Source organism: Capsicum annuum, chromosome 6 (genome assembly GCF_002878395.1).
Source record: "Capsicum annuum cultivar UCD-10X-F1 chromosome 6, UCD10Xv1.1, whole genome shotgun sequence".
Lineage (NCBI taxonomy): Eukaryota > Viridiplantae > Streptophyta > Magnoliopsida > Solanales > Solanaceae > Capsicum > Capsicum annuum.
In genome coordinates, this window is record NC_061116.1 from 76,229,386 (window position 1) to 76,301,474 (window position 72,089).

The 72,089-nt window shown below is 33.6% G+C and overlaps 1 protein-coding gene and 2 long non-coding RNA genes across 5 annotated transcripts; 2 read left to right on the plus strand and 1 right to left on the minus strand.

Annotated features, from left to right (window-relative positions):
- The first annotated feature begins 17,334 nt into the window (after window positions 1-17,334).
- Window positions 17,335-19,702, plus strand: LOC107875013. Its single transcript, XR_001675692.2, has 2 exons — window positions 17,335-18,111; window positions 19,637-19,702. It is a non-coding gene; the product is annotated as an uncharacterized LOC107875013 (long non-coding RNA).
- Window positions 19,703-26,944: 7,242 nt separating this feature from the next.
- Window positions 26,945-29,783, plus strand: LOC107873275. Its single transcript, XR_001675230.2, has 2 exons — window positions 26,945-27,666; window positions 29,502-29,783. It is a non-coding gene; the product is annotated as an uncharacterized LOC107873275 (long non-coding RNA).
- Window positions 29,784-34,791: 5,008 nt separating this feature from the next.
- LOC107873274 (protein WVD2-like 3) lies at window positions 34,792-39,835 on the minus strand. 3 transcript variants are annotated; one of them, XM_016720047.2, is made up of 7 exons: window positions 39,683-39,835; window positions 36,601-37,092; window positions 36,269-36,357; window positions 36,073-36,160; window positions 35,789-35,860; window positions 35,532-35,642; window positions 34,792-35,315 (listed from the first exon to the last, which is right to left on the minus strand). In XM_016720047.2, the coding sequence occupies exons 2-7, from the start codon at window positions 37,057-37,059 to the stop codon at window positions 35,025-35,027; spliced, it is 1,110 nt and encodes a 369-aa protein (XP_016575533.1). In that variant the 5' UTR covers window positions 37,060-37,092; window positions 39,683-39,835; the 3' UTR covers window positions 34,792-35,024. The 3 variants fall into 3 exon arrangements, with proteins under 3 accessions (XP_016575533.1, XP_047270727.1, XP_016575534.1); XM_047414771.1 differs by lacking the exon at window positions 39,683-39,835 and adding an exon at window positions 39,646-39,679; XM_016720048.2 differs by lacking the exon at window positions 39,683-39,835 and adding an exon at window positions 39,401-39,599.
- Between the last annotated feature and the right edge of the window lie 32,254 nt (window positions 39,836-72,089).

Genomic DNA, 72,089 nt, shown 5'->3' on the forward strand with positions numbered 1-72,089 from the left:
GCTAGTAGGAGCAATATTTGGCTTTAGAAGAGTTTACATCTAATAACAGCTACCATTCTAGTATCGACATAGCTCCTTTTAATGCATTGTATGGTAGGTATTATCGCTTGCTAGTGGGTTGGTTAGATATTTCTAAGGTTAGGCCTCGAGGTACGAACTTGTTTCATGGGTCCTTCGATATATTTTGGGTCATTCAGGATAAACTCCGAGTGGCTCAGAGTAGGCCAAAGTGTTATGCTGATTATAGTGTTTGTGCATTGAGATTTGGAGTGGGTGACCGTATTTTACTATAATTTTTACCTATGAAGGATGTGATGAGGATTGGAAAGAAGGGAAAGTATAGCCCCTGGTATATTGTTCCTTTTGAGATTATTCAAAATATTGGTGATATGGCTTATGAGTTGGTCTTACGTCCAGATTTGTCAGTTATTCATCAAGTTTTCATGTTTATATGCTTTGCCAATATATTCCTGATGAGTCTCAGGTTATTTTTTGGGAGTCGGTTCGATTAGATAAGAGGTTATCTTTTGTTGAGTAGCCGATCTCTATTTTGGCCAGGAATATTAGATAGTTGCATTCTAGAGCTATCCCTATGGTTAAATTTTATTGGTTACACGATCCGTAAATGAGGCTAGTTGGAAGGTCGAGTTTGATATGCGTAATTTTTATCCCCATCTCTTTGTTGATTCAGGTACTTCCTTGCCTCAGCTCGAGGATGAACAAATTTTTAATGGTGGATGATGTAACAACCTAAAAATTTGATGAAATATGTGAAACATGTGTTTTGTATGATCTGACTGTTATACCACTCCCTATAGTTGCATTATGATATTTCTGGGGTGTGGGGGTGATTGGCATGGTTTCCAATGCATTTTAGTGCCTTTTATGAGATATTGTGGTTTTTGGTGGCTTCGAGAGCCTTATTATGGACTTCTATAGTTATGTTTTGATCTGTGTGATGGATGGCCAAATGGACTGCCACATTAGATTTGGAACGTCGATTTAGGATAGTAACATGTTTGGTCTGGTTTTACAGCATTTTAAATCTCATTTTGACTCTTGGTTTGGAAAATTAAGATTTCAAGTTTCGGGGGTTAACATTGTGAAAACGATGCCTTTTAGAAAATTTAATATCTCCACTGAGTCTGAAGCGTTGAATTTAGTGTTGGTGATCAGATTCCAAATGAATCTTGAGGCCTTAGCGAAAACTTAGAAAGTTTTCAAAGTTTCAACTATCATCTGGTGCCTCTGTGATCGCACCTCCTTGGATGGAGATCACACTTTATACAGAAGAGGTAGTGTGATTTCACAAAGGGTGTGGCAATTGCAAAACCCTCCTCTGAGGTCAGTGTGTGCAATTGTTATACCTGATGACTTGGAAGGGGTATAAAAAAACCCCTTAGGTCGTGAATTAGGTCATTTTCTATCTTGTCTCTGGAGAGTTAAACCCTAAAATAGTGTGAGATCTTAGAAGTGAAGCTTGTGGGTGCTTGGGAATCTGGAGTAACATCCATTTCTCGATTCTCATACGGATTTAAGGTAAGAATTCACCCTTTTCTTAGTTTAAATTTTTTGATTAATTGTTCAAAACCCCCAAAACCTTAGGGGTTGATTTTAAACCCCAATTTCACTCATTTTCACTTGAATAATGTCTCTAATCCTATAATTGCTTATTTTTACTCGATTTCATCTTCAAAACATCTTTGATTCTTGATTTTAAAATGAATTTTAAAGGTTTCACCCGATAAAGTTTTAACATGGTTTTCCTTCAATTTAGACCTTGTTTTTAACTCAATTTGGCTTGAGTTTTCAGCTATAGATTCCTTAAAGGATGGGGAACGCATATTTGCAATAAAGTAACAATTTTTTCCTTCATTTTCATAAACCCATTTTGGGGGTCCATTTTGACCCCAAACCAAAATTAGGCAAAATAGGTATTGTTGGCTTTGTTTTAACACGCAGATTCTATATTTCTTGTTGTGGGATTATTTGTGAGATGTAGGGTCATGGTTGAAATATTGCAGATCAGTTTTCAGCCTTGAGGTAGGTTATGGGTTAACTCTTTTAGACTGGAATGGGTAGCAAATGTTGGTACAAAATGCATATTAAGGGGATGGGAACTAATCATGAATTTGTCTATCTTAATGTGTTGTGCCCGTGTGGGTCTTACATGTAATATAATTATTAGTTTGAGATATTGTGTGATATGTGTGACCGAGTGGGGTCCTATGTGATATTGATAGCCTAAAATACATATAAGTAGTTGTGTTGTGTTGTTGACATGACTATTATGGTACCATTGGTGTATTGTGTTATATTTATACTTTATTGGCATATGAATCATGTGGAATTTCATGAATGATAGGAAATAATAAGTGCATATCAGTCACGTGGTTGTGAAATGAATCATGTGGATGGTTGTGGAATACATTATATGGATGGTCGTGGAAATAGTCATTTTGATTTGTTGTGAGCATTACATCCTCATATCATACTCATTCATGAAACATTGGTACCACTATGGAAATATTTGAGAAATACTAGCAACACCTTTTAAAAACCCTTCCTGAGGGATATGTCAGGATGGTGATATTGAGACAGCTTTTAACCCCCCTCTCCCCCGAAGGATGTGCTGGGGAGAAGATATGGATTGATGGACTATACATGGGTTGACAAACCCTCTATGGGTCCCATATTGGGAGGCTTTCCTCCGTGGGTGTACACGAGGTTGTGAGACAACCTCATGCATCATCATCATTCTTATTATGTTTACTTCGTTATGGTTGTGATAGGATTGTACTCCTTCTTTGACTTATTCCCCATCTAATGGTCCTATCTTCTTATGCTTGTTCTAAATGATCTTGTATGTTTAAATTTCTTCCTTATCCTACTTGTATATGGTATGTTGTACACCTATGGTCTTTTCTGTGTTTGTTGCAATATATGTGATATATTAGAACTATTAGTGCAAGCGGTGTGGGATACCATTGTGGGACACTATCTAGTTGTGGGTGGTGTGCCCTTAGTGTGTATTTTGTATACTTTATTATCTACTTAGCTCGATCACCCTATGATACTTACTGAGTACAAGTGGACCATACTCACTCTTACTATGTCATTCTGGTGTAGATTCAGGTTTGGATACACCCTAGGTAGCGCGATTGTTGGAGCTTTCAAGGTAGTGGATGATTTTTAAGAGTCCAGATGTCTTCTTCTATCTTTCTTTATCATTAGACTATGTCTTTACTATTTTTCAGAGATAGAGTTATATCTATTATATTTCTTATGTATTTCATTTGAATTCGAGTTGTATACATTCTAATGTTGGCGACATCAGTATCTATTGGATTTCTTATGTGTTTTGTTTGGATTCGAGTTGTACTAGATACATTCTTATGTTGGTGACATCAGGTTTTGGGAGTAATGGTTGCATTGTGGTTTATGTTTCTTTTTGCATTTATTATACTTGTATGGTTCGACTTTGTTCTAGAAGACTTACCGTGGGGGTATTTTTGTCTTTTTCCCTTTGTGTATCTATTTAGGTGATAGACTTACTCGTCAAGGTTCGCCGAGATCAGTGTCATCGTGACCGTTGATTTTAGGTCATGACAAGGCATTTATCAGTGTCATCGTGACCGTTGATTTTAGGTCATGACAAGGCATTTACTTCACATTCATGCACATCTATGGTTTCTAGACGGTGTTGGTGTTTATATTGATTCTGAATCATAGGATTGATATTATAACTTGCGAATGGTCATCCTCTGAGTCATCCACCCAAATTAATCTCACAACTACATCGTTGAGTGGGGATGTGAGTCTTTAACTTGGATGCATTAAACTATCTTCCTATTTCATTAACCAAGCGGGGCATTTAGGTATATCACGATCCTAACCTTTAATCATCCTTTAATGATTGGTATATAATATTAAAGACATGATCCGCACTCTTTACATTATTCATTGTATCCCTCTTCTCCTATGGTCAATTAGTTTTGGGACTTAGCTTTATCCTAAAGTTCATGATGCTTTAGAATAATAAAATAAGAATGTAAGAACAATCACTTACTTGATAAACATATAAACCAACAATCAAACCATAATTATACACTCATATTTGTATCGTCAACCATAGAATGAGGTTGTTTATCCACTCATTCTTACAAAGAATCACCATAGAAGAGTTCATAAAGTAAAACCATAAGAAAGTAAAGTTAAAGAACAAAGAACCCTAGTTTGCGCCCCTTGATGCCTTGTCTTCTCTCCAATCTGTGTATAAATCCAAAGATGGGATGAATTTGTGTCTAAGAGTTCCTTTTATAGTGTTTTAGGTCGTCCATAGGCAGCCCAAAACAAAATATATGCATTGATAACTTTGCCCCTTATTTAAACATGCTTAAAAAACCACTTTTTGGTCATTTGTCATCCTTGGGCGTGGCATGCTCTTATCGCGGATGTACAAGGGTGTGTCATGCCATTAACATGAATCTTTATGGTAATTTTAAGTTTATTTTATGGCTTAGGGAGTGTAACACCCATGTGCTTAGAAATACCATTTTTCATAATAGTTAATTCCTTTTGTTAGCCTTTGAGTTTCGCACTTTATGGTTGACTTTCCCATTTAATTTTGGACTTTTTTTAGCTTCTTTGCATTTCTCTTAACATCATCCATGGTCTCATATAACACCAAAAAAGATGAATTAGTGCACACAACACAATAGAGTATACTGAGATACACTAGAACAACACATAGCTGAAGCTAGTAACACTAACTTTCTTATCTAAACTCTATGTGACCAATTTTATTCTTAATTTATTTTTACCACACCTTAAACACTATAACCATGTACGTTAACACATAATTACTTAATTATACCATTAACAATCCAATATGTACACAAGAAGTCCTCAAAACTAGACTAAACATATGTAGAAAATGACACGTAGGTGCATAAATATACCTAAGATCAGTAACCCTTTTCTTGCATATTTTTGGCATTTATGCTCCTTTCCATCAAATTAGTTCATTTCTTATAGCTTCAAACTATGGTTCATCTTACCTACTAGTGGGTAAAATTAGATATCATCATGACTATTAAATTGGGTAGTGACGGGCTCCTAAGTCTCTTCTAAAAAAGGTCAAAACTCCCAACCTGGTCCAATCCAAACAAAAGTTACTAAAGAAATTTCTGAGGGACCAGGTACCAACAAACCCTCTGAATCTTGAGCAGGTTGATGAGCATATGTTTGGTGATTATTTTTTGGATTAAAGATAAATCCTTCAAACATTCTTGCAAGAAGAGTAGATTGGGTTGATGACCAAGATGGAGAACTTTTGACAAGAAAATAAAGGGGTTAGAAAAAATGGTTGGATGGGAAAGTGTAAATTAAGGTCCCTAAGAAAGTTGTGAGAGGTTATGGGACTCGATGAGTAGATAAGAAGTTTATAGGAGATGCTATAAAATAAGAAAAGTTTACCACTGCTCATAAATGTCGGTTGAAAGAAGTCTCTATAGTTGATGAGGTTGTTGCTCCTACAACAAGATGGGTTTTGTGGAGAATAAAGACAAGGATGATGAAATTGATTCAGATGTTGCTATAGAAACAACTAGGAGAAGAAAGAGAACAGATACTGATATGACCATTGTGATGAAAATAAGTAAACCCAAGAAGGCTACTATAAAGAAGTCTACTAAAGTCAAGAGGAAGAGAGCTAATCCTTCAGAGGGACATGGTCCTAAAATTTATTCTAACACCTATGTATTGGTGGTAAAGCCCACAAAAATACCAGGTACCTCTTCAAAAGAAGAAAGGTTCTCACTTCAAAGTAGTGGATCAAGGTTCTAAAAAAGCAAAAAGTACTAAAACAAATGGTGTTTAATCCCGAGATCTTTGACAACCCTGTCATATCAAAACTGATTAAGTCTGTTAAGTTCTAAGAATGGGTTCATTTTTGACTTGTATGTTCCTAATATTCATGATAAATAAATTTGAGAGCCCTATTATAGAATGGTACTTTTTGAGGATCGTCAAAGCCTAACCGCGAATGTATGTAGCATTGAGATTCATCTTGATGAACCCATTCTTAGGAAGATTCTAGATGTACCTGTGGGGGGACCAAGTCTCTCACCAAGATGGCTCTTACTTCTCAGTTTGTAAAAGATATTGGATGATTTAGCAGCCTGACTGGTGTTGGGATACTTAAAAAGTATCTCAAGAGAGAGTTTCAGTTAATATTAGAGTTTGTCAATAAAGTCCTAATACCTTGAATTAAAAAGTGTGTTGTTACTTTTATAACGACCTATTATTCATGGAATTACTTAGCAAGATTGAAGTTATGAATCTTAATATAATCATATTAGAGCATATGCATATGGTGAAGACTATGAAAGATGGTAGGAATGGACTGGCATGTGAATTCTTATTAACAAGGTGTTTGATCAATTCATGTTGATATGTGTAAAAGGGACACTTAGTTCTACAAATCAAATATTCACTACCAGTATTTTGATAAAGTCTGAATGTATGAAAGGTAAAGTTGGGACCAGGTCTATGTCACTAGTGTTAGATTTCATTGCTATAAAAGACAAGTTGATTGATGACCTAGAAAAGATTACTATACTATTGGACAAATGCGATGTGATCTGTTGATGGTCACTATGCAATAGGATTCTTTTGAGGGACCTGGTACTATTGATGCTCTACTGGTACTTTTCACAGCTCATACTACTGAAAATGAGTGTTTGATTCTGGTTCTTCACTCCCTTACTTTTAAGCCTTCTAATCCTTTTTGTTCCTTACCTCATTGTGCCCTTCTTCTTTTTTAGCTCTGTGGCAAATGCAAATAATTCTTTATACATTTTTATTTAATACAATGATTATGATATTATTCATATGAATTATGAATGCATGTTTTCTTTGTCTACTATCTTCTCTTTCTTGTTTTGACTCTATTCACTCGTGTTAGTGTTTCCCCAGTGTCCATGAATTAACCTAGTGCATACTTTGATTTACTTTTTATTGTTATTATTTTTTTATGATGCAAAAAAGGGAAGATATATGTTAATGACATGTAGTTGATTCATGATTCACGATTAGGGCCTTGGCATGAAGAAAAGTGAAGAGACTTGGTAGAATGGGGGAATATGACTGAAGATGTGTGTTAAGGGAATCTAGTAGAATGGGGAATATAACAGGTAGGGCCTTATAGACAAGGGCAATAATTTTTCATCATCAAAAAGGGGAGAAATATTGTATATTTTATTTTGATAATCAACAAACCATTGCAACGAACCTAGTTTGTGTTGCAAGGGACCTGGTTCATGATTCTCTATCTAGGGTTGAAATCAACTTGGTACAACTGTAAAGTTGTACTTTTCTACAAGTAGTTGGTGGAACTGCAACAGACGCACAATAGGTCTATCCAACATTGACCTATGGGATGATTCCTAGATTTTCTCTCTCTTATATAAGCTAATATTATGAGAGGGAAACCTATTTTATGCATATCTCAAAAAGATTTATCTCTCAAGCAAAAGTTATCCTCATAAAAAAAACATTGGTCATTTCAACAAAGGGACTTGATCGAGTTGGATCTTCGGTCTTTGTTGTTTTATGAATTTTTATATTTTTCTCATATAGTAAACCTACTCATGAGTTACAAAGAATAGTAGATATTTACTTGTATAACTCGTTAGGCTGAGTTGCATTAACTAGATTTAGTTAGCGAAGCATCTATTGGTTAGTCAAGTCTTTTTTCATCATTCTTTGATGTTTTTCTTAGAGTTACCTAGGTATGTCAACTAGAGTTAGTTGATTTGAAATGTGTAGTAGAGTTGTTGAACAAGTTGGGTACAGTTACCTACGATTGTTGACTAGAGGTAGCCTAAGTGAGGGTGTGGTAGAGTGTAACACCCCAAATATTTGGTCCTTGAAAGTTTCCTAGGCTTTGAACTCACTACCCAACCTATGAATCTCCTTACGAGTCTTAAGGTCTTCATACGAGACATAAGACCCAATTGTAGCCTGACTAGTATGCTAACCTGAAGTTTCTATTATGACTACGACTGGGGGTCACGATTTGTAAAAACTCTATACAAGTCGTATAGTCCCAAATCGCAGGCTAACTAGTGTAAGTGTCAAACTCTTTACCTTGATCACAACTAGGCTTAATAATTCGTAGTGACTCTAAACAAGTCGTACGGTGATAAATGTAGGGTGGACAATGTGTTACCTAAATGGTTCTATCTTCATTATGACTTGGATCCTAAGAGTCATAGGGTTACTTGATGGGTTGTATGGTCAGAGTCATAAGTTCAACAGTGTAGATACCCCAGGTTTCTGCCGTGACTACGACTCATTGTAACAAGTCGTAATGTGTCCTCACTAGTCGTAAGGTGGTGACCCATACTCACTTACGATAATTTTTCAACTTGTAATTTGGGGCACTTTGGACATTTCCCCTTTTCCCCAATAATAACCCACAACTTAAAACCCTATCGAAGACCCTATTATTATCCATAACATAATCAAAATATCTCTCAAAACTCTCTCAAGTTCTCTAAAGCAAAAATACTTAGGGTTTCTCAAGGTTAGCAATTAGAGCTTCCAAAGGTGATTTATTCTTCAAATATCTTGCTGATTAAGGCATATGACTCTACCCTTGAACTTATTTTCCTTAAATTATATGTATTAAATGATTATTGGTGTGAAATTGAATGTAGGTTTTGACATGGGTTGAAGGTTTTGGCATGGTTGACTCTTAAATTATTTTCCCATGATTACTATGAATTTTTCATGTTGTGATATGAATGATTTGAGCTAATGGGGTGCATGGGTGTTAAAACACCCCAGAATGTGGCCTTGCAAAAATTTTTGGTTGATTGGCGATGGTCATGATATGTGTTGTGTTGTATCCTTGTTGTGTGTTATTTCTAACTTGTCTAAAGGTTGCCATGATGCATGTTGATGTGTTAGCTTGTGTATATGCTTAATTTACCCTTCCCTCATGGACAAATGATCTCAAGTGGGGAAGAAGTTAAGAACCTAGACTTGAGCCCTTGAGAAAACATCAACTTTGGATGTCTCTGGAGTGGACACGGTTAGGGGTACTTGAGTCGGACCCTAGGTCACGACTCATCCCCTTTCGTATCCTATATAGTATTTTAGGTTATTATACTTTTGTCCATACAACAAGGTCATTCCTTGGTCATAACTAAGCCTACTAATCGTATACTATCCAACCGTATAAAATAAAGTCTCAAACCTAGAGTGGACTGTTCTGGTCACAAGTTGATCTCATGATTGGAGGGTAAGTCATACCCTTTGGTTATGAATCAAAGGTCCCTTTTTGTACCCACAACAGTGTGGTTGACCTAGGAGAAGTCTAGGTATGAGTTATGGTACAACTCATACCCTAGGTTACGATTGCCAAGTGAATCGTGAAGGGGAGTCATACCCCTGCACGTGTGGACTGTCCAGCTTTTAACCAAGGACCTTTTGGTTATTTCCCATGCCTAAAACCCTAAACCCTCTCCCTATATAAGTCATAGTATCCTCCCAAGTCTTTATTTTACAAGACTTAAACATCCTAAACACTCTAAAGGCTCTTGGAAACAAGAATGGAGGCTAGGGTTTGGAGGTGTTTATCTAGTGTCAAGGAAGAGGTTAAGTTTGTTGGTGAATCAAGTTATTTAAGGAATGTATCTCTTCCCCTATTTAAATAACTCTAAACCCATGTATTTCACACTTTTATTAGTAAGTGTACATGGTGTTTTGAATCAAATGAGAAAGGTTTTGTTACCTAACAATGAATAATGATGAATCTTGCTTATGTTTGTGTTGATACATTTTATGGATGGTAGATTTCATATGTGTATGCTTGTTTTATGTTGTTTAATGTGAGGGTCTTGAGGAACCCTAGTTCTAATAATTTCTACCATGAAAATGACTTTGTTAAAGGTATGCACACAAGGTGTTTGTGAAAATATCTAAGTAAAATAACTAGTTACATGTTGATAGTATATTGAGTTAGGGAAAGGACCCAAATGAGTATGATTGATTTATAAATAATGTTGTAAAATTATTATGAGCCATGTATGGTGTAATAGATGGTATTGTTGGGTTAATGACTAATAAGGGGTTAAAACCCTAAGCATGGAAATAAACTTGAGGTGCGTGTTGGGCCTTAATATGGTAAGAAGGTGGTGTAAGATTGCTAATGAAAAGTGAATAGTTTGTGTGGGTCATGATGACCATAACTTGAAATGTGTGATAAAATGAGTTAAGGCACTGGCCTATTGAAAGGGGTTAAATAATGAAGGCCCCCATAAGGGCCATATAATCATGTAAAGTGTTGAATTTGGTTAAATGGGTTAAACCCCTTATGTGTGGAATTGAATGCATATGAATGCTTGGTAACTGGTTGGTAAAGGCCTTGTTGTCCACATGATGACTAAATATATATCCTTGATGATTGGTTGAATAAATGGTCATAGTCCCTAAAGTATGAACTCGAATTATGTTTGAATAAAAGGTGTGTATAAGATTAATAAGTATGAATGAATGAATGTTGATAGGAGTCTTGATGACTATGAAGGAACTTGCATTATGTAATTAATTAAGGCCTTGGGCCTATCCATGTGAGCAATGGCCAAATGGGTATGTAAAGACTATGTGGCCGTCTATATGTTGATGTGTGGCCTCGATGGCTTGAATGTCTCGAGTTGAGTCAAGTCCCTATGTGATAAACTGATTAGGTAATAGTATGTATGTAGAGACATGTCGGTTCATGGCCGCAGTCCACTTACCATTGGTTGGAGATCCCCGTCCACTTACTATTAGTTCGAGGTCTCTTCCACTTACCAATTGAGATGTATCAATTCATGGCCCCAGTCCACTTACCATTGGTTCGAGGTCCAGTCCACTTGCCATATGAGATGTGTCGGTTCATGGCCTCAGTCCACTTACCATTGGTTAGAGGTCCCAGTCCACTTACCATTGGTTCGAGGTCCCGTTTACTTACCATATGAGATATGTCGGTTCGTGGTCCTAGTCCACCTACCATTGATTGGAGGTCCTAGTCCACCTAATATTGGTTTAAGGTCCAGTCCACTTACCATATAAGGTGGTTGGTTTGAGGTTCTTTTTTAATGTATTGTAGGAGCTCATTGTGTCTAAAAAATAAGGGTAGAAGGTTGGTAGTTCATCACCCTTTTTCTCATGAATGAATGTGTGATAAATGTATGTTACGACTTATTTCATGATTTGACTTGATGCGTCACTACATGTATATGTGTCTTCGATATGTCTATTCTTATGCAAATATGATTGAATATGATGGATTGACTTGGATTGATCAAATGTACTATTTTATCCTTATCTTTGAGTTATATGCTAGTTTTCCAACCACTAATGGTCCTCGAGCTCTATGTCCCCAAGCGACATAGGTCCCGGAGCTTCTTTTTTTTTCCTAGGCAGTGACTTGTAGATCGAGGCGGTTTGTGTTGTGAATTGAAGTGGTGAGATTTCCTACTATGGAAGGCATCATTTCCTAGTCATTATCTTTAGAATTAGTCTCTTTTGGACTTAGTTTGGCTATTGTTGGAAGCTTTTCCCGACATATACTTTTATTGACATCAGTTTTGTATAGAGGCATTGTGAATGACTGTGGGCTTGGGTATATTGGATAGACTATTGTTATTAATGAAATGGTAGATATTATCTAGCACTTGACTATTAGTCCTATATTTTCTCTATCTTATCATATGATTAGAATCCATCCGACCATTATGGATAATTATTGATGTTCGGGTTGGGTTATCGGGGAGACCTTCGATTCATGAGTTCTTGAGGTGCCCATACGACATAGCCCAAAATTCAGGTTATGTCAGGTGTGGGAATTGGAATAGAGGTCGAGCATTCCCCTAATTTAATGATTTTGGTATTGAAATTTGTTTAGAAATTGTGTTATCTCCACCCACTTGTGTCTTTGGTTTTGAAATATAGATTAACATATGATTTGACATTACTTACCCATACTATTGCATTGCATAAATGGTTAAAAGTTTAAACATGGATTTTGAAGGCCTTTTCAGTTGTGTATTGATTGAAATTAAAACCTTGGGGTCGAGGCATTCCCCCGAGTGGATTTGATAAACTAAAAAGGGGTCGAGGCATTCCCCAAATTGGATTTAATTAATAACGAGGGTCGTGGCATTCCCTCAGTATGATGGAGTATAATTCAAATGGCATAAGTGTAAGCTTGCAAGCGTAAAGGTATGACAATACCTTTGTTTGCCTTAATGTGTCATTCCATGTTAAATGAATGAGTTATGTGAAACTTATTTTATTATAGACTTAAAGGAGGTTGTGTAGCTAAGTCATAAAGGTTGAGGTCCCAAGGGGACTGATACTGGAAACTCTTGTTTGCCGAATTGAGGTTGATCTTGATGACCGTGTGCATATGTCACACTTTATTTATATTTGTATCCTGGATTGACGTGTGGTAAGGGCATTCCTTAGTCTTTATTGATACCTCCAGTGCATGTGGCTAACACGTACTAGGTCTCTTTCGGCAGGAGGAGTTGAACCTATTTAGCCTGTGGGTACCTTTTTATGATGGTTGAGCTACACATTCCATACTAATGCTTTAAAGTTCATGATAAGCCTTGTTCCATATCCCGACATATTATATTTATGTATATGTATATGCATATAATTGTCTGTAGTAGTTTTAGATGATTTTAAACTGTTGATCATGACATTATTTTATCCTTTCCCTGAGTTACATGCTAGAGCTTAACCAGATAACCATCTCTGGATGTTGTATCCCCAGTGATGCAGGAACCAAAGATACTTGTGCCTTTTCTGTGCAGTGATAGGTGATCTTGGACCGTTCGTGAGTCAGCTTGAAGTGGTGAGCCTCCTTCTTCTGGAAGGCCGTTACTTCTTGGTTTATTTTATGTCATAGACTATTTCTCATGGTTTTTTTTCCTATCATCGGGGGCATGTCCCAACTTAGATTGTTTTCAGATAGTAGAGGCTTTGTGGATTACTGTGGATTAGGTATTAGTTATTGACATATCTTAGACTCCTTTGAGCTTATCTTTATCTATCTTGTCATATATTTGGAGTTTATCCGCAACTAGGATATTATGTTCTGTTTGACTAGGCAAAAAGGATGGTCTTCGGTCCATGAAGGACTTGAGATACCCATCTTGGCTAGGCCCTGGTTCGGATCATGACATAGAGTTGCTGCATTATTGTTGTAATAGAGTTATTACAAGAGTTAGAATTAAGAGTGTAATCCTTGTGATTACGAGAGCCTGTAATCATGTTTGGCTTGAAGTTAGTGGAGTTGTTGTAAATCATGTGAAACAGGTCATGGTTTTTTCCTCTTTGAGCAAGGAGATTTCCACATAAATATTGTGTCCCACTTACTATTCTTACGTCTAACTTCATTGTTTTTTAAAGTGTTGGAACTGTCTGTCAAGGTACCTAGTCTCTTGAACCTTATTGTTGTTTATTTTTTTGTACCTAACTTCATCTCTCGTTAAACTGTTGTGCAAATCTATTAAGGCACGTAGTCCCTTGACTTGTGGTAGATGCATATAAGCCAACACGTGCGAAACAGAGATGTATGCATAATTGGTTTATTTTGATTAAGGGATTTTAAAAATAAATTAAAAATATTTTCCACTTGCAATGAAAACGGAGAATTTGTCTATCTTGAAAGTCAATGGAAGAGTTCTTTTAGTCCCCACTAATTACTTTTGAATTCAAAAGTACCCTTTATGGATGGCGATGTACAGAAAAGTTCGATAAATTCTCGTCACCATGACGACAGTAGTTTTGCAGTGTCTTTTAATAGTTTTGTGCCCCCCTTTAAAATAAATTTAATAACATTAATTGCAATGTTTGTCAAAATATCTAAAAGATCAAACTATTTCACTAATGGAGCATAGAGACTTTGGGAATTTCACTTGTAATTAAAATAAAAAATGAGCTCATGAGTTAGTATCTGTACATAGTAGTGTATTTATACTAATTCCTAACTTCTTAAGTTAACTAACTCAAGTTGTACTACTAATCCTCTAACTAATACTAACAGAAAATATCTAATGACAACTGGAAAATAAAAAATATCCAATAACTAACTTCATGACAATTGGATCCTACTCGATAGTCTTGACACTGTTTCCTTCCAATGCTTAATACCCCTCTTCAAGCTAGGTGGTATGAATATGTTCTTCATTCCTAGCTTGGAGATCAAATAAGAATGTTGCAACTTGCTCAGGCCTTTGGTTAGTATATTTGTAGGTTTCTCAGCAGTAGATAAATACACAATGTGCACAAGTCTATTTTGTTGCTTGGTTCTTTAATGAACCATAAGGTTAGCTGCAATCTATAAGACAGTTTTACTGTCACTATGTAAGCATACGGGCAACTGTAACTCACCATCCAACTCTATGAACAAACCAATCAACCAAATAATTTCTGTTATAGAGGAAGCCAAACTTATGTATTCAGCTTCTGTTGAGATTTCAATAAGTGTGGACTATTTCTTAAACTTTTGAGAAATCAATGAATCACAGAACTTGATCATATATCTGGTACTAGATTTCATTATGTTGATGCATGAGCCCCAATCAACATCACAAAAGGCTTGAAATGAATTAGACTTCTTTACAGACATCAAAATCCCAAAACCAGGTACTTGTGTTACATATTTCACCACTCTAATTAGCTGCCTCCAAGTGGGATTACTTGGGAGCATGCATAAACTGACTTAGATTCTGAACATCAAAAGCAATATCAGGTCTTGTGATTGTGAGATACAGTAATCTTTCAGTGAGTCTTTAATACCCCCTTTCCTCAGGATCCAATAGAATAGACTCTTTGCTAGTTGTAAAATGAGCATGATAATCTAGAGTAGTCAGTTTATGATTTAATTCAACTGGTGTTGCAACAGGGTTTGAACCACTAGTCCAGAATTTGATATAAGCTCTATTGCATATTTTCTTTGTTGCATAAGAATCCTATCTGAATTCCTAACAAATTCTATGCTATGGAAGTATCAAATATCACCCAAATCCTTGATCTTAAAATTATCTTTCAACACCTATTTAGTAGCATCTATTAGCTCCTTGCTACTACCGTAATCAGCAAATCATCCACATAAATCAGTACTATCACTATCCCTTCTACTGACTTCTTGGTTATTAATTAAGAATAAGCTAAATGACTTTGATGAAATAAATGACTTTGATGAAAGCCAGCTATGATCAAAGCAGATGTTGGTTTCATATTCCATTGTCTAGAGTCTACTTGAGTCCATAAATGGACTTAAGAAGCCCACACTTTCAGATCACCAACTCTATCATCTCTAAATCCCTGTGGTAATTGCATATAAACTTCTTCATGTAAATCTTATAATAATAAAGCATTATCAATATCTATTTATTGAATAAACCACCCTTTTACAGCAGCTAAAGAGATCACAGTTCTCATTGTTACCATTTTGACAAACTGGGGAGAAGGTCTCCTAATAGTCAAGTCCTTCTCTCTAATTATACCCCTTTTCCACTAGCTTGGCATTGAATCCTTAAACTTCCCCATCATCTTTGTACTTTGTCTTAAACACCCACTTATATCCAATGGCCTTCTTTTTGGCGGGTAAGTAAACTACCTTCCAAGTTCCATTACTTTCTAGTGCTTGTATTTAGACTTCATTATTGCAACCTATCTTACATCTTTTACTACTTGAGCATAAGACTATGGCTTTGTCTCAATAAAAGTTGAGCTATATAATTTTGATAAGATGCAAATAGGCTACTATAGCCAGTATTGTTTGCAATAAGATACAAGCATAAATAAGCTGATTTTGATCTTGTTCCAGTAAAAAAATCCTTCTGCCAGATGGAAGACCTGCTAGTTCTTACTAAAATCCTTCTTCTAGTATGCAAAGCCATTGGTCAACATGAGTAAATGAGATCAGCTCTTCAGTAACTTGCTCCTCAACCTGGGACTCACCATTACTACCAGCATGCAGGGGTTTATGCTACATTCGTGTTGCAGTTTCTTCAGTTGAGAGTTCAGTATTGTTAGAATTATCTTTTCCTGCAGGAATTATTACTACTGGCACTTCTTCAACATATGAAAGGGGATGATTAGTAGGAACTACAAAGATGTCTTCTGCTACAAAGTTATTCAGGACACCCTTGTAACACGATTGAAAAGGTAATATATGTTCACAAAAGTAAACATTTCTACTAACAAAGAAGGTCCTTGTCTCTAAATCATAAACCTATACCACTTCTAAGAATTCCCATACCCCATTGGGACGGACTTTATAGCTCTAGCTCTAAACTTGTCTACTTTGACAAAATTTATTGCATAGTAAAGACAACTAATGATCTTCATGTGTGATAAGTCTGCTTTCTTGTTGTACATTATGTTTTAAGGTGATTTATTTCCCAAGATAGTATATGGAGCCATGTTGATCATATACACGACTGTAGTAATACACTCTCCCCAAAATCTTGAAGGCAAACATCCTTGAAATTTGATTGCCTTGATAGTCTCAAGGATTTGCCTATGCTTTCTCTCCATCACTCCATTCTGTTATGGGGTGTGTGGACATAAAATTTGATCAATAATTCCATGGTTGGCCGATAGTTCTTTGTATTGTACATTGAAAAACTGAGCGCCATTATTAGATCTAAGTATTTTCACTTTTCTACCGAACTGAGTCTTTACCATAATTAAAAAAATTGTTAGCCAATTTTGTCCCGCCTTTCTTTCAAATCATCTCTTTGCACTTCTAAATAATTTTGATCGCTCAAAAATATATATATGTATGATATTCCTATAATTAGGAGTTTATGAAAGTCCAACAACTATTTGTATATTTAAAACTAAGAATCATCATCATCATCATCATCATCATCATCATCATCATCATCATCATCATTATTATTATTATTATTATTATTATTATTATGGTTATATTTTATATTATCGTCGCATTTCCTAAACTTTCGAAAAAAGACATTATTTTAATCAAATAAGTATTTTGTGACTTTCTTCTTTATAAATATTATCGTTTTATCATGCAACTTTATTTAAATATTTATATTTTAATATCAAATGATCTTTGTCATTTATTCGGATATTTGTAACATGTTTCATTAAAAGGTGCTATCTAAATTAATTTAGAAAGCCTAAAGAACATAAGAAAGAAGGCATTTTAAATCAGCCCATTCTATAATATTCTTGCAATTTGGCCCAATTTCAAAACTTGACCCATAAATCCCACTTTTTCCCTCTCTACTTTTCTACCTCACCATGTGGGTACCACGTTTGCATCAAACGGTTATAGAATGCACCCAAATACACGAACCTCACACTTCTCCCACACTTTTGCATGCAACCAACACCTCCTTCGCCATGTGCCACGCCCGAATTGGCTGGTCAACATCCACCTTAAAACCCCAAAATCTCATTTATCATGAAGAGCCTATTATGCCTCACTTTATTCACTTAAAATGACCCAACTACCCTCAAGCCCTATATCAGATTGCATTTTTCCTTTCACCTCCAAAGTGTCCTTTCTCTCCTCCTTTCTCTCTCTCGTTCAGCATCTCTTTACCCCTTTCAAGGAAAATTTTCAGTCTTTCACCATGGTGGATAGAGGTTGCTACTTCATTTTCATGATGAATCCTTTCAATCACGTGAAGATCGAATGGAGACAAAATCCAACGTTTGAATTTCAAACGTTCAACTTGAGGAACCCAATTCCCGCTCAAACGGATAACCCTAGAAATTCTTCTATAAATACTTGTGTCTTGGAATCCATTTGCAGAGGATTTTTGGCAGCCGCAACACCTACAACTCAGGGAGTTATTACTCTCTTTCTCGCTAAAATATACTTGTTTGCTTTACTTTTTTTGGTCGAGCGAACTTTCTTTCATTTGATCATCTTTTTGGTCTCGAAAAAACTCTTTTTAGCCATCTCTTTACTCCAAAACTTTTCAAATCCACTGTTTAAGTTGTTTTGAGAGTAAGGGATAAACTCGAGACCTACGCCTCACGTTCACTGCACCAAAACAGGTCAGTATTTTCCTCATTCTGCCCTTCTAACTCTAATGTTTCTTTTAAAATATGCTTATGATTTGGTATTGTGAAGCTGTGATGGCCATAGGTTTGTTCACTGATTCTCAACTAATTTTCCCACCCAAAATTTGTTTAAGAGATAATGGGAGTAAGGAAATCTTTGTTTAATGTGATTGATGTTGTTAAATGCCCAAGCTTAATATTATGTTTTTTTTTCATAAAAGTGAAAAAAAGTGCAGCAAAAAAATATAGTTAATGTGTTAAACTTTAATTCAACTTTATCTTTGGGGGTAATAACTTTTATCTTAAATTGAGAATAAAGCAAAAAAAAGTTGTTCAACTTTAATCTAATTATTGAATATTACTGAAGGCACTTGAGGTTAACTCAAGTCACAACGTGCACTTGGTGAATATAGTACTGAAAAATATAGTACTATCTTTTGTTACGTTCATTAGTATGGTACTAGTTGGCCTTTTTATCATTTTGTGTTGGTTTGAAATTTCTCAAACACTTGTTTATAGCAACATCTCTTTTTTTTCATGTGCCTATTATGGTCCTTTAGAATACTGAATGTATTTGTTAACTTAAAGATCTCAATTTAGATGTCCACTTAAAGTATGACTACACTATGATTTCTTGATTTGCTAGACAAAATACTATATATGGAATATGTACTCTTACTTGGTTCAAGTATGGCGAGACCATGGTATTAGAAGTTCTATGTTTTGTCATCGATATGTTGAGTTTGAATAAGGTTCTAGTAGTATTAATCTAAGTATGTGTGACCAAGAACATTTACTGAGAAATCTCGAACATATGACATCTTTTGAGGATTTGTCTTTGCCATGATTTTTTTTTTCCTTTTTACTAAATATCAATTATATAATAATGGGGATATGAATGCGCTTAAAGTTTTGCCAATAGCCATCTATTTATTTCACTGGATATGTATTATGTCCCCATAATTAGATGTCATGATGATAGTTAAGTCATCCTCCTGTTTGAATATTAAAACAGGTTTTGAAAATATTTTGTACCCATCTTTTTTATACAATAAAAGAGGTTTCAGTTTATTCGTATTGTAAATTTGTCTTCACGTATTGTTATATTTATGAAATAAATGTGTGACGATGAGTAAAAAGGTGCATTTTTTTAAGAATTGATCGGGCTTATATATACTGTTTTTTCTTAGGCAGAACTAATGGTTAATGTATATATTAGCTGTAATATTGTTCCTTTGCGGACGGTAAAGTATATGCCTACGGTGCTCTCTTTCTTGGATATAATATATTGATTTGGGCATCTAGTTTAAATTCCTTCCTTTGCTACTGCAGCATAAAAATTAATTATGTAGTTCATCATTAAGTTATACGTAGTTAAAGTTTTAGTTTATTAGCATAAATGTTTGTATATTCTTAAACCCATTTACGTTGTTACTCCATATACTCCATATGAAGAGTTAAAATTGCTTCTAATTCTTCACTTTTTCCTTTCTTTACATGTACGCTTCGGAGCAAATAGAGTCTTAATTCAAGACTCTCGCTAATGAGATCTCAAAATGAGACTCGATGTTGTCCCTCATCCGAGCAAAAAATCACATTTCATATTCTTAAAGTCAAAGCCACTAGTGGTTTAGTGCATCTTCCCCTTCTTCGAGTTTTATTTTCTTATGTACGCTTGTTATTGTCTTTCATTTACGTATTTTGCACATTGTTGTTGTTTGGAATTTGTGTTTTATTTGCTTGAACTTGAATTGGTAAAGGTCATCCAGATATAATTAGCAAATATAGTTGTTTCTCTCTCCGTTTTTTTTTAAGGCAGAACCGCTAGGTTTCGGTATTTAATTCATATTATGAAAAGATTAAAATTTGATAGACGAAAATATATCTTTTAGAGTTTAATGGCCTAGTTATTAGAAAACTGTTTACATTTAGATTCAAGTTAGTTTCTTACCAATTAGTAATGTGGGATTGATATGAAAAAAATATAAATTTTGCGCTAGACAAATTCTTCATTGCTAGAGTTGAAAGCCGGCTTTGACGATTTTAGGTATGGTAATTTAACCTTACTTTTCATCGATTTCAAATATGAGATGACAATTTTGCCAAACCAACTTCGCAAGAACCTTTTTCTGAGATTTCAAATGACAAGAAAAATATTTTATTTATTTAGCTTTATCGTGATAAATAGTAAATTCTTAAATTTTTGTAGATTTAAACTACTATGTTTTTATAACTATTCATTTAGGGCAGGACAATTAACTTATGTTTATAAAATTTGAAATAGTGAGCAAACGAGTCATTTTTTAGAACTAAAAATGTGGAGTTCTTAATATAATTAAATTTTTCTTTAATTATTAATTGAAAACTTTTGTAAATAATTAATTTCAAATAACTTTCCTTGTGACAAAATAAGGCTGCATCATCTTTTAAAGGTCATATAAAAGATTATTTTCAGTAATATTTGAAAAGCAGATTTTATGACGAGTCTCTTCTAAAATGTTTCTAAATCTTATTCTTATAAATAATTTGAATATATTATCTTATAAAAGATGAATATTTTCTTGATGCCTTAATTTATATCTTTTCTTAATTTAACATTTGATTTTCTTGTCTAATCTAAGTTTAGCCGGTTAATCGTAGTTAACTGATCCTTTACGGTGCCTAATACCTTCCGTTTAGGATAATTAGAATCCTTACCTAGAATTTTGAGTTGCGTAGACCTAAAATGAGGTATTTATTCTCTTTTGGTCACTTAGTTTATAGTAGGTGTCCTAATTCACCGTAGATCTAATTAGGTTGCGACTTCCTTAAATTTATCTCAAAAGTTTTTCAATATGTTGTACCTCTGTTTGACCCGTGTTAAAATGGGGTATAGCAGCTTGGCGACTTCAATGGAGATATTGATTAGGTTCTTAACCATAACTAACTTAGGTTAAAAATTAAGTCTTTTTATTTTGTTATTTGTTTCACCCTCATTGTTTTATTTTATCATGTCTGTATGGCATAAAATGTTTATTCGCTATTATTTTGTATAAATCGCTTACTTGTTTACCGCTTTATAAATTGGCATTCCGTTCATACTTCCTCCACTTCAAAAAATTGACACTCACACACGTTGTACACACGGATTGTACATTGTACTTTCCCAAAATTCTTTCAAATCATCAATTTTAGAGAGTCGATGTATACGTGAGGTGAGCGAGAGTTTTACTGTCGTGGGACCACGTGCCTTCTCATATAGGCAATCCAAGTCCGTGTCCTCTCAAATCTTAGAAAAACCTAAGATAGAGTGTTGCCACCCGTGATTTAGGTCATGCATGCATAAGCCATAGGTGGTTTGACCTATGGTGTCATCCCACGAATTTAGAAAATGTCTTTATGTCAAAAAGGTTCAAGACCCGATGACGAGCCTCATATTATGTGCAGAGATAACGATAAATTGATCCAAGTCAAATTTTGACCAAATTGAGTTTGAAAAATTCTAACTCCAAGCTCGAGTAATGTCATTAATTAAATCTTGAATCAATTTATCGAAATCTCAATTATTTGACGCTTAGGCCTACCTCCAGCATAAAGGAGTCACCTACATATTAGGACGTATTATTTAACATATTTGTGTTAGCTATCCTGCAAATTTGTTTGTTATATGCTATTTGACCTACATGAATTTATTTGTAATTTGATTTGATTTGATATTTATTTGATATTTTCTACTTTGTTTTGTCCTTATTTTTGGATAAGAAAATTAAATTTGCACTTAGGTATCTCTTTTCAGCAATTTTTGCAAGCACCTACAATCGAACCTGGCAAAACTCCAACAATAGTTTCCTTGAGCAAGATGATTAAGGTGTAGTAGAATCCTTTAAAAATATGTCATCTAAGACTTATATAGTAGGATGGTCAGTTTTTTTAGGTTAGCATCTTTTTGGGAATAATTATGTATTGTTGTGAACTTAATAATCAATCTTTTGTGTGTTTTTAAATTTTCTTTTATGTAAGTCGAACTATGGTTGACCTGATTTCCTTGGTGGATACGTAGGCAGCCCACATAGTGACTCAATCATATTATCATAGGATTTCAACATTTTTTTTTGTATGTAATTGGAACTATGTTCTGCCTGATTTTCTGTCGAATACAAGATACGTAGGCAGTCTATATAAGGCTCGGTATCTTTATTATGTTTTTATTTTTTCTCTAAAAAAAATATGAGAGAAGACAACTGAGGCAGAACCTTGACATGCAATCAAGGCATCTTCATCAAAATGTATTAAAGATTGGGACAAGATTTTGGCATACAAAATGAGGCATCATCATTAAAATTTTCTTCAGACTTTGGCAATTTTAAGATACATCAGAGTTAGCAAAGCACAAGGATCAAATTAGAGTCATGCTTTGGTGTTTGACATATGTCAACCTTTCTTCTGATTACTACTCCAATCAATCATTACTTTTTTTTTACATCTCAAGCATTAGAGCCTACTAGCTAAGAAGTCTCTTAATCGACTCGTTCCACAACTAAGATCGTCTCTTCTAGTCTAGACCTCTTACTTAGGCTCATCACAGATTAATCTTTTCCTCAACAAATATTATTATTATTATTATTATTATTATTATTATTATTATTATTATTATTATACGCATTGCGCATGTATTTACACTTCATTTTATGTTTATAATTTTATTTTTGTTTAGAGATTGCCTGGCATTAGACATTATTTTGACTGTGAATTTAAATTGAGGACGATACGATAATGGCAAATAGGTGTGAATCATTCAATACCGGTGTGGTTTTAGTGCAAGCACAAAATGATGATGGCAAAAAGAATGTGGTTCGAAGAAATATTTTGGTCAATCTACCAAGTATTTTTAGCCTTCTTTCAACCACTGCCACGACTTTCAACTCAACCAAAAATATTTGTTTAACCATATCACCTCGCTTAACTCCTGCTTATACGATCTCTCTGCAAATACCATCAATATACACTAGCCATCTCAAAATTTTCTAGCTTACTATGGTGCTAAATATCTATTCTCCCACAGTTGTGTTTCCTTTAAAGGAAAAAAAGCACGAGAAGCTACCAGTCTGTCAAAATGCAAAATGTGAAAAGGAGATTCAGTCAATCCACCATGAAAATTTGGGCAAAGAGATCTACAATCTGAGAAAAACACTTGATGAAGAGTTGTGTTTAAGAAATTGCCAAAGTCTAAGGTATGAAGACTTGTGTATACACCCAAATGTTGATCTTCCACCAGGATATAAGCTACCAAAATTTAACACCTTCAGCGGTTCCGTTGCTCACTTAAAGGACTACTGCAGCAGGTTAATTGGAATTGGACATAATGAAGCCATACTAATGAGATTATTCATTCAAAGTTTATCAGGATTGGCACTCGCTTGGCATACCAAGCAAGAGTTTAACAAATGGTGCACATGGAAAAATCTAGCTCGTGACTTTGTAAGTAAATTTGAGTTTAACATTGGAGGAGATTTGCACAAGACCGATTTTCTCAAAGTGAAGAAGATGTCGTATTAATCCTTTCAAGAATATGCCATGCGATAGAGGTTAGAAGCTTAAAAAATACATCCTTCACTTTCTGAGGATGAATTGATCTCAACTTTCATCTAAATTCAAGAAAGCCTATATTTTGATAAGTTATTTGGAGCTAGTGCATGTAACTTCTACGATTTAATTTGAATTGACAAAGAGATAGAAAATGACATTCAAGAAGGAAAATTTGTAGAAGCAATACAAGTTGTTCACCCTGTTTTCCGGCCGAAGACATCGAAAAATCCACAAAGTGTAACCAATTCAGCTTTTGTTCATCAATCGCAATGCCATCAAAGTTACCAGTGTTCACAATCTCGTGTTTCTTCTAACCTTTGCAACGTGCATTACAACCTCTTTGTCAGAAAAATTTTCAGAATAGCTCCCGGCAATAGCTTATTCTTGTGCAGTCCACCTTACAACCTAAAAAGAAGATGAAATCTTTCTCTTTCACTCCTCTGGATGAGCCATTGACGGATAAATTTGAGAGATTGAGAAATAAGGGACTTCTACAACCAAAAAAGGGATTCATACCAAAGTATCCATCTTCAAACTTTGATTTATTCAAAAGTTGTGCTTATCATTCAAACATTCAAGGACATGATACTGAAGATTTTCCAACACTAAGATTCAAGATTCAAAGCTTTATTGAAAGTGGCAAGATTAAGCTACAGCAAGAGCTTCCAATCAGCAACGATGATGTCGCAAATAAGTATATAATTTTTGTTAAGGGTGATCCATCGAAATTGGCACCAAGGCATTTGAAGAGAAAGAGGGCATCAAGTGTAGAAGACTGACAAAGGCATCATTTTTTAACTTGAGAATATCATTTTCCTTCTTCCACCTTTATGAATAGCTGTTATTTTGTAACTTGAGAATATCATTTTCCTCTTTTATGAATAGCTACTATTTTGTAACCTGAGAATATCATTCTCCTTTTTCCTCCTTTATGAGTAGCTATATTTTTGTAACTTAGTACCATTATTCTTTTCTTCCTATATAAGTAGCTATTCTTTCCCAATCCTTTTCAGACTTTCTATGAACTACGTTTGACCTGATTCCTGATAGAAATGGAATATGTAGGCGTCTGTTTTGGGTTCGGTCACAATATTATAAAAAAGAAAAAAATTATTTTCTTCCATCCTAAAATAGGACACACCGGTTCGTCCATCCTAAAATAGGACACTATGGGTTATCCACCCTAAAATAGGATACTATAGGTTATCCACCCTAAAATGAGATATCTTGGATTCGTCCACCCTAAAATATGACAGAGTGGGTTAGTCTGCCCTCTAATAGAACCATTTATGCACGTTCGCCTTTAATTAGATATTTATGCTTGCTTGTTTTACTTGAACATATCGCAATGCCTTAATTATTCATTCACTTTTATCGTTATTATTTTTATTAATTAGTTAAGCACTGCATGTTATCCTTTAAATTTTCTCAAAATTATTAGAGAAAATCACACCAAACTCTCTGCACTGCATTAATATTTATATGTTTGCAATACATAGTTGGGTTTGTCCACCCTAAAATAGGATATTTTGGATTTATCCATCCTAAAATAGGATATATTGGGACAATCTGCCCTCTAATAAGAAACTTTGTGCATTCTCGCTTTCAATTGAATATTTATACTCACTTGTATCTAACCGAATACCTAGCAATGCCTTAATTATTTATTTTCTAGCTAAGCAACGCATGCTATCTTTAATTTCTTGAAAAAATCAAGCTTATTATTCATTTGTTTGTTATTAATCATTGATTTTGCTAAGGTTTCTACTTAGATTGATGAATTTTGCAACCTTGAAATTTGAAGTCGTTACTTTAAAAAAATACCGCACGTTCGACCACTCGCATCTAGAGAAGGGATGGATGCATTTGTCTCACGATCTTTGTGTAAGAATTTTATTTATATTAATTTTTCTTCCATGCCTTACTTTGTTTGGTAAATTTTTTATCTGGACTTGGTAGGAAGAAAAACTCGTATGCAAAAAAAGAAGACATAGCACAACATGGAATTTTATCTTAACAGTGAACTGGGGCAATTTGTTGGAGAGTCAAGCTCACCAACAATGGTTAAGTATCTACTCTAGAATCTTGCTCAACCTACGTCTTACATTTGGGACGCGTAGGAAATTTTACATCAGCCTTTCATTTTTCAATTAACAAAATCTTAAATCCCATGTGTTTTCCATATCTAGCCCCTCTTCTTTATTTTCTTTATCAATCTTGATACACGATTTCAACGTAATTCGATACTGGAATAGTTTTCTATAAAAAAAAAAGGTATCGCTCTGTAGCTATGCATTTACTTCATTTCATCCAATGCCTCTGTTTTGTAATTCATAGTTTCAATTTCACTATAATTCTCTTTACTCTCTATCCTCTTAAGGTTTCATTTTGCTTGACTCCATTTTCAATTTTTACTTGTTCAAGCCTAACCTCTTAGCCTCCATAGTTATTCTTATCAATTAGCGATTCTATGGCAATCCTTATCATGACTCTTGTACTACATATGGCCTGATTCTCATGCATCCTAAGATATGTAGGCAACTCGAAGATCGGAGTTTGTCCATAATCCTCCTTAACATTCTTCATACATATCCTCCTAGATCCGATCAATTGGGAAAAATTAGGTTACTAGTCAACTTCTTTGTTCGGAAATTCTTTCATCCTTTCCAACCAAAGAGGGACAGTTGTTGACACCCAATTTTGTTCCGCCTTTCTTTCAAATTATCTCTTTGTGCTTCTAAATAATTTTGATAGCTCAAAAATATATATGTATAATATTCCTATAATTAGAAGTTTATGAAAGTACTGTGACTATTTGTATTTTTAAAACTAAGAATCAATCGATATTATTATTGTTATTATTATTATGTTTATATTTTATATTATCATCGCATTTCCTAAACTTTCACAAAAAGACATTTATTTTAATCAAATAAGTATTTTGTGACTTTCTTCTTTATAAATATTATCGTTTTATCATGCAACTTTATTTAAATATTTATATTTTAATATCAAATGATCTTTGTCATTTATTCGAATATTTGTAACATGTTTCATTAAAAGGTGTTATTTAAATTAATTTAAAAAACTCAAAGAACATAAGAAAGAAGGCATTTTAAATCAGCCCATTCTACAATATTTTTATAATTTGGCCCAATTTCAAGACTTGACCCATAAAGGTCACTTTTTTCCTCTCTCCTTTTTCACCTCAGCGCCATGTGGGTGACACGTTTGCACCAAACGGTTATATAATGCACCCAAACACACGCACCTCACACTCCTCTCACACTTTTGCATGCACCCAACACCTCCTTCGCCACGTGCCACGTCTGAATTGGCTGGTCAACATCCACCTTAAAACCCCAAAATCTCATTTACCATGAAAAGCCTATTATGCCCTCACTTTATTCACTTGAAATGACCCAACTACCCTTAAGCCCTATATTACATTACACTTTTCCTTCCACTTCCAAAAAGTGTCGTTTTCTCTCCTACTTTCTCTCTCTCGTTCAACATCTCTTTACCCCTTTCAAGGAAAATTGTTAGTCTTTCACCATGGTGGATAGAGGTTGCTACTCCATTTTCATGATGAATCCTTTCAATCACGTGAAGATCGAATGGAGACAAATTCCAACGTTTGAATTTCAAACGTTCAACTTGAGGAACCCAATTCCCGCTCAAAGGGATAACCCTAGAAATTCTTCTATAAATACTTGCGTCTTGGAATCCATTTGCAGAGACTTTTGGCAGCCGCAACACCTACAACTCGGGGAGTTATTACTCTCTTTCTCGCTAAAATATATTTGTTTGCTTTACTTTTTTTGGTCGAGCGAATTTTCTTTCATTTGGTCATCTTTTTGGTCTCGAAAAGGCTCTTTTTAGCCACCTCTTTACTCCAAAACTTTTCAAATCCACTGTTTGAGTTGTTTTGAGAGTAAGGGATAGACTCGAGACCTACGCCTCACGTTCACTGCACCAAAACAGGTCAGTATTTTCCTCATTCAGCCCTTCTAACTCTAATGTTTCTTTTAAAATATGCTTATGATTTGGTATAGTGAAGCTGTGATGGCCATTGGTTTGTTCACTGATTCTCAACTAGTTTTTCCATCCAAAATTTATTTAAAAGATAATGGGAGTAAGCAAATCTTTGTTGAATGTGATTGATGTTGTTAAATGCCCAAGCTTAATATTATGTTTTTTTCGTAAAAGTGAAAAAAAGTGCAGCAAAAAAATACAGTTAACGTGTTAAACTTTAATTCAACTTTTTCTTTGGGGGTAATAACTTTTACCTTAAATTGAGAATAAAGAAAAAAGAGTTGTTCAACTTTAATCTAATTATTGAATATTATTGATGTCACTTGAGGTTAACTCAAGTCACAACGTGCAATTGGTGAAAGTACTGCACTTGGTGAATGTACTACTAAAAAATATAGTACTATCTTTTATTACTTTCATTAGTATGCTACTAGTTGACCTTTTCATCATTTTGTGTTGGTTTGAAATTTTTCGGACACTTGTTTATTGCAACATCTCTTTTTTTCATATGCCTATTGTGGTCCTTTAGAATACTGGAATGTATTTTTTTTATTATAACCGTGGTGTCCGAGCCAGCTTGCGGGCACCTCGGCTAAATCCACGAGATATCTGCCACCTCCCACCAGAAACAGGTATCAGGTAACTCTGTTCACCAAGGCTAGAACAGATGGAAAGAAAACACCTAGTGTTTGTCTCTGCTGGGAATTGAACCTGAGACCTCATGGTGCTCATCCCAACTTCATTGAATTATTAGGCCACACCCTTGGGTGCATACTGAATGTATTTGTTAACTTAGAGATGTCAATTTAGATGTCCACTTAAAGTGTGACTACACATTGGTTTCTTGATTTGCTAGACAAAATACTATATATGGAATATGTACTCTTACTTGGTTCAAGTATGGTGAAACCATGGTATTAGAAGTTCTATGTTTTGTCGTCGATATGTTGAGTTTGAATAAGGTTCTAGTAGTATTAATCTAAGTATGTGTATCCAAGAACATTTACTGAGAAATCTCGAACGTATGACATCTTTTGAGGATTTTTCTTTGCCATGATTTTTTTCCTTTTTACTAAATATCAATTATACAATAATGGGGATATGAATGCGCTCAAAGTTTTGCCAATGGCCATCTATTTGTTTCACTGGATATGTGTTATGTCCCAATAATTAGATGCCATGATGATAGTTAAGTCATCCTACTGTTTGAATACTAAAACAGGTTTTGAAAATATTATGTACCCATTTTTTTTTTTTTACAATAAAAGAGGTTTCAGCTTATTCGTATTGTAAATTCATCTTCGCATATTGTTATCTTTATGAAATAAATGTGTGACAATGAGTAAAAAGGTGCCTTTTTTTTTAAGAATTGATCAGGCTTATATATACTGGTTTGTTTTTCTTAGGCAGAACTAATGATTAATGTATATATTAGCTGTACTATTGTTCCTTTGCGGACGGTAAAGTATATGCCTACGGTGCTCTCTTTCTTGGATATAATATATTGATTTGGGCATCTAGTTTAAATTCCTTCCTTTGCTACTGTAGCACAAAAAATAATTATGTAGTTCATCATTAAGTTATACGTGGTTAAAGTTTTAATTTATTAGCATTAAAGGGTTAATTTTCCGGTAATAAACCGCAATTTGATTGCCTGCTTCGTTGATTAAATGTTTGTATATTCTTAAACCCATTTACATTGTTACTCCATATACTCCACATGAAGAGTTAAAATTGCTTCTAATTCTTTACTTTTTCCTTTCTTTACATGTACGCTTCGGAAGAAATGGAGTCTTAATTCAAGAATCTCGTTAATGAGATCTCAAAATGACAATCAATGTTGTCCCTCATCCGAGCAAGAAGTCACATTTCATATTCTTAAAGTCAACGCCACTAGCGGTCTAGTGCATCATCCCTTTCTTCAGATTTTATTTTCTTATGTACGCTTGTTATTGTCTTTCATTTACGTATTTTGCACATTGTTGTTGTTTGAAATTTGTGTTTTGTTTGCTTGAACTTGAATTGGTAAAGGTCATCCAGATATAATTAGCAAATATAGTTGTTTCTCTCCCCGTTTTTTTTTAGGCATAACCGCTAGGCTTCGGTATTTAATTCATATTGTGAAAAGATTAAAATTTGATAGACAAAAATATATCTTTTAGAGTTTAATGGCCTAATTATTAGAAAACCGTTTTCCTTTTGATTCAAGTTAGTTTCTTACCAATTAGTAATATGGGATTGATATGAAAAAAATATAAATTTTGCGCTAGACAAATTCGTCGTTGATAGAGTTGAAAGCCGGCTTTGACGATTTTAGATATGGTAATTTAACCTTACTTTTCATCGATTTCAAATATGAGATGGCAATTTTGCCAAACCGACTTCGCAAGGATCTTTTTCTAAAATTTCAAATGACAAGAAAAATATTTTATTTATTTATTTATTTAGCCGTATCGTGATAAACAAAAAATTCTTAAATTTTTGTAGATTTAAACTACTATGTTTTTATAGCTATTCATTTAGGGCAGGGACAATTAACTTATTTTATAAAATTTGAAATAGTGAGCAAGCGAGTCATTTTTTAGAACTAAAAATGTGGAGTTCTTAATATAATTAACTTTTTCTTGAATTATTAATTGAAAGCTTTTGTAAATAATTAATTTTAAATAACCTTTCTTGTGACAAAAAATAAGGTTGCATCATCTTTTAAATATCTTATAAAAGATTATTTTCAGTAATATTTGAAAAGTAGATTTTATGACGAGGTTCTTCTAAAATTTTCTAAATCTTATTCTTCTAAATAATTTGCATATATTATCTTATAAAAGACGAATATTTTCTTGATGCCTTAATTTATATCTTTTCTTAATTTAACATTTGATTTTCTTGTCTAACCTAAATTTGGCCGGTTAATCGTAGTTAGCGGATTCTTTAGGGCGTCTAATACCTTCCCTTTAGGATAATTAGAATCCTTACCTAGAATTTTGAGTTGCGTAAACCTAAAATGAAGTCTTTATTTTCTTTTGATCTCTTAGTTTATAATAGGTGTCCTAATTCACCCTAGATCTAATTAGGTGGCGACTTCCTTAAATTTAACTCAGAAATTTTTCAATATGTTATACCTCGGTTTGATCCGTGTTAAAATGTGGTATAACAGCGACACTTAGGACTTTATTCTTCCATTTTCACCTTTTACCTTGGTTCTGAGTATATCAATCCATCCTGTTCTTCACCAATCCCTTTCACTCTCCCACAGAAGAGGTCCTGAAAAATAAAGAGTCCGGGAAAAATAGGGCACAACATTGCAACGCTCTTGTCAATTTTGCTACTGGCAAGATATTGAATTTGAACTCAGATACACAAACATTTTAAACTACAACACCTCCTCTTTCTAGTTGACAGTGTCCAAATTGAGTTATCACAGCTGATTCACCATTAGGTAGTTGTACATTTCCTGGATTATCAACTATTAAGTAAGCATTTAATAATGACCTATCACTCACCATGTGATTAGTAGCACCACTATCCACTATCCACTATCCAATATGTACGTCTTTCCTAAAGTAGGAGATGGAATAGTACCTTCTAGATTTGCAAGCGTCTCATTCAGCAAAGATTTGTTCAACAACCTCGGTATCTGATTGTATTTATCAATAGTAAAGTATGGTTGCAAGGATGAAGCGGCACCATTATTCAGAAATTGTGGCACTGGCACTGCAGTAACTGCATTACTTTCTTCTTTCCTTTGAAATCAGCAAGGTATCCTATTAGTTTATAACATGTTTCCCTAGTATGACCTTTCATGTACAATAGTTGCAGTACATCAACCTAAAACAAGCATCTTTAGAATGCCCTCTCATGTTGCAATTGTCATAGTACGGAGGTGGATTTCTTCTAGGCCTCTGGGAAGTACTCGCCCCTTTAACGACCTCCTGAGTCACCAGATCCATTAGGAAAGCCATTGGAACTACTGGCTCCTCCACTATAGTTGCCTTAACCTCCTACATTTCTTGCATAGTTGCCACCAGCATTTTCTGCATGACTAGAACCTCTAGCTCTGTTAGAAAACAACGTTGTGTGATCTAAGTTGCCTATGCCTCCAACTCTTCTAGGAAAAAAAAGGTGTGTGGTCAATCAAGCCACCGCTGTTGTATTGTTCTCTAGATAACACCTTTTGACTCTCGTCCTGAATTATCATTGCATAGCTCTGATTAACATTTAGTATTGGATTCATCATAAGGATTCAACTATGCGCCTGACTGCAACCATCATTTATCCCCATCAAAAACTGTAATAGCCTTTGCCTTGATAAATTTTCTACATAATCCTTCGATGTTGGGCAATCACAACAAGATGGTGATGTAATTAAGTCAAAATCATCCCATAGATCCTTCAATTTTGAAAAATAGGCAACAGCAGGAGAAACGCCTTGTGCCAATGTTACAATTACCTTGTAGATAATAAATCCTCGACATATTGACCTTGTCGAATCGTTCTTTCAAATCCCTCCACACAATACTTGCATTAGAACAGAAGAGGACTCCACTAACAAGTTCCTTATTCACATTGTTCACAATCCATGAAATCACCATTGCATTACATTGATTCCCAATCCTGCTTCTTCTATTCCTCAGAGTAAACATCTTGCTTGATTGTACCATCCATGAAGCCCAATTTGTTCCTAGTTAGCAAATTCAACTGCATTGCACCACTCCGGACTGTGTAATTTTCCATTTTCCAATTTGTACAGCTCCAGCAACATCCGGAAAGGATAGAAAAAGAGGATGATTGTGATCAGGCTTCATTGCCATTGATGAGCTAGCTACCAGATATGTGTCTCTTCCGTGATGAATCTCTCAATTCTTCACAAATTCATCAGAAGAATCCCTAGATTCACTCAGTAAAGCTCTAATACCATGCCAAAATATCTACAGATCAAGCTAATTCACTAATGAAGAAGAGAGATTTTGGGAATTTTCACTTGTAATGAAAATAGAAAATGAGCTCATGAATTAGTATCTGTACATAGTAGTGTATTTATATTAATTCCTAACTAACTTCTTAACAGACAAGTTGTACATCTAATCCTCTAACTAATTCTAATAGAAAATAGCTAAGGATAGCTGGATAACAGAAAACATCTAATAACTAACTCCATGACAGCTGGATCCTACTGGACAATATTGCACCTCAGCTTAGCCTGCCACTACTTCCTCTCTATGCTTAATAACGTTATCCTTGAAAGTCAAATATTTTGAAACAAACAATATACTTTCTCAAAACGACTAATATTTGGGACGAGAAAGAGTAAGCTACAATCAAGAATGGAGCGTTCTTCGCTAGTTGAAGTGTTTAACCTTCTCTTTCTTTTCCCCCCTTTTTTAAGGAAAACAGCGTGATGATTAGAAGGTAAAGATAATGAGAAAAAGAGTGTCTTAAGGATGTTTCTCTATATTCCCACTTAAAGAGCAATGGGTGTTTAGTGGATGTGATATTTCAATTTTTTATTTCGAAATAAAACGATTCCAAAAATGAAAAAGCAAAAACCGGTGACTAAGAACAGCTTTGTGTTGAGACAAGGGAAATAGTAAGTTGACATAATAAGATGAGAAGTTGATATTCCATGATGAAGAGAGGTATATTAAGTGAAGTGAACTGTGTTCAAAGGTTCACTGTTCTCAATTAACTTTTTATATATCTTTTAAAAGTTTAGTCAACTTCAACAATAATCTGACTAATTACAAACAACAACTCTTTGCTGAATAATTTCCTAATCTTTTTCTGGTTCTCTTTCCTTATAGAAGGTTATTTAGCTGCAAAATCCTGTGTAGGCCATTGTAGCCTTAGTATTCATCTGCATAAGATATCTTTCATAGGAAAACTAGGAATCTCATTCTTGTTCATCCTATCAATAGAACTCATTCATTGTGCATGTGATCAACCGACTCTTTCCCTTAAAACTCATTCATTCTGCATGTGATCAAACAACTCTTACCCTTCAAACACAAAACTAAAAGCTGCAGCAATAGATGATTTTCGAACCCAAATAAATGTCCACAGAAGAACAATAACAGCAACCAAGACGGTGACACAGAGTAACCTAGCCAAACTCGAAAAAATAAGAGAGCCATCTAAAGGTAGACCACTCGTTACAATGGTCACAATGCAGAATCCATACATCTAATGATTCATTTCCTGGTAATTTAGACATCCAAGTAATAAAGGAAACATGTATTCAAGTAATCTATCTGTTTCAGGATACTAGCATCAGAAGTCAAACTATCTGAGAGTTGAAACGAATGCAAAATGGGAGCATGACTCAACGACAACAATCAAAGATGAGATGTTCACATATTACCTACAGCCAGAGAATACCTAATTTCTACTGATAACCTTATAAAGCACTAAAGTTAGCGCCAACTGAAGAAGATAAGCCAAGATTAGTCAAATCTTAAGATATCGAATACTATAAAAATGGTATGCAATATAGATAATACATGCCAAGTTCAAAGTCACACTATCTTCAAGATTGAAAAGCATACACAAATTTTAAGATTTGGACCTTTTTGACTGTGATTTTGCTTCCACATATGTAAATCACTTTCCAACTCGAAAGTCGTATTTTGCAGAATATCTACACGAACACTTGAGCATAAATTGCTTTACGCTCCATTTGCATCTTCCCCTTTTGCTTTCCAAACTTTACATTATTACTCCTGCCAAATGATGAAAACAAAAGTTTTCTGCGCCACTAAAGCACATCTTAATGGTCCCCGTGCCTCTCACTTTGTATTCCCTCACTAAGTACAACCACTGAAATTGTGTCCCCGCACTGGATAAGGGAAAAAAACCAGCAAACTTGAAATCCATACTTTCTTCACAACCTTCCTTTCGGAATCTCATTTACAGGCATGCTATGAGGCTGGACTGCAAATGACTTCTAAGAATAGATGAGAACGAGAATAAATAACAGTGAATCACTTCTATGGCGATACGGCAGCAAAAATATGCAAAAGCTACTATTCAAATGGAACTACAATAGACGGATATTCTAAATAAGTAAGAAGTCCACAATAGCCAATATACTAAAAATTATATAGAATGTTAAAGAAGATGGAGTGTCTCTTTACACAAGAATGGGAATAACTTACAGAAATTTACACTTGGTAAATTAATGTTACATAGACTACTGCAAAAAAAGGTTTTGCAGTTCCTAAGAAGCCAATGGACAGGCCTTAGAGCTGTCACAAGAAGCAAAATACAAGAAAATAGTCGCTCACTTTATTAAATTATAAATCACCAAAGGCTCAAGAATGAACGCTAATATCCATATTCATTTCATCTTGCATCTCAGTCATATATGACTCATTTGTCTCCCCTGCATGATTGGACTCATTGTTAAAGTTGTAAGTAGCAGAAGCCCTTCGGATATTGGGACGAACTTTACTAATTCTAGAAGCAATGGTGGTATTTGCATTGTAACCAAGAATATGCTGACTTCGTCGATCATAAGCTCCTATGTCTTTATCCAAGCCACCTGTGTCACCGCAGCTCTTCCTTCTGCAAAACTTAGGTGATTTTGCACGGGTCGGTGGTGGCTGCAGGACAAAGAAAGGGAACTGAAAATTATAAGGTGGTTAAGTTGATAAACAGCAAGGGATGCCAACAGATCAGTAACCTAATATGAACTTTAACACGCTCAAAAGGCCATAAAAGGAGAAAACTGTCACAATAAGACAGCAGATTAAAATTTACGGTAAACTTCAACTAAAAGTTGATGCTACTGTAAGTTATTAGTGATGAGAATGCAGTACCTTTTTCAGTTCAGCCTTAGGTGGAGGTCCTTCATGGTAGAAACTCGGCATTGGATTTGCCTTAAACAACAAATTCTTCCTCAGGTGCTTCATAGCTGCTTCTCTCTCTTCCTAAGTTTGGAAGGTTGAACCAACTCAAAAAATATATTGCTTGATAATACATTCATTAATTCAGTTGCTATAGGATAACTTTCAATGATCTGTATTCCACTATAACATCCAGGATCAGGTGACAGCAACATAAGGCATGCACGTACCTTTGTCCTTTCCTCCAATTGAATTCTCTCAGCCTCCAAAGCTTGATGTTTCTCCTCTAACTTGGAGTAAAACTGCAAGAAGAGGAAAAACAAAAGGCAAGCTAGAATTAGCCAATATTTTGATTTTTCACTGCAAGCAGAACTAAAGTTCCTTTTTCTATTGTTAATTTCTTTTGACCATTTAGACGGGATAAAGTAGGAGGGAACAGATCCATCACAATATTAGAACTATGTCAGAAGTTTCAACAATCCTAATTCCTAGCAGAAGCGCAATCAACAGGTACCTCCTTCCTTCTTGCTGCACGTTCAGAGGACCGAAATACTGGGGCTGCTGCTACAGTGACCCCGGATTTTCTTGCTGTGACCATATCACTTCTCATTGTTGAGGATATCATCAAATGGAAAACCAAAATCCAATAAGGACACGCATCAGATAAAGCGAAGACCTTGTCAAATTTGATCAAAGGAGAAAGATCATACCAAGAGGCAATTGACGAGTCTTCCTCATCAGAATGTTTCTTGTTATCACATTGTGGCTTCTTTAGTGCATTTGCATTTGACAAGGAAACCTGAAAAAGGAATATCATAGCCACAGATGAAAATGCTGTTTGATCTATAGAACCTAACTCCAATAGTTATGCATTGACTTCTCAGTGATAAGTGAGTTTTCTCATTAACCAAAAGTAGAAGCAAAATAATATATGAGGACTTTGTCATTTTGCAAGATCAAGTGCTTCGTATTAATCTTTAACCTTTAATGACATAACCCAATAGAAAGTGGTCAAAAAGCACATGAAGCATAGGTGAATAACCTGGTTTTGTACAGATCTTGGGGCCTGCAAACTATTTGCTTCAGATGGCTTCTGTGCAGCACTCATGTCTCCTGCATCATTCCTGATAGGACGTGTTCCATGAGAAGCACGCCTCTCAGTTGCCAGAGCAAATGGCTGGGGAACAGTGTACTTTGTTTTATAGCTTCCAGCAATAGATTTGGTTACTGGTTTCACTGAAGTTCTTGGTCTCCTGTTATCATCTTTTACCTTTGAACTTGGTCGATCTTGTTCTTGTCTGCTCTCAACTGGCATTTCAGCTGTACATTCCTTCGCTTCATAATACTGCGCTTCAACATTCTCATTCAGCATATCAGTTCTCTGCTCCCCAGTGACATGCTCAGGTGACTGCAACAAATCTTGATTACCGTCTCTCAAGTAATTTGAATCCGGAGAAACACCATCTGAGTAACTTATTTTACCACCTTGCTCCTTTTCCATACAGATATCTGTAACTTCTAACCCTATCAACCTCTGGAAAAAAAGTCATTAAAATAAGAAAGCATTACTTACAACTAAGGGCTTCATCATGCTAGAATATCTTTTGAATCCATCACCAGAATTGGTAAAGTAATTTGATTTATTGGTTTTTCCTTGAAACATTGTTTGTTTCTTTATGTGTTAATAACTCTGCACAAAAACTACATAGATTTCTTTATCCAAACAGGTTTGAATGGTTCCACTAAAGTTAAGGAAACGAAAAACATTTCTTTAGTAAGTTCTAGTATCAAAAGGCCTCCTGCTTAAGAAATAGGACCTTCCATAATATTCAGTAGTTATTTATCAAAATAACAATTGAATTTTTCCTCTTTTTTGCATAATCGATGATGTAATGATATAATGATATTAAGGTTTCAAGGTATTGTTTAAACAACTTATGCATACTGAATAAGCAAGTGTATGAAAACTTGGATTTATACTTCATAAACAATCATATGCAAAATCTGGAGACAGTTGACTGTGAATTTTGCAGTTAGAGGAACATCTATCCTTGTTTTGAGTTTTGACCCACTAAATTGTGCATAAAATAAACTTAAGGATACCCATCATCAGAAGGACATTAAGCTTCTCAGTGAGGTGGCAAATTGGATCGAGATTAACTCTTAGGTACTAGGAATCAGCATGCTGATGTGCCAAATGCACATCGTCAGACAAGGCAGAAAAATCATATTGTTCCAAGAAAACAAATGCTCTAAATAATTTCTGCGATAATTAATGATTGAAGCCCTTTGATATCCATTAAAAACCTTGATTGTTAGACAAGTAAATCTCATGAAAGAAAATCAAAGTTCCCTAATATCCAGGTTATATTAGAAGTTTAATTTTGTCTCGTTCCTTGATAAAAAAATACACCACCAGAACAGACAACAATGATGACGCTGAAGTAGCTTTATCTTATTCCACAAAAACATTTGCTTTCAGTTTAACATGGATTCGGCCTCCAGCAGAAGTTTCTGAATCGATTTCTCCAGCTTACGGAGGACATGACCCTAGATAGGAAAGTATGGAGGGCGCGGATAAGGGTAGAAGGTTAGTGTGAGTGTGTGGGTTGTAGCGAGTAGTTAGGTGATTTCTTGTGTAGCCAGGTTAGTAATCTTTGGACTGTGTCCATAGGTAGGAGTCTCTAGCCAGGAGAGTTTGGGTGTGGTGGACGTTTTTGGTCTGTGTGTGTATGTTCCTACTTGGTGGGTGTCCTATTTTTTTACTTCGTATTTTGTAGTGCTCTTATTTCTCTTATCTCGCATTTTCTATGATTTCTATTTTTGATATTTTTATTCCATATTTCTGTTATGTCATCCATCCTGCTGCTTGTTTCATTACCGCCTTGTTTACTATTCTTTATCTTGAGCCGAGGGTCTATCAGAAACTGCCTCTCTATTTTTTCGGAGGTAGCAGTATGGACTGCGTACATCTTACCCTCCCCAAACCCCACTTTGTGGGAACACCCTGGGTTTGTTGTTGTTGTTGTTGTTGTTTCTCCAGCATCAGGTGATTGCTATTGTGCATTTGAGATTAGACCATTTCAAGCACACATTTCTAACAAAAGTAGCAAGGGAGAAGCCTTGTAATAATAAAATCAATGCTGGGCAGTGCAGCTTAGGATCAATGGATTGGTGTCCTAAAACTAAATAAAAGAAAGAGCCAGAATTTTTTGCTTGTCAATGATTAATGAAACAAGGAGCCTCCATAAGGTGAGTCCAAGACTATAAACAGAAAATATGCATGCATTTGTACATTATATACAGAAGCATAGAAAAGGTAGTCCTGTTTACAAAGCATCCCCATGTTCACGGAGGGTCCAGAGCAGGCCGCACCTCAAGGGGGTCTGATACAGAAACATATAGCTACAGGAATACATACACATATGAATAAAAATAGTGTAAAGGGGATCAGTATAATTTGTGCCAATCTCGGAAAAGATATTACACAAACTTCATGATGCATTACATAGAATTTGAATACCTATCTGAAAAATGTAAAGGTACAGCAAGAATACACTTCGAAGATAAATTTACAAAACTCCAAAAAATGATGGAAAAGGGAGCTAAAGAATGTGAGTTCTTATCTAGAAATCAGAATCTGAACTTTTTTAAAAAAAAAATGGGGACACAGGGGAAGAGATTACAAGGTGGGGAATCGAACCCCAAGAAGAACCAACTAAGCTATCAGCAATCGAACTCGAAACGCATTTCATAATGCAACATCCATCACATTCAAATCCTTAAAACCAGACAAAGAAAGATAGAAGACATTAAAGAATCGTAGCATATTTCGGTTTTACCTAGGGATATACATACTTTTGCAGCAGCTTCATAGTGCTATTTATTTAACACAATTATTACCCTCACAAAATCACCACATTGGCTATATTTCCAAAAATGAATAATAATATAGCATATTGTAAAAAGATCTTTTGCTATATAGATCTACCCCATAATGTACATAACATCACGATAACCAAATCCAACAACAAATGCAAACGGATCAAAATATTCTCACAAAAATAATACTAATAAATAAATGTACCCAAAATACAAAACTTTGAGTATTCTCCGTCACATACCTTGAGAAAGATCTATATGTTTGCTCCTCCTCTATATATGTGCCTTCTCTTACCCAGAAAATGTATGAAGTTATTTTTGTTACAAATAATAAAGTAAAAGAGGACAGAGGAAAATATATATATATATATATATATATATATATATATATATATATATATATATATATATATATGCTGCTATTTATTTATAGCAGAAAGACAGTAAAATAGAAAGAGCACGAAAAATAAGGAGTTCTTTATGTTATTTTTATTTTTAGATTTTTATGGATTTAGACAAAAAAAAGGAAAGGGAGAATACGATATTTTATTTCCTAAAACAATAAGGGCTCGTTTGGTAGAGTGTATTGGCAAAAATAATGCATGTATTAATTAATGTGTATTATGAATACCTTATTTGGTACAATTTTTAGTCAATGAATAACTAATACAAGCATTAGTTATAAAGTGTGTATTAAACTAATACAAACATTAATTATACACTCTATTGTGTATTAAAGTGTATATTATTAATACCACTCATTTTCTATATATTGGTAATGTAAAGTTTTTAATACATGCATTAACTTATTAAATGATTTTAATACCCCTCAATTTCCCTCTCAAAATATTTCACCATTCTTTTTCCTGTCATTTTAATTTGCAATAGTGAATCTTTTCAAAACATTTAACAATTTTTTTTCCCACCATTTTAATCTACAACAATGAATAATTGAATTAAATAATTGTAACATATTTTTTCTTTGCTTCAAGGATCTTTAAAAAGATTAAAAAAAATTGAAACTATTTCTTAATTTTACGTCTTATATTTTATTTTTGTTTCGACTATGTTAATCCGTTGGCATAATATTTCATGCGCAAAGACGAAGGTCTTGCAATTAATCCGAAACCTATATATATTAGTTCAACAATACTAATTATATTTGAGATGATAAAAAAAAATTGTTGCAAAAAAGTGTACAAAACTAAAGAAGAGTATTTTTGTAAACAAATATTTCTTTTATAGAAATTATATAAGATGTATTATTTCTTATACATCAAACCAAACAATGTATAAGAAATAATACATGCATAACTAATACAAGCATAAGTAATACAAACATTACTAATGCAGGCATTACTAATATATTATATTTTACATTGATCTTATACACTCAACCAAACGACCGTAAAGGAGTAGAAGATGTATTATATTATATTGATATGCATTTGCTAATACTAGTAACTTTGCACAAAAATTATATGACATAGATTGTAGTTTTATCTTTTTTTGAGCCTTATAATATTCATATTAAGGTCCAATTACTCAGATATGTACACCATAAGAATTAATGTTTATTTTGTGGGCTAACCCTTCAATTTTATTTTTATATATATATAAAATTTTAACTTGAAATCTCTAATTAAAAATAATGAAATCTCAAACATTCAAACATCCTATCATAACTTACTTAGTTATAAACTTATATCATACTACTTTTTTTTTTATATAGCAAACGAGTATAGAAGACCAATTATTGTGGCCTTTGCCATTGATTTGTATCCCTTGAAGAGGACAAAATTAATTTAAAGATTATTATAATGAAAGCAATTAAAGGGATTACATTTCAACATCCAGAGAAAATTTGTTTTTTTAACCTCTCAAAATTGAAAATCCTCTTGCCGGTGGATCTTTACAAATTTAATAAAGTGCTAAATCATTTAATTATTGATATGTTATGTTAGTTTATTTAAATTATTATTTTATATTTGAGGATGATATAATTTTAAAAACTCTAACTATAATATATTCCTTAATAGGAACCAATAATCTACATTACAATTAAATCAAAAATTAAGTATAATGACAATGATGTGTGTCTAGTCTAGTTTTTCTAATGCTTTTTAAATTTGTCAAAACACATATTTAGCAAAGGATAATTGTATCCACATAGTGATCATGGACAGAGCTATATGAATAATATGTTTTTTATTATGTATGATTTGGTTGAATTGTCTTTATCAAAAAATTATATTACTTAAAGAAAATATTTCTTGTGTATATATAAATTATTAAGTACTTTTAACATAAGGAAAGTTTATAATGTGATGCCAAAAGTTATTTACTATTTTTTTTAGAAAACAATATTAGCATAATCTTGCTAAACCCAAGTAGATTACAACTAAAATTCCTGAAACTTGACTCTTTAACCATAAATAGTTAGAAAGTCGAAAGGAATCATTGCTTTAATTTGTTTCAATCTTTGATTACTATTTGTTAACCCTACTGATAAAGTCTCACAACCTCTTTCTAATTTTAATTTCTCAACCCATTTTTATTCTAATTACTCTCCTTTTCGTTTTTCAAAAATATATTGTATATGTTTAAGAGAGAAAATGGTCGAAAGCCCCTTAACCTTTACCCCAAATTCCAATTACACACTTATACTTTGCGGGGGTCCTATAACCCCCCTGAACTATTTTAAAATGAAATTATTACCCCCGAACGCTGACATGGCAAGAGAGTGTGTTTCACTCTCTTTAAAGAGAGTGAGAACGAAGATAATTTATTAAAAATTTATTTTTAATATTTCTTTAAATAAATATATATAATGTTAATTATTATTTTTCTTTATTCATTTTCTTTCTTCTTCTTCTTCTTCTTCTTCTTCTTCTTCTTCACAAACAATGGCATCAACGACATCCAAGAACTCATCAATGACATTTCTTCTTCTTTTTCTTCTTCTTCTCCTCCTCGTCCTCCTTCTTCTTCTCCTCCTCATCCTCGTCCTCCTCCTTCTCCTCCTCTTCTTCTTCCTCCTCCTACTCATCCTTTTTCTTCTTCTTCTCTTCCTCCTCCTTTTTCTTCTCCTCCTCCTCCTCTTTCTTCTCCTTCTTTTTCTCCTCCACCTCTTTCTTCACGTTCTTCTTCTTCTCCTTCTCCTTATCCTTCTTCTTCTTCTTCTTTTTCTTCTTCTCCTTCTTCTCCTCCTTCTTCTTCTTCTTCTCCTCCTTCTCCTCTTCCTTCTCCTCTTCCTTCTCCTTCTTCTTCTCCTCCTTCTTTTCCTCCTTCTTTTCCTTCTTCTTCTCCTCTTTCTTCTCCTCTTTCTCCTCCTTCTTCTCCTTCTTATCCTTTTTCTTCCTCTTCTTCAATGGCATTCAAGAACTCATTAATGGCATTCAAGATTAATTTATCATCTTCCTCATCTCCAAGCATAAAATTGACTTTTTTCGACTTCATAGAACTAGTTTTGATTGATTAACCTTGTTAAATCAGTTCAGATTGAGAATTTTGAATTTTCTCAATCGAATCAACGATGTTCACTGATATGTAAGTAGATTTTTTCTGGGTTAATTTCAGCATTCTCAACGTTAATCAATCAATCAATTTCAGATTGACGTTCAGAATGTTGAATCAATTCAGAATGGAAAATTCAAATTAATTTTCTGGGTTAGAATCATTCCTTAGCTCCCTCAAAATTGATTGACGTTCAGAATGTTAAAATTCATCAAAAAAATGAAGTCGCCGGAATTTTAAATTTTGTCGGCGTCATCACTGTCCAGCGGTGTTTCATTGCCAAAAATTGTGAACCATTTAAGTTGCTTATCTTTCTCCGTTAATCTGAGAAGGCGACGCCATTTTGTGAAATTGAATAGTTTTTGGACATTAATTGTTGATTGAGGAGTAATCTTACATCATTTGATCAAATGTTGCATTTGAAATGTAAATTTATGTTTTGTGTGTTACTCCATGGACTAACAGAGGAAGGAAGGAGAAGTAGGAGTAAAAAATAAAAGAGAAAAAGAAAAGTAATAAATTTTTATAGTAAAAAAAAAGTAATATGACGTGGAATTACGTGGCAGTGCGTTCAGACCACTACTTAAAATAAAATCTGGGTATGAGCTTTTAGACGGGTATATATTCCACTTTAAAATAGTTCGGGGGTAATAATTTCATTTTAAAATAGTTTAGGGGGGTCATTGGACCCCCCCCCCCCCCCCCCACAAAGTATAAGTGTGTAGTTGAAATTTGGGGTAAAGATTGGGGGGTGGGGGTGGGGGGGCTTTTGACCATTTTCTCATGTTTAAGACGATAATTCGTTTTACAATGTGTCTCATAAGAAATGATTGTGAACGATTAGTACCAATGTTTGCCCAGAGCTCTTTAGGGGGCGTTTGAGGTTTGGCCATTAAATATTTTTGTTAAGTTTGAACTCCAAAAAATATGTTTGATCATATAATTTTTTTCAAAAAAAAAAAATTGAACTCATTTTAAAGTTAAATTTTAAAATTTTCAGAAATTTGAAAAGGAAAAATAGTTCGGTGGACCCTTGTACTATGTCCGGTTTGTAAAGTGGATACTCTACTTATATATTTGTCATCTAGACCCTTGAACCCATTAAAAAGCAACATTTTAAACCCTTTGTCAGTCTACTCAGTTGAACGTGTTGCACAATCGTGAACACATCATTAAATATTTTCAAAATAATTTTCACGTAGAAATAACGTGTTCAGGGTATAAATAGAAAAGAATGTCCAAAAAATTAGATCATTTCAGACCCTTGAACTTCGTCTCTTGCATTCGAACTTTAAAATTTTCCCAAAATTCACTTAATTTTGGTCGATTGTTGTTGATGGTTGTTGCAATCCATGTAAGTATTTAATCTTTTGTACTAGTTGTAGTATTTCATAGTTTATTTCAAGCTTTTTGTCGATTTAATGAAGTCCGTTTAGTGGTTTATCAACTTTTTTCTTCAATTTTTTGATGGTTTTGCTTTGTTTTGTGTCTAATGTTGTTGTAGGTAGTATATGTAGTGGTGATATACCTTCAATGACATTTTTAAAATTTTGATTAGAATTTAGAATTTTTTTCGTAAAATGGTAATTGGATCCGAAAATTTTGGACTTTTGATTTTTTTGTTGTCTAATGCTCCTATTATACGTATATATTGCAGTTTCGTTCCTTCAATGGCATGCTTTGTTATTTCGATTACATTTTAGGATTTTTTTTGTAAAATCAGAATTGGGTTCGAAAATTTTGGGGCTTTTATTTTTTTTGTTGTCTAATGCTCCTATTAGACGTATGTGTAGCAGTTTTGTGCCTTCAATGGCATGTTTTGTTATTTCGATTATATTTTAGGATTTTTTTTGGTAAAATCAGAATTGAGTTTTATATTCATTTATTTTTTCTTCAAAAATTAGGACTTTCTGGATAATTGACTAATTGTATATGTTGTCTTATCATTGTACAAGTTTTCTAACTAAATGGATACAGTTGTAACTAAATGGATATGTCACCTATATGGGGTCTTTTTGTCAGACCCTACTCTAAGGTATGTAAATGGAGTTTCTATTTCTGAAAAAAATAGAGTAGATGTAGATGAGCTTCATATTATGTTGTTTCATAACTTAGCACTAGATTTGGATGTAGAAAAAGTTGAAACTTTTTGGTGTAGAGTTAATACAAAAGGGTTGTTATTACAGGTTAGATAATGATGCTGATGTTTTAAGATTTACCAATAGTTTAAAAGCTGGAGATTTTGTTGATGTATATGTTGTTCGCCAAATTAGTGAACCTATAGTTCTTAATGATAATGTGGCACTCCACCATTATTACTACTTAGTAATGGTGATGTGGCAGCTCCTTTTGAAATTGATAAGGCTGATGTGTCTTCATCTCAATTATTGGATATAAATAAAGATGAGTATATAAATGAAAATCAGCTTCCTAGGGTAGACAAAGAAAAATATAAGGTTTCTTTAGAATACTTAGAGAAAGGTCAAGTTAATGATTTCTCCACATACCATCTTTAAATATTTGATTTTGAAGTAGATTTTGATATCACTGATTTTGATGGTGATTCACTTTATGATGTTGATGAAAACATTAAAAATTTGAGTGATTTTGATGAAGATTTGTTTCAATCTAGAAAGTGTAACATTGAAAACAAGTAAAAGAAAAGGTTGATAAGGTGAATCTAGATGAGATATCATCTGGACCAGTAGGTATAGATGTTGGTTTTGAGGAAATTTATAAGAACAAGGAGATTAGATATGAAGGTAAACTGAGTGGGGATGATCCTTATTTTGATAGTTCAAATTCGGATAGTGACATTAGTGAAGAGGAAGGAGATCATGTTGATGATGATGGAGTGGTAGATCCACCACCTAGAACTTCATCTACCAAGATCTACTTTGATAAAATTACAAAAAAAATATTTTTTTAGCTGTATATGATTTTTTTTGAATTCTGTTAAGTTTAGAGAGGCACTGCAAACTTACTCTATTCAAAAAGATGTAAACCTTAAGTTGGCAGCTAATGAGAAGGAAAGGATAAGGGCAAAGTGTAAGCATAAGGGTTGTCCTCGGGTTATTCTTGGAAGTGTTGATAACACAAAAAATTTTAGTGTGAAAGCTTACTTTCCTGTCCACAAGTGTTCTAAAAGGGTGAAAATCATTTCCCCCCCTTAACTTTACTTTAAAAATTAAACTTCCCTCTCAACTTTAAACAATAAATATTCTCCCCCCTTTTTCCTGCTTGTCTTTTTTAAATACCTATTTTACCCTTACATTATTAATCTTTATTTTTCTTTACCTCTTTAAAATTTTTATATTTTTTATTTTTAATATTTATATTAAATTTTTGTAAATAAAAAAAATTATTTTCTAGAGAAAAAAGGTGAAAAACATATTATATAAGTTAGTGACATTCTAAATGAAATAAATGACCATGATATGGAAATTTATTTATTAATAATAATTAAAACTGTAATATCTATTTATACTAGTGAAATAACAAACAAAAATAATTTTATAAACATATTCCAATACATGTAATATAATAACATATAACAAAGATGGAGATATATTTTATACTAAATTAATTTAAAATTTTACTTATATTATAAATATATACGCCCTCTATTCACTTTTACTTGTCACTATTTTGCTTTTTGAGATCAACCTGCATGAGCTTTGACCAACATTTTAAGATGCATAACTTAATATTTAAATTTAAAATTTAGATGATCAAAAAATATATGAAAAATGCTATAAGTTGCAATCCTTCTTCATATTAATAAAATGAAAAGATATATCTTAAAATATTTATCAAAATTTATACAGGTTGACCTGGAAAAATAAAAAATGATAAGTGAAAAAGAACAGAGGGAGTGTATCGAAACCCATGTGCATAAATATTTATATATATATATATATATATATATATTACACACGCACACACTTGATACATTTAAAATAAGAGATAAGTTACAAGGTACCCCTAAACTATATCTGAAATTGCTATGACACACTTAAATTTTAACGGGGCCTTATTATCACCTAAACTCATTTTTGCTGATCTGGCTGTTAAGTATCAGAATATTTTTGTACTCCTTTTGGGGGAAACAAAAAATACTTGTGCGTTATCTCAATAAAATAACAATCATACCATTAAAAAGGTTAAACTAAAAAAATTAAATAAATACTTGACTAAAATAAATAATGTATACTATAAGAAGATATTGTTAATACCAAGGTTAAAACAGACATTGTCAAGGTAAAAAAAGGAGAGAATGCTTATTATTCAAAGTAGAGGGGGGAGTTTGATTTTTAAAGTAAACTTGAGGGGGGAAATGATTTTCACTCGTTCTAAAAAGACAAGAAGAAGTTGTGTAACCCTTGGTGGATTAGTAAACATTACAAGGATAGGATTATGAGTGATCCATCAATAAAATTGCATCAAATTCAAGAACTTTTAAGAAAGGACTATGGGTTGTATATTAGTAAAACAATCTATAGAAAGGCGAAAATCAGAATTATGAATGAACGTTTTGGTAATTTTATTAAAGAGTTTGCTAGGTTGTATGACTATGCTGAACAGTTGAGGACCACCAATCATGGTACCACTGATCTATTAGGACATCCAAGAATTTAATTCCAGAAAAAGAGGTGTTTATGGACATTTATATTTGTCTGCAGAAGAATAATTGGTTTAGATGGTGCCTTTCTCAAGGGTGTATGTAAAGGTATCTTGTTGTCTTGGATTTTCAAAGATTGAAATAATCAAATGTACCTTATAGCATGGGCAGTAGTTGATAAAGAAACCAAGGACACATGGTCTTGGTTTCTTGGGTGCATCAACCATGATATGGAACTTCAAGAAAATGGGGATGAAGGCTTGACAGTAATGTCTGATATGCAGAAGGTATGAAGTTTCATATTTTTCAGTTATTTTTTTCAGTTTGCTGCAGTGATGTCATTAGTGCTTAACTACTCTTTTACATATTTTGATAGGGCCTTCATTTGACACTTACTAATCTATTGCCAAATGCTTATCATAGATGGTGTATTAGACATATATGGGCCAACTGAAAGCAGGTTTGGAGTGGTAAAAAAAGGAGGAAAAAATTCTGGCAGGTCGCAAGGGCACAATTTGAAATGTATTTGCAACTGAAACTTAATAAAATGAGTGAATTGGGTGATGGAATTGTGGAATATTTGCTCAATTACAACAAAGAGGCATGGTGTATGACTTTTTTTAAAGATCATAGCAGGTGTGATATGGTTGATAATAATATGTGTGAACTTACAATAGTTGGATTGTAGCTGCTAGGTTCAAAACAATTATCACTTTATTGGAGGAAATAAGATGCAAAGTCTTGGAAAAGATGAATCAAATGAGAACTTTTCAGAAAAATAGATCATTGATGTATCACCAATGGCTATGAAAGTTCTTGCAGAGAATGTTGAATATGCAGCCAAGTCTGAGGTAAGGTTTAATGGTAATTTTGGCTTTGAGATTGGTAATCCACCATATACACATGTTGTTAATATGAAGAGGAAGCAATGTAGTTGTCGGTCATGGCAACTAAATGGGATTCCTTGTGCACATTCAATTGCTGCAATGCATTACAAAGAATAAAACGTGGAGTCATTTGTTGATCACTGATATCAAAGAGAAGTGTACTTGAAGGCATATGATAAGTATATTCAACCAATGACAAACATGAGGATATGGCCAAGAAGCACAAGATCACCAATTGAGCCACCTGATATTACTCACATGCTATAAAGGCCAAGTAAAAATAAAAAAAAAGCTAGGAATGATTCTGTTAAGAAAAAGTTTGGGGAGGCTACAAGAAGGAAAAGAAAAATGACATGTTCTGTGTGCAAGTCTATTGGACACAACAAAAAAGGTTGTCCAACTTTGGTATGTCCAACTTTGGTAAGCTAAATCTTTTCTTATTGATAATTTTACTCTTTTTGAATGTGTTTTTGACCTTTACATATTTTTTATGAAAAAAAAATTCACTGGTAGTTGTGGCAATCAACCAAAGTGTGTAACCCAGCACTAGTACTATAGCTGCTGTTGCTGCTACTGTTGAGAGACCAATAAATGCTTCAGCAGGTTTTGACATACCTGTAAATACTAAATCAAGAAAATGAAGGCCTGGAAATGCTACAAATGCTCATGGTGCACCAACAGCTGCAGGAAGGCCTGCAAATACTGCATCAGTTATTGGTGTGAGGCCTACAACTGCCTCAATAGCTTATATAAGGCCTGCAGCTGATGTGAGGCCTGCAGCTACTTCAGCAGTAGGTGATAATACTACATAATCTACAACTCAACATTCTACTAGTAGTGTTAGTGCCTAAAAGAGGAAGACTAGTACAACTTTAAGAAGTCGTGCAAAGCTTGCATATAAAAGACCAAGGCAAAAGTAGTTGGTTTTAGTGTGTTGTTTGGACCAAGTGGCAGTATAGTAGAGAGGGTAAGTTTTCTATCATGTAATTACATTTAACTGGAATTAATTAGTGCATCTATAACTGATTTTTTTATTCTTTAGTTTGAAAATACTGATGGAGTGTTATATAGTCTATCACTTATTAGTTCAGTTCCAACCAATATTGACTTGGGTTTCAAACCAAATGAACTAAGTTGGAAAGGTGAAGCTACAGTAACTCAAAGACAACTACAAGAACAGAGTTTCAAAAGATAAAAGGTAAAATCATCTACAACCACTCAATCCATATCAAGCACTTAAGCCAGTAAGAATCATTCCACAACAAGCACCCAAGGCACATAATAGTATAATTCTCTTTCTGTATTGATCCCAAGTGTTGTCAAGACAATTGTTTTAAGACTTCTAGTGCATTTCTCGTTAAAGATTTTGATAAGACAAGTTTTTTTATGTCAACTCTTGTTAATAAATTATATATTAAAGATTTTTATGTTGGCAAAATGGTGTTTGTCATTAAATTTGAATTTTACTTTCATTGCACATTGCAACTATAAAGATCAAGCCATCTTAAATAAAACAGATAGAAACCAGATGACAACAATAATGGTAACAGTGATTTCAATGTTAGTACTTGATCTCTCATCAGTGATTTCAATATTAGTACTTGATCTCTCATGTCTTCTGTGCCTTTCATTTCTTCCCTGCCCTTGTTGTTTTCGTTGCCTTCTATGTCTGCCTTTATATTGTTCATTTGCATCAGACCATTGAAAGAATCCACAACCATTATCAGTTTTGTATTTTTGACAGCCCCAAAACACTCTTTTCGGGTTAGTTGGTATTCTTGACATCTTAAGTTCAGCGTAAATCCCACAATAAAAAACTCGAATTGTCATGGTGTTGCAAAAAATTATAGCAAAAAATAAACTTTCCAATATTACAAACAGAGCAGGAAAAAAAATTAAGGAACAAGAACTTAGAGAGTGAAAAAATAGAAAAGAAAGGAGAAAAAAAGCTCAAATTGCTTCAACAATGGTATTGGAAGCAAATGAGGAAGGAGTATGAAAAGGCATTTATAAGTCCTTTTAAGACCGTTGGGGCCCTATTTTGTATGGCTTATGCGCGGTTGGAGGCTGCAATACACGCTCCTATGTGGTCCCAGCCACATAGTATACCAGGTCAGAAAAAGTGTTTAAAATATTACTTTTTAATGGGTCCAAGGGTCCAGATGACAAACATGTAAGTAGGAATATCTACTTTACAAATCGGACATAGTACAAGGGTCCACCGAGCTATTTTGCTATTTGAAAAATACCAAACAGTTGTTTTCACTTCAAATTACTCACAAAAATTCAAAAATTATTTCAATTTATATTCATGACTAAACATAGCTCTAATTTTCAAATATCATTTTTCACTTTGAAATAAAAACTAGTTTTTCACACAATTTTCATGGTCAAAAGCTTTCTTCTGATCTTTTCAAATCTTATATGCTAGTAAAGTGTGCATAACTTTTGATGTTGGAGAAATTAATTTTATTTATATAATATTGGATTGAGAAGAATTTAAATACAATGATATGTATAAGTATTGGATTGAGATCACTAGCGGAAGTAGGAGCTCGGATAGAACAATCATTTTCAAAAACAAAAAAGGTGAAATGGTTTATTAGACCCTTGTACTTATTCTCGTTTGTAAAGTGGACACTTCTACTTAGCCTTTTATCACCTGAACCCTTTAACCCATCAAAATCCAAGATTTTAAACCCTTCTGGCCATGTTTGTAGCTCACTATCCCTAAAAAATGTCATTTCATATCCACATCACATAAATCAATGACATGTCACAATAACTTCATTAATTAATTTGTTGGATTATTAATCAATAATAATAAATTTTTTATTTTTTAAAATAAAATTCATCTCCATCATTATTTAAAAAATTTAAATAACAATTTATATCATATTGGTATAACTTAATCAATTTATAATATAAATTAGAATTCATAGATCATAAAATTACGATTCGAAATCATAAAATCTCATGATTTATATTATAAAATCAAAAACTTCAACAACGAAGATGAAATTTGACTTGAGATTTCTCTATATATCATATAATCAAAAACTTCAACAACAAAAACTTTTATCTCTACCATTATATAAAAAAATTTATCTCTACCATTAAATAAAAAATAAAATAATAAACTAAATATTTATTTTTATAATAAAATTCATCTCCATCATTATTTTTTATTAATATAACTTAATTAATTTTTAGTATAAATTAAAATTTATATATTATAAAATCTGGGTAGGAGGGGAAGGAGATTGGTGGTGTGGTGGGGGTGGTGTTGCATAAGGTTTGGGGATAGGAGAGGGTGATAGATGAGAGGAGGGTAAGGAGGTTGTGTGGTGGGGTGTGGTGAGGGTGGTGTTACATGGGGGTTGGGGACAGGAGAAGGTGTTGGACGAGGAGGAAGGGACCCCTGGTGTTTTTTTATTTTTTAAAATTTATTATTTTTTATTTTTTAAAAATATTTTAAAATAAAAAATACTGAATCACGCGCTTAAAAAATGTGTGTAAACACGTGTTTTGCTAACTCAACAATTTGATGGCACATTTGCAAAAGAAGGATTTAAATCTTGTATTTTGATGGGCTGAAGGGTTTAAATGACAAAAGGATAAGTAAAAGTGTCCACTTTATAAAACTCAAACAAGTACAAGAGTCACCAGACCATTTCGCTAAAAAAACCATCAAATTGAAAGTTTATAAGATATTATTTATTGGGGAGGAAGATAAGTGGTGGTGAATTCACCACCATAGATGCTAATGACGGCATAACTAATGAAGAAGCTTAGCATATTGTGGCAGAAAAAATAAAAGGGAGTTCGACTGGTATAATCATTGTGATAATTTAATCGTGGAAGAAAAAAGATGAAAAAAAGATCATAAAAGAACCAGGGGTGTAGAGCAACAAATTGGAGAGAAAATTAAAGTTGAGAGGGATTTCGAGTTTGGCAAGAACGGGTATGAAAAAAAAGAGGAGAATAAATGATTTTATTGAAATTATTGTCATCATTGTGATAATTTTTAAAATCTAAATCATATGCAACAACCAGTCATATGTCGATACGTGCCTGAAGTAGTATAACCAAAGTGACTTATGAATTGCAGATAAGAAGGGCATTTCACATCATCTTAGCTACATTCATGAGTTGTAGTTCGTAAATATGATATGTGTTTCTAATATTGTAATCAATCATGCTTCTAAGCTTAAAATCATGATATATGAAAGTTTGAGAGACATTATTAGGAGGTTTACTCTTGTACACATTTCAAACTATTACACATATTTATCATGTTATCTTGTACAAAATGAGTATTGTTTAGAAGCTAAGTAAGGTGATGAAGATAGTTCTGAAATACTTCAACTTATCAACCAAATTATGATATTGTTCCTAAATGTTTTCACCTATTGCTGTAGCCAAGGCTTTTATGATACTCCAATTTGTTGAATGCCTGACATAAACCTTAAGGACAATATATTTTTTTTGGTTAGGGAAAGGGGAGAAGAGAGTATTTTTGTGAATCATATTCATGCCACAATGGCATGTGGGCTGGAATAGGTAAATAAAACTTATCCAATTGAAATTTTGTGCTGCGCAAAATGTTAGAGAGTTTTATTTAGAATCTAGGCCTAATTAGCTATTGTTAAAAAGAATACTAGGGGTTGCACAGACCGGTAATATTTATTGTGAATGGTGTCTTGGGCAAAGTCTATACTTTTCATCTTCAATTCTTCTATGACTTCTCATCTCCTTCAATCTATCGGTGTATTTTCTATTCTTTTTTATTTTAAGGACTTTTAGTTGTATTTATCATTTCTCAATTGTACTTTATATTCTCAGTGATCATGATACATATTCTCAATAAATTCCACTTTAATTTCTTTTGTTGGCCAATAAGTTGTGATTTTAGATGTGAACGTAAAATTTGTTGGAATCAAATATCCATTTGATAATGCCTTATGGCTTTGCACGGTTTCCTTGATGAAATTTATGTGGAGAGATGAAATAGAATGTGGTTTTATCTTGATTTTAGCTTACACAAAAGTTGTTGGGATGATACTAGATAGGAGTGTATATTTACGTATTCTTGTTGTCTAAATTGAGAGAGCATGCGATGGAGGAGAAAATATGAAAAGTTCTTCAGAAATTTGCTAAAAGTTACTCCAAGCAATCATCAGTTATTTGGTTCAATAGGTTGTTAAGCTCTTTTTTATGATGTTTGGTCTAGTTCATAAGTCAAGAAATGCTTCACTATATATTTACTTTAATCTCGGTCTATTTCTTGATTGTGATGTCTTTTCTTTTGATAAACTATTAAATTATTTGGTGGTCTCTCTTTGTGTATGAACTGCTCAACCTCGACTGACACGACCACTTTCAAAATTATCTTTCTTGACTTTACTATTAAATTTTCTCCCTCACATTGAGAAATCTAATGAAATAGAAAATAAATTTGACTTCAATGAGCTTGTCATAATTAGTGGGGTTGATTCCAAGATAAATGCTCATCGTCTTGCTATTAATTTCAGTAGAATAAGGCAACTTATAGTAGTTGATCTTGCTGCAATAGTACAAGAGTAGAAAGTATTAGAATTAAGAAGTGCATATTAGGTGAAGTTTCAAGTTGTGCAGCCTATTGGTTACACACCCTATGGTGTCATTTAGATGACAGATTTGGTTGCACGTTGCCATAGATTACATCATGATTTAAGTAATGCATTAGTGTATAACATTCTTTTGAACAACTGTGTGGCTATAGGACAAGTTATAAATGAACTTAATTTGATATTGCTGGTGAGTTTTTCTGCAAATAAAGAAAAATATAGTTGTAATTGGTTGATATAAATTTCAATGAAGAGATTTAGCGGAGATAGAGATTCTAAAACTGTTTATCAGTACTTAAAGGTGGGTAGTTTTAGCTTTGATAAGTTTGAGCATGTTCATGAGTATCATTTGTATCATATTTTAAACGCTTTCAAAGCTTTTCTTATTCCTAATAGTACTCTTGATGATATTCTTAGTATTCCATTATTTGATACTAATACCTATATTTTGGCCTATTATATGAGTATATCACTGATATACAAGGAACTAGTCTAAGAAAGAATGGGGTAAGAGGGCATTGTGGATCATCTTAACTATATCCACAAGTTTCAGAGTCTGTCATTTAATAGAGAAGGAATTAGTGCTAAGAAAAAATGAACTAAGAAGGGCATTGCAGATCATCTTATCTACATTCATGAGTTGCAGTTAGTAAATATGATAGGGGTTCCTAATGTTGATGTCAATAATGCTTCTACGCTTAAAACTATGATACATGGATGTTTGAGAGACATTATTAGGTGGTTTACTCTTGGACACTTTTCAAATTATTATGCATCTTTATCATGTTATCTTCCACAAAATGAGTATTGTTCAGAAGCTAAGCAAGATGATGAAGATAATTTTGTAACCCTCCAACCTGCCAATTGAATAATGATATTATTTCTAAATGTTTTCACCAGTTGCAATCAAGGATTTTATGATACTCCAGGTTGTCAGATGTCTGACATGAATCTTGAGGACAAGGTTCTTCTGGGGCCAAAAGTATTGTTGTGAACCATGCTCACACCACAAGGGCATATGGGCTGGAATGGATAAATAAAATTTATCCAATTAAGACTATTAGGCTGCGTAAAATATTAAAGAATTTTATTTGGTATCTAGGTTCAATTAGATATTGTTAAAAATAAAAAGTGATTACTGAGACCGATTATGCGTATTGTAAATTGTGCCTCAAAAAAATCTATGTTTCTCATCTCCAATTTTTTGTGGCTTCTTATTCCCTTCTATCTATGTATTTTCTGTTCTTCTTGCTCTTAAATACCTTTAGTTGTTATTTCTTATTTCTTAATTATACTTCATATTCTCAGTGATTGTAATACATATTATCATTTTGTTTGTAATTTGAGTAGTTACAAAAAAATATTTCAAAAAAAAATCCTTACATAAAGAAGAAACAAGGAAAATTATTTACATTTATTGGAAAAAACTGGCGTTTTGATCGAAAGGTGGTGGGACTATATGTATAAAGCATAAATAGGCATGACACGTGATCTAATTAGTTTAAAATACATAGAAGATTGAGTATGTTGTAGGTAGATGTCGAAGGTAAAACATACGCTACACTCTGAAGGAGTAAGACCAAATCAAAATATAACACTCGAATGAAAGACAAGCATACAATATCAACTATTACAAATCTAATCCTAAGACAATAGCGAACCTTAATTACTTATTTAGCATTAAATTTATTTATTTTTCATTCAATGTAAATTAAGAGGAAATGATTTTTGGGTCATTAAAACTTGAAATCTCAGCCATATAAATAAAACTTGATCTTTACATCGAAAGACATCAAATTCTAAGGTTAACATTTTTTCTATATGTTGCACCAAAATATCAAGATCTTTATTATTGTTTGATCATTTTTGTATTGCCCTTCACACAGAAGGTCATATCAGAGAAGTCTTTGTTAAGGATAAATTTAAATTCTGATACAAACATGAATAACACTTAACCCTCAAGGCCTTTCACCCGAAGTCAAGAAAAGGACCTCAAGAACTGACAAGTCATATTTATGCAAGGAGGAGCTTTGAAAGCGCTTGTACTAACTCAAAAGAAAGTCTACAATGTATAGGAGGTCTAAAAAAGTGAAGAGGTTGTGAAAGAGGTCATTCTGCCTAATTTGGTGATAGCCCGTGGACATTGGAACATCACTACTGATTTGGGTGATGAAAAACATGAGTTTAGGGACACTAAGCTTAGGTAAGGAAAGTTTGCTGATGCAAGGGACACGCTTGGAAAAGGCTAGAGCAGTTTAGCGATGCTGGCTTCACCTCAGTGATAGATCATGACCTATAGGCCTTATTTTTAATCAAACCATTTTCGGTCTTTAGTTGTAAAGGCATACACTATAAATACTTTTCTTAGTTATTTTATTTACCAAATTTCTGTGAATATTGATGGTATTATTCTTAATTTTAGCTTAAGAGTGTTAGTAATCGTTTAGCTAATCTTTTCGTTAATCATTTAGTTAGCAATTAGGTGAATAATTGATGAGTTGATTCTCTTAGTTTCTCTTGCTAACTTCTTTGCTTAAATTAATCATCGAATTTCTCACTTGTGGAATCATTTGGTTGCCCATTCATTAATTTGAGTTGAATCTTTGTTTGTTGCTTGAACTCAATTGAGAGGTGAGGGTGAAAGCCTCTTGTTTCTCATAAGTTGTAGAAATTGATTGTGACCCACATATATATTCGTATTTAAACTTCTGTAATTTTTGTTTGTTTCTTTAATTCTGCATTTATATTCAAATATTTGAACTTGAATCATATCATTTGGTATTTCATCTTAGGCTATAGATTCATTTCTACAAATCTCAATCCTAGGTTTGAACTTAAAACTAAAAAAAAAGTGTTGATTTTGTGTTTGTTTGAGTTTGATCCTAGATTCCTATTACTCTAGTATCATAGTGTTTGGATCTGAGTGTTGAGTTAATTTGGAGAAAATTCAAATTTTTGCCATTGTTGAACTTGAAGTGGGTTTAATTTTCTAGAAGAATTGACTTGAAATTGGAATTCCAAATATAGTGGGCTTTGTTTGTGATATCGAGAGAAACTTAGATCTAAGATTTGAGGTGGATCTAAATTAATTGAAGAAGTTGATATTCTTGAATGTTCATAGTATTCTTCATGATTTTCATATCTTGTTGAAGAAGAACACTCAAAAAAGCTTTATTTGATTCAAAATCAGAAAAAATGTGGTGTACTTATTTGAACAAAATGAAAGTACGAAGGGCCCACAAGAAAGGACAAATTTGAAGGCTATATGTGAGCTCACAACAATGTTTAGCGTATCAATCCACCTATCACCAAAGTCTAGGGCGAGGCACCAAAGTATAGGTTGTTATCTCCAAATCAACCGAACGTACTTCGTACTTTGGCAAAATGGAGGTGAGTTTGGTGATTTGCCACTCATTTTGGCGAACCCTTCCAACTTTGATGACATCAAGCAAAAGTTTGGTGAACCTCAAGTGTTTCGGGCATCAAGAATCATACTTCTTCAACTAAACTTAGGTTCTAATCTGTTATGTCGTTCTCTTGATTCTATATAACTTCTAGTCTCTTAAAATAACTTATCAACTAGTAATCTACTTACTTAGTTGTTAATTAGTTCTTGGCTCCGTAATTTCGTTCTTGCTATTTTTGTTCTAGCTTTTCTTGTTTTGTCTACTCATTGTAACTTCTTGGATCCTATCATTTAAATTTGAGTCGATCGTTGTTTTGAGTCAAACATGAATCCATTCCACTATAAGAAATCAGAAACCTTGAATGGATTGAGTAGCTAGTTTCAATAGCAACCTCGAGAGGATGCTATAGAAGGCTAGTTGAGAGTTTACATTTGATTGACATAAGGTTCTTACTATTAACATTGTTCGTTGAGTTTCATAGGTACCATATCACATCTATGTAGTGGAAATCAAACCAAGGAAATTTTGATAAACCTCATAAAATATATGGTCAATATAGCAAAATAATAGGCGGACATAAACAGAAGAATGAGCAGTGTAGAGGATAGGTTAAGGGGAGTTGAAGTTTCTAGTCAGAAGAGTAACACCTCAAGCCCTTGGGAATAAAGAAGAAATAAGAAACCTAGAGCTATCACTCTCGGGACAAGCCCATAATCTATCTAGCACTTCACTCGAATGCCCAAACTACCAAAAACCTACATTCTATCTGCATAGCCCGCCCAACTATCCAGACCAAGCTACCCCATATCCCAATGTACAACTATACCAACCACTATAATAGAACTATTCTTTTATGGCACACCAAGTTTAAAACTAACCTCCACCCTGTAATACATCCAAAGAATTTTTGTATGGTGCTTATGTGTCACCCCCGCATCACTCTCTAAAAGCACTCAAACAATAATACTGCTATAAAAATCCTTTTTATACTGAGTGGATTGAAGAAGTCTATAACAATGAGTTTTGGAAGCACAGAGGAAGGGACAGATATGGAGTTCTAAGGGTTGGAGTCTAACCTCAAGGCTTTGGATAGAACTAAGTGTCAGAAGGGTAAAAAGATGAAGATAGAGTTGAAAGAAGCTTTGGACAAGACCAATTGTCGGAAGGGTAAGAGGATGAAGATAGAGTTGATAGGTATAAGAATAGAGGTGATAGGTATTAGGATAGAGAAGATAAGAATGGTAATCCAAGAGAACAAGACCAGGACTCAAACACAATCAATGTGATACTTTTAAGGTTCAAAAGAAGTAGTGTCTCGGCAGATTTTCTAGAATGGAAGTGCAAAGTGGGACAATCTTTCTCACCAATAATATCTCTAAGGCTTTAAAAACAACATATGCCCTTACTCTATTTGAGGGTTATGCTTCTAGTTAATGGGAATCAAAGAGGCGAGAAAGACAAAATCATCATATATGAGTTACCTACATGGCAAAAGTTCATTGATCTAATGGAGTGTTGATACTTAACCCCAAATTACTACCAAGAGGCACTCAAGAAAGTATATATATTGAGACAAGGCACCAAGAGTGTTAAAGAATCCTATAATGAGTTCGAGAATTTGAGAATAAAATCAAAGATTGAAGAATATACGCAAAACATGGTGATAAGATTTGTGGATAATTTGAGGTAAGAAATTTTAAAGCCCTTGAGGCACTATGAAAGCCTTAAGGCGACTTTCCATGATGCTGCAAAGATCGAGGAAGATTGGAAAGATGAAAAATCCTCCAAGGCTAAAAGTTCTTCAACTTCTTCATGGAGTAAATACAATGATACGTGGAAGTCCTCCACTTAGATAGAAATTCAAGGGTCGTGATCATTCCACTCAACTAAAGACCAAACAAATCCCAATGGTTGACAAGCCAAAGAAGGTAACTTTGTGAAGCCCAAGTCCTTAAACCTCTATAATTTAATATTGTAGATGCCAAGAGAGGGGGAACATCGCAAGTGAGTGCCCTAATAGGAGAACTATTCTGGATTTTTAGGATGGGTATCAATTTGAGAAAGATATAGAGAGTGATAGAGAAAAAAGTAAGGATAAGAGAGAGATCTCAGAGGATTATGGAGAAAGGCTAGAAGAGAGAGTGAATTTTGACCTTTGAAAAAAAAGACAAATAATTAAAGGTGAATGTTAATGTAACTCCCCAAAATTTGGTTTCCCGGGATGCCACACGGTGCTCTAAACTACAAGTAGTCCTGAGCTAACCCTGGATGTATTCTACTAAATACAAATCTCAAATAGGGGAATACGAATGTAAAATCATAATAAATACGGAAAACTGTATGAATTATCTGAGTATATCTAAAAATACTAATCTTATCAGTCTGATAAAGCAAATACTGAAAATCTGAATACTGCAACTAAAATCTAAAATTGAATCTAGTAGTCCTACAAGCCTCTACTGACTGAATCTAGAGAGTCACTGGGACAGGCCCCAACTAACTCAAAATGTCTGAAATGAATACTGAATCAGCTACTAATAAATTTAAAATCTAAGTAGCTAAGTCCCCGAACTATGAGGACTCACTAACTGCAGATATGTAGATGAGATGCTCGAAAATCACTCACGCTACTGAGACTGAGCATCTGAACTTACATTATGAGACAATGTAGCGCATAGACATATATGTGGGTTAGTACTTTGGGAATGTACTGAGCATATAGGGGTGAATGCAATAAATAAGCAATATCATCACAATTTATAAAATCATGCATGCTAAATGTAAATGACTCACAAAGGCTGGAGTAATCTGAAAACTGAAGATCATAAATCATGAACAATAAAGCATATAGTATAAATCTTGTGAGCCATTACACTTATTTCTGAAATCCGTATTCTGTTCTTATTCTCAAATCATACAGGCTAAGTGAAATCTGTAAGTCTGTATCTAAAGGCTTATGTAAAGCAATATTTTAAACTCAGGAACTTTAAAGTTGTAGAGAAGATACTTTATCTTAAGGGTTTAGAAATCTAAAAACTTATTCTACATAGGAGATTTTTCTAATCGACGTAAACCATGTAAGCATTCATAGAGTCCAATGTTCTTGTTTCCCCTAAGGAGAAGTCCTCATGTTGGGGAGAAGAGTCATACTCTTTCCAGGGAGTATAACCTATTGAGTGATCACATATCTATCATCCACGTGAAAGTGGGAACAATCTAAATCCTATGTTGGCACGTAGTTCTGGGGTATGAAACCATAGTAACGTACCCATCTCGGTGCTAAATACTACTTTCATTAAATCTGTATGCTCATTCTGATGAAAATGTACTTCTCAAATAGTATAATAGTTTATAATGAAAACCATTTGTATATCTATAAAGCTAAATCTGTAAAGTAGATTTCTTATCTAATCTCAGACCAAAAGGTCAAATCTTATCAATAATCTGAAAAGAATCTAGTCATAAGTTGCTCATAGCACAACAAATTTTAAAATAACAATCTTTAATTAGGGCTTGATGACCCATGCATCAATTTCATATTAAAACATCATAATATTCTTGCTTGGTAATGTAAACATTGATAAATTAATCCAAAATCTGAAAATTTCTGCAATATGCATGTAAATATGAACATAATCATGTAATTCAACTTCTAAATCACTGGAAATCTCATAATATCATAAATAGCAATATTGGGTATAAACCCTAACTTTAATTTCATGGGAAATCACATAAAATTTAGTAAATTTATAATTAAAATAAGTTTTGGGCACAAAGACAAAAGGATTGTGCTTGTTCATAACCCCGCATACCTCAATTGATGAACTAGATGCTAAGGCTTGAATCTTGGATCCCTATTGATGCTTTTAAAGTTGAATTCTTGGAGTTCTTGAGTTGGAAATCCTTAGTCTTGAATCACCTTGGAGAATTAGTTGGGGAATTGAATTTCTTGGGGGGAAAGCTTTGATGATCTAGGATTTTGTTTTGAGAGAAAATTGATGAAATAAGCATAAAGTGCTTTGGAATATGCTTAATTCATTGTCTAAGACGGATTGGGGCCTTAGGGAATGACCAAAATACCCTTATTAAACTTTAAATCGAAACAGGAAAATGACCAAAATCCTGAATTACTAGGCCACCGCAACGCACCACTATCGCGGTGGATCATTGGAAAAGGACAAGTGGGAACTGACCGTTCACCGCGATGCCCCTTTGAATTACCATTTTGGCCACTGTCGCGACATGTTAATATCGCATAGTATCACTGAACATTGCCAAATATAAAATCGGACTCCTCCGCGATGTGCCATGATCGCAGAGTCTCACTGAAATTTGACAATTGTGATTTTACACGTCTCCGCGATGCGCTACGGGCCCAAATCATGGTGTTTTACGACTGAAACTTAAAATAGCCATAACTTCTTGCTCAGTTATCGGATTTAGGCGAATCTTATATTATTGGAAAGATAATTTAATTTCCTACACATTGGGGGGTTAAATTTAGAAAATTCTATATGTATGAAAAGTAATTCTCTTGAATCTAATGCTTGACATTCTCAACATTGAATTGAACTAGGAAAAGTACGGGGTGTTACAGTTAACCTCTCTATGTCATGACCAAATTTATGAGTCATGATGACACCTACCATATCCCGCCAGCTGATAAGTCAAACTATAGTCTGGGGCTATAAATAATGTGCTAATTGGTGGAAAATGGCTAAGAGGCCGAAAATCAACAATTTAATGCTTGTAATAATGAAAAGATAATAAATATAGTGTAAGGATATATAAAAATATAAAAACCACACCACGACCTAGTAGAGTCAGTATAAGAGCCACTATAAATACACCATAAGTCCTGGAATAGCCAAATACAATAATTCTTGGAAACAAAAGACTAGATATAGATAAATAGAAGGAAAAAGGGGAACTCCGACTAATCTCTGAAATCAACCCTACACGAACGCTGAATTAGTGGTGGCAACTAATACTCGGACCTGCACCAAAAAGGTATAGAAGTGTAGTATGAGTACCAAAATCATGGGTTTGACTGAGCTAAATCATAATATAAATACGATAAAATGCAATATAAAGTAAGCTAAGTCAAGGCAAAATGGCAAACCTAGAGATATCTCCAACATTGTTGTGCATAAATAAATCAATAAATCCAAAATAATAACATAAAGATTGAAAGATTACATCTACCAAATTGGCCCTCATAAGCCAATTAGTGCGAAAAAGTAAATAACTCAACGCAAGCCCCTATAAGCCTGAAGGATACAATCAAGAACCAATTTGTACCATGTCACAGCATAAATACCTCTTAATGTCGGACTCAGACTGGAACTCATATCATTAGTATCATAATCAGTTGTCGGACTTGAATCGGTGCTCATATTATCAATATCATAATTAGCTGTCAGACTTGAACTAATGCTCATATCAATAGTATCATAATAAATTATCAGACTTGAAGCTATGATCATATCAAAAATATTATAATAAATTATCGAACTTAAACTAGTGCTCATATCAATAATAATTGCTTATCAGATCTTACCATAAGTAGAATCAACTCCCAAAATTAAACCATCACGATTGTTAAGTATCTAATTTTATCAAATCTCATAGTAAGCATTTCAAAATGTAAAATAAGCGCATAAAAGTCTACCAAAACTAGCTTAAATCTTGGCCTAAGGTAGGCTGTATGGGCCCACTTCTAATCCCCAAAATCCATTATAAGGTAAATTCTACTTCGAACTAAGTCAATTACGCTTAAATTACGATTTTAAAAAATCCTAAAAAATACAACTAACCCCAAATATTAACGATAATACCACCGACATCTAAATCCCATCTCAAATCTAGCATAATATGTTATACCACAAAATAGGTCAATCTTTGAAGAGGGTAAACCTAGCCTAACTGGATGTCGAACAAAAGCCCGGAGAATCCGCTAAACCAATGATTTCCCTTTCAAGAAGCTTCCACAAAATGTCACACTATCAAAATCACAATCTACTCATCAAAATGAGAACAAAGATATCCTTATTGTACTATTGTGCTTCGAATTAAAAAATACGTAAAATCCCAAGTGGGACCCATTAACGCAATCGCACATTCAAAATCAACACAACGTCCCACTATGCTCAAGGAACATTTATCATTAAAATGGGTGAATTCCAAGCTCTAATAGTGCTAAAATCAAGCCACCAAGGTTTTAGGAATTTTTTAAAAAAGAGGAAGGATTCAATCCTAAAATCGATGAAAGCTTACCTCAAAATTGAAGAAGAAACACGTAAATAATCTCAACCCAAGGTCCAAAATCACCCACAAATATTTTTCCCAAGCTTTACCACACTTTAGGGTTCCAATATCTAGGGGATGAATGAAGAATGGTGAAAAATGGGCTAAGTGGGGTATTTATACCCTTCTCTGGTCCACGAGTGCCGCTAAGCGGACATTGGGCCGCTTTAGCGGTCACTGCTAAAGTGCCTGGGCATCAATAAAGTGGTACCCGTCCCCACAAGCCAGTCTGCTAAAGTAGATCATAAGGCGCTAAAGCGCCAGGTGCTGCTAAAGTAGATCATAAGGCGCTAAAGCGCCAGGTGCTGCTAAAGCTGTATCCATTGGCTAAGCTAAGGCCACTAATGCACCCGAACGACCACTTTAGAGATCACACTAGATATCAGGAATCAGTTGGAGACTTAAAATTTTTTTGAGTCTCCGCCAACCCCTTGGGATGCATCTGGAATTCTATATACGCAAAATCACTATGCTACTCAAATTCGACGTTCCAGACTCAATAGCGCAGTCAAAATTTACCACTACTAAAAATAGGCCAAAAAAAATGGTCAGCATCGCTTTTTTGGCCAAAATTGATGGAAAAATGATGTTTTCACTTGCATCGCAAAAAGTTCGTTGTTTTTTGAAAATGACAACATGCGTTGTTTTTTTTTACGATGGACAGTGTCTCTTTTTGAAAAAAAAAAAAGTTTATTTAGTTATTTTTAGAAAAAGCAACATTGTGCATCGTTTTTTGGTTATCATGTGAAGAACACATAATGAACAAAAATCGACGGACATTGTCATTTTATTGAAGAAAAAAACTCCTGAAAAAATGCACTGTCCGTCGTATTTTGAGAAAAATAAAAAAAATTCTAGAAAAAGCAACGTTGATCGTCGCTTTTTGTTCTTCATAATGAAGACAAAAAACGACGGACAACGTCACATTTTTAAAAATTTATTTTTAAAAAATTTAGAAAAGCGATGGACAACATCACATTTTTGAAAATTTATTTTAAAAAGTTTCAGAAAAGCGACCGACAAAAAGGACCCTGTCCGTCGCTTTTCTGCATCCCACCTGCCAAATAAAAATGCAATTCAATATATACAGCTTCATGCAACACACATTTTAAAAATAACCATACAACGCACTACATTGTCAAAATATTTAAGCAATTCAAATCAACAACACTTAAGCAATCAAATTCAAAATCCAAAACATTTAATAATTAATCCAATAACAACCAAAACACTTAAATAATCCTAAAGGTTTTTCATTAGAGTCTATAGGCGTCCTAGATTTCTTAGATTTTTTCTTAGCAGTTGACTTCGAACTCTTATCAGGACGAGGTCGATCACTGTCACCACTTGATGTCATCAGTGTGCAAGTTTACATCAAAGCATATAAAAATCAAGTCATTAGTTCATATTTCACGTGACTACACTTAACTATTTTCAAGTTACTAGTACACATTTCAAGTCACTACACTCAAACCATTTTAAAATAGCTAATTGATATTTTATTTAACTATACTTAACCATTTTCAAGTAACTAATTCACATTTCAAGTGACTACACTTAACCATTTTTAAGTCACTACTACACACTTCAAGTCACTACACTTAACCATTTTCAAATAACTAATTCACATTGCAAGTCACTACATTTAAAATATTTTCAAGTTACTAGTACACATTTCAAATCCCTACACTTAACTATTTTCAATTAACTAATTCACAATTCAAGTCAATATACTTAATCATTTTCAAGTGACTATACTTTATTATTTAAAAGTTATTAGTACACATTTCAAGTAACCTCACTTAACCATTTTCAATTCACAAGTTCACAATTTCAAGTTGTTGACACCCAATTTTGACTCTCCTTTTCATAAAATTAATTTCTTGATGCTTTGGATTCTTGAATACTTTTCCAATATATTTTCCTTATTTTTTTTTTCACATTAATAGTTTGAAAATGATATGTTCTTATCTTTGCTTCTTATTAATTCACTCAAAAATAATAAATAAATACATTTTAAATTATCATTTCACCACTCTTTCTAAAACAAACAATATATATATGGCAGTGTATTAACATAATCTTTGCTATAGTATCATATTTTATACAAATTTACTCTATTTTTATTTTTATTATATATATATATATATATATTTATTTATTTATATATGCGTTAAATTAATGAACAAAATAAACATTGTTAAATTAGTTAAGTGAAATTGATTTGGAAGAATTAGATTAATTAACTTATCCAATTGGGCCATTTGCATTAATTAATTTCAACCTTTAAAATCTGACAAAACTAGCCCAAAATTTGTTCAGCCCAATAGCCAATTGGCCTAGCCCTTAAGCCATACCCAACCCGTCCCAAATCACGCTTTTCCCCTTTTTCTTTAACCCATACAATACAACAAATACGATAACAACCCCAGCAACAGAATCAACAATACAACACCGATATATCCCTAACAGCCTGTTTGCATGGTGATTTCCCATGATATGGTATGGTATGGTTATCATGGGAATTATGTTTATTTCCATGGTTTTCTAAAAATGGTGGTATGGTATGTTACTATTTCATAGTTTGATAACCATGGAATGAAGCAATTTATTAAATCACCAAATTGATGGTGTGCCATGATTTTTATTTTTCTTTTCCAACTATACCCTTATATAATTTTCTTTAATCCTATTTTATCCTTATAAACAAAATACATGCTAAGACTATGCATTTGTTAACAAGATCGAAGATTCCAAGACTTCCTGTTAGCAATATAAAAATTCAAAGAGTGAAAAAAATGATCACAGTTATTTAGTAGTAGTAGTTTTTAATGCCAATAAAAACTCAATTTGATAAAAAAAATTGAAAATTGAAATGGAGGAAAACAAAGTGAATGCACAAAAAACACATACATGGGAAGTGATTTTTGAACTATAAGATACATATACGAATACCAATTGTTTTATTGATTGGGAAGTACTTCTCGATTGCATTAGTTTGCGTTCTTCAAATCTTTGTTTAGTAAATACCCTTATGAATTTGACGTCTTAAAAGGATCGGGTAGCTATGAGAAGCATCAAGAAAGAAAAAACAACTGTTTACGCTAGCACTGATATAAATAAAAGAATTGATATCTCAAATATATTACAATTAGAGACATTTTAGTAAATTTACCTATTATGGATCTATTATTAAACCACAATAAACCATAAAGTCCATTCAAACATAATACTGTACCATACTATACTATACTATACCAAACCATTCTACACCATAACATACATTGGCAAACCACCATCCAAACAACCACCATCCAAACAGGCTGTAAATCTCCTCTTCAACACGTTGAAATTCAACCATAACCAAGCTCCCATCATTTCAAACAAGGCAAATCTGCAAATTTCTTGGCTTTTGCATACCTAACAGCTTCAATGGTCTTCTCCATCACTTCAAAGCTCTGACAATGAAGACTTTTTGCTTTTTTTCCCACTCTTTTTTTTAGTTTTTGAATTTTAAATTCTTAGCTTCTTGAAGAAGTTGTTGGAGCACGTTTTTTTTTTTTTTTTTTGCTTATAAATACAACCCTCTATTCATTCATTGAGAGGGGGGATTGATGGTTAGAAAAAAATTGAGGGATTCTTGAGCCCCATATTGCTTTGCTCCCTTAATTTTTCTTGCTCTATTTTCATAATTTACGATTACTCTCCTCCCGACCTTTGTTGCTTTTCATTACTCGAACTCGAAGTCGGTGGGAAATCATTGAGTTGAATCTCCGATGGAAAGCCTTAGTTTGCTGCCCCATGCAAGGTAAGTTCTATCCCGTCTTAAGTATATTATGTTTATTTTGATGATTCATTGATCGTTTGGGATTCGGCCGAGCATGAACATAAACATGAGATAACAGTATCTGATTATATGATTGTGTTCGCCATGTATTATTCTTATGAAATATCTTAGTTTGTTGTTTAGCTGGAATATTTTAAATATGAAGTTTCGATTGGAGTGGTCTGTTTTATTTTGCTTGGCTTTGAATGTAAATCTGAAGCAAATTGTATGCTGTGTAAGTAGTCGGGTTGTTAACTGTTGGTTTTGAAGATGAAAAAATATGAAACCATAATCTGTTTTGGCTTTCTGATTCACCCAAGTTGGTTTGCTGTGAATGCACATTCAAAACAGTTTGTATCGTGTAGTTGGTCGGGTTGTTAACTGATTAGCTTTGAAGATGGAAAATGTGAAACAATAATCTGTTTTGGCTTTCTGATTCACTCAACTTGATCACTGTGTGGGGTTTGTTTTTGCCTTTAAATGTGCAATAACCTATAGATTAGAGTAAACAATTTGGTTTGGAAGGTTGTGTCTGGTCGAAAATGTAGAGCATGTGATCCATTACGTAAAATCCATCCTCTTACTTCGTCTCTTATCTCTTTTCACCCCGTGTGTTCTTCTTTGGAGAGTGCATGATTTGTTTTGGCTTTAAATTAGACTGTTGTCGTTATTTACTTTTGGCAAATTGAGTTCAAGAACATCATGTTGCCTTGACTTTCCTTTGTTACAATGTACAGTTGCCTTACGTCTAAACGTACAAATTTGCTTTTCCGGTTCACTTGCATCATCTTTTCTTTCATTTCATTTAGATTTCATGAACATGTCATTTTTTGATGAATTTCGACCAAAATTTGAGTTTATATCGTAGACTCTGGAAAAAATAATTTTGTATGCGAACATGTTTTCTGTCAATGTACATTGCTTACTCCGTCTTAGTATTGTTGTTGATCACCTGCGAATCAAATATGGGATTGTCTCAAGTTTCTGTGGTTTCACTGTATGTGTCTGTTTCATATCTAAAATGCTCCATATTAAGGAATCCACTCCCTTTTGTTGTTAGTAATGAATACGATCTTGTGGAGACATGAAAGGCTATGCTTCATTAGGCACCTTGTTGGTGTGTCCTGTTACTTTCTTTGAATTAAGGAGCATAATCTGATTTTCCTCATTTATTACTACCACTTTTAGTCTCAAACTTCACTGTTTCTCTTTTTGTTTCTTTGTTTTTGTTGTTTGTTTTTCTGTAAAGTAAAGCAACAACAATGACATTCATGCCTAATATTCTGTAGTTGTAGTTTTGTACTTGTGTTTTTTTCTTTTTTAACTAACATTTTTAAAGTGTCCCAACTGGAAACATTCTGGGTCGTTTGGTAGAATGTATAAGAATAATGCAAAATATGGTGTATTAGTAATGCTTGTGTTAGTTATGTTTGCATTAGTTATGCTTGTATTTTTCTTATGGAGGGTTTGGTTTGATGTATTAAAAAAAACATGAATTACATAATTTCTAAATTTTTTCTTTTTTTTTTTTACATAATACCCTCAATATATATGTTGGAAAGGATGCGGACAATTTTCTGAGGGGTAATAAGGTCTTTAAGCATGTTAATGCATGCATTAGATCCATTGCATTACTAATGCCATGAATTTTGAGGTATTAGTAATACACATCTTAATACACATTACTTATACATAGGGTAAAAAGGTATACCAAACAAGGTACTACTAATACACATTAAACTAATGCATGCATTAACGTTTCAATACACTCTACCAAACGACCCCTCAATGATATACTAGCCTATTGCCTGGAGCCTTTTCCGTGCCTTAACTATTCTTCAACATCTATTTATAATTTTATGTCATAGTATCAAGAAATATTAACCAAGATGTAGAAAATTTTGTTTTGTCGACATAAGCCATAGACATCTCGATAGGACAGCATGTTCCTCTGAATATTTTTTACTGTCCAGTGAACCCCTTTTGTGTCCTACTTGTCATTTTTTGTAGAGTTGAGTTCTAGAAAGAGTACGTGAGTTGTCCCGTCTTGTTTTGTTCATCACATATTCCATCTCATATTATACCATATGGGCTATTTACAAGTGAATATGTAATGTATGTGGTTGGTTGATAATATGAGTTTAAAACACTGTCAGAATAGTATAAGAACATGAATGATTCACGAAAAAAGATTCTGGCTACACAGATCATCTGTTCGGTGAATCCTTGCCAACGTATTTATAGTTCGGATTGTCTAAAAAATCAGAAGATAACCCCTCTCTCTTACACATTCTTTATCCTTCTTTAAACGAAAGAGATGGAAATTGTGTCATTACCTAATTTTCTTCAGATTTAGTAAAGCTGGTTTCTTCCCTTATTCCTGTCATTTGTAATATCTGAACCTATTTGTATGTATCGGTTGATTGATTTTTTTGAACAATTTCATTAACTTACTAATCTAGTTTGTCTTGGCTGTTAAATATATTCAACAAAATGTTTGAGGTCGTTTCGATGTCGATTTGGTTGTTTTTTTCTCTTTTAGACGTGGTAAGGATGACTTGAATATGTATATGTTTGGCCTGCAAAATGTTGACTGCTTGATCTTATTACAGAAGGGTTCTTTAAAAGGTCTGAGATTTGACAAAAGCTTGCTTTCAGTCATGGAATGCTATAACATCTTCATTTGCTTGAACACGTAAATATGACTACGTGCTGGGTCAGATATATATTCTGATGTCGTTTCACTACAAGATCAACTTGCAAAATAACTTGAAATGTTGTGTCGTTTAAAGGAAACTACGAGATCATTAGAAGAAAGTTAAACGTGTGTCCATGGAGTTAAATCTGGATCATGTTTTAAACTTCTGTAGTATAGTTATATTTACAAAGATATTGAGTTAGTTGAAATTGTTGTGCTCACTTGATGGCTTTAAAGGATTCTATGAGCATGGATTGTATCTTTACCTAGACTAAGCATGTTGTGGGAGTTAAATGTTAGTTTCGAACTCATATGCGTTTGGATTTGTTGTAATGTGTGTAAAAGTGATATGTTAGATCTCTCTTGCCTAGAAATGGTCCTTTGCTAGGAGATTATGTTGCTGGTAGTTTGCTAATCGAGCCACCAATGTTTGACAAGATGTCTAAATAAAATTAAAATACCTACTATATTTTATCTTTGATGCCACCCTAAAATACAAGATACGACTCGCGTGTTTAGTTTTTTTGGTAAAGTAGGAATCACATCATGGGTTATTTTCTAACTATATAAAGAGATAATATTCAAGTTTCATATACGGAGTTTAACATCGCTTATAATATGTAATGGTTTGAGTAAATAATTTCAGTATGCAGGGCATGTCTAACCCAATGGTTTCTTTGATGGCCAATTTATTTCTTGTGTATGTCTTGTGTGATGAAAATTGACGTCCTTAAAGGTTTATGAATCTGATTTTGTGTGATGAAAATTGACGTCCTTAAAGGTTTATGAATCTGATTTCTCTCATCTGAAGGATCACTTCTCTTTACATTGTTCCAGTAACCAAATGTTATGGAGTTGGATTTTTCATTTGGCTGGTCAAAAACCTTAAGCAAAGAATAGTCTCCTGGTAGTTTAGTTTAGATAAAGCTGAGGCATATTTGTAGAGTAACTGAATGTTTAAAGCTCATTGTGACGTTGGTTTGAGTACCTTGAACATGGTAATAGCTTCTTATTTTTCCAATGCTCGTCCATATGGTTACAAGATCTCGGCAGCCATTAAATAGGCATGAAAACTGTTTTTTTTGAAAATATAATGAACAACATGTCAACATATTTTCGAGCAAAACTTATGTGCTAATGTTTGGACGTAAAATTTTTCTTGTGTGCTATGTACAGATTCATTTTGGTGGCTATAAGCTTAGCATTTTTCTGTGAAATTCGAAATCTGTTAAGATGACGCTGAAAATTACATCTATTTCATTTTTTCTTTTCTGAAGGGCATTAAGCTCGTAGAACTTGTGAGACTTCATCTTTTCCTTGGCTCTAAGTTGTGTATTCCGTCTAAGTTTAGTATAAAAAAGACGTTGGCCTGGTCATGAATGATTTCGTTCTTAAATCGGTTATCCGATTTTGTTCCCTTGTTTGTTTGCATTTTCTGTTTCCTCAAGGTCTTTGCTTATTTTTGTGTTTAAGTCTCTTAACTCATTCTTCATATTTTTGACATCTGGGATATCAAATTTCATTGTTAAAATAAGTTTTAAACTAGATGAATATGTTAGGATCAAATAACTATATAATTGAAGGTGGCAAAAGAAATTTTTGTTTTTTTATGTATTTGGATCAGTGATTCAATTTAAACACAATGTTGATGAACTTTTAGGGATATGCTTTGATTAGTTTTAGTGTCATATTTAGAAAGGGATTCAAGGTAATGAGGCATTTTGTGTCTACTCCCAGTGACTACCTTGGTTGTAAGATCGCTAAGTAATTACTCTATTT

Excerpts from the sequence above, each read along its gene's own strand:
- LOC107873274 (XM_016720047.2), bottom strand. The coding sequence starts at position 37,059 with ATGGAAAAGGAGCAAGGTGGTAAAATAAGTTACTCAGATGGTGTTTCT. Across the intron at positions 35,861-36,072 it reads GTGCAGCAAGAAGGAAGGAG|TTTTACTCCAAGTTAGAGGA; the intron begins GTACCTGTTGAT and ends CTCTTCTTGCAG. Across the intron at positions 35,643-35,788 it reads AATTGGAGGAAAGGACAAAG|GAAGAGAGAGAAGCAGCTAT; the intron begins GTACGTGCATGC and ends TTCCAAACTTAG.